Here is a 70,683-nt window from a genome sequence, read left to right as displayed (position 1 = left end):
AAAAAAACGGTTTTAAAGAAAAAGTATCAATTTTCTTTAGAAAAAAAAATTTTTCAAAAATTTATTTCAAAAGAAATATTTTTAAGAAAAAGTTAAAAGTATCAATTTTTTTTAAATAAAAATCTTTCCAATTTCTAAAAAATCCATTTGGGAGAAAAGTTGAAGTATCAAAATTTTCTCATATAAAGGTATTAATATTTTAAAAATAAAATAAGAAAAGAAACCTTAGAAAAAGGTTAAAGTATTAATTTTTTTTCTTGAATTTTTTTTAATGTTAAATAATCTAAAGATAAAGCCTCTACAATAGAAACAATAGTTTTCTTATAAATTTTAGAAGTGAAAGAATTTTTTTAATTTTTTGCCAAAAGTATTGGAGTCAATTAAGGATAATTTTCAATAATCAATTTTTTGATAAATTTTTAAGGCTCAATGGATAACATGAAATCAAGCTGGTACCATTCTTTGATGGGTGTTGTAAGGGTGCTATAACTTTCCTCACATGTAACCATACTCTCGAAGTTAGTTTAGATTTCGTAACCATTGTATCTACCTTTTAAAGATACCTGAGTTAAGCTTGAAACTTCTCTTTAAAACGGGACAGATTTAATTAGGTGGACAATTACACCTAAATAAAAAAAAATTTAGTTATGACTTCTTAAGTCAATGTCTAGTGATCAGTCATTAATCTATTCATTATAATAGTTTGACGACTCCACTAGGGAGAAGCCGAGAGTTATGTTAGTAAATAAACTTGTATTATCCAAAAGCCTAATAAAATTGGATTTTTTTTTGTAAAGATTTTTATTTATTCACTTATTCTATTTATTTATTTTGCTCACTATATCATTTTATATACATATGCATAACATGAGCTTACACTCGATCTTGTCCTTCTAGGAAAGAGTAAAGTACCTACACTTTCATAAGGTTTTAATGCCTTTGCAGTGGCTAGTGAAGTACTTTAACTCAAATTGAACATTTTCTGCTTGTAACCTATAATGGGTAAGGATTTAGGTGCTTTACTAGTCTGTGATAGAAAAAGATGTGAAGAGCAGTTTGGGAACGTTTAGATTTTGAACCTTAAACCACATACAATAAACCTTATAAATGCCTAACTTATAAGTAGAGCCATCTCTTTCCCTTTAGAATTGACCAGGACTTTAGGATTCATTCTTTTTATTATGTATGATGTTTTAATTCATTTATTTATTTTATTCTCTTTATTTAGTATATTGACTAATCTTTTCTCTTATTCATTTTTGCATGATTCATACTCATATCATAAAGTTGCATAAAAGATATTTGCTCAAACAGACAGTCTGTAACATAAATTTTTCATAAAGTTCATAAAATGACTAGTCTGCTTTTCATCTGTATTAGCTTCTTGTGATTCACCAAATGAGGTAAAAGTTCAGTAAAAAAAGATTCAACAAAAGGAATGAGATTGTTAACCAGTCGATCATGCTTTTACCTTATCTAAAAAAATATTTATCCTCCTCAAATAGAATAATCTAAAAAATTTATTTAATGTATGAAACGAGATGAGTCTATCAAAACAAGAAGATTTTTACCAGAAACATGGAGACATAGCATACCTTCTTACGGTGAATATTGAGAATCAATTAATTAAAGCTGTAGTTCAATTTTGGGATCTTTTATACAAGTATTTCATCTTTAGTGAAGTTGATATGACACCAACCGTTGAAGGATATTCAACTTTACTGGGTCTGCATCTTAAGGCTCATGACAAGATATATGTTAAGAAACAAAAGTTGAGATTCTGTAAGAATTTAATAAGTTTTATGGGTATAAACAAAGAGACTATAGATTCACATACAAAGAGAAAGTAATGACAGATCTATTTATCTTGAAAGTTTTTTCATGATTTTTTAGTGTAACATGCCAATAAGAAGCAAGCGTTAGATGTGTTTGTCTTAGCCATATACGAAATGGTGATTTTTTCAAAGGTTTTGGGTTACATTGAGATAATAGTGGTTTTCTTTAAAAGTGCGATAAATGGCTACAACCCTTCAATGGTAATATTGGTAGAGACTATTAGATCGTTGAGTTATTATCACCAGAATGGAGGGTGTTTCACAGGCTATATATAGCTATTGTATATATGGACGAAAAGTCATTTTAAATGTAAGAAAAGTGCATTCTCAAAGCTTTATTTTTGTAATCAAGCTCTTATTAAAGAATTCTGTAAAAGCAAGTGGCCAAAGCAAAAGTCTAAAAAAAATTGGGTGGCTTTTTTACAAAAGCTGATGAGTACATGGTTGGTCCCATAGATGAATCGAGAACCCATGTTCTATCAATGTTAAAAAGAGATCGTGGTTCCACTTTTAGGTTTATGAGAAGCAACAAGTTATACATTACTTCTAATTAGAAGATAGTTTATGATAAAACAGTTTGTTCTTGTGACACATAAACTTTATTAGTCAAAATTTTCTTACGGTGAATTGAGGTATTTCAGAAGATGAATGATGTGATTAAAGCATGAAAAAACCCCCACAAGGTGAGTCTTGGATCTTTCATTGATAAGGTCATTCATGAGTACTTGGTTTGGAGAGCAAGATAAAGAAAAAAGTTGTATTCATTCCTAAAGACTTTTAACAACCAATAGGTGAAAAGCTTGAAGAAATACCATCAAAATTAGAGCTTGCAAAAAAAAAGTTTAAGACTGAAAGAGATAAGCTAAAATAAGAGATCCAAAAGCTTTAAGAGAAGAAGGATCAATGAAATGATAAAGCTTAAAAACAAGAAGTCAAGGTTTGCAAGATTGCTAGAGAGTGTGATGTAGCTGTTAAAGACCTAGTGAAGCTACACCAAGAACGTAAGAGGTTATGTGTAAAGGTAAAAGCTAAGGAGATAACAATTGTTAAGCTAATTGATGAGAACAAGCGATTGAAACAGGAATATGCTGAGTTAGAAGAAGAATGTACACATATGCAAATAAAAAATAACATGACAAACAGTTACATAAGCAAGTTGAGACAAAGATTGAATGAATAAGAAAACTATATTGTTGCATTTATCAGAGAGCATAGAGAATTATCATACTAAATATGGTGTGGTAAAAGGTAAAACTTGAGAAGATAAAGGTATATTGAGCACTTAACAATGTAGATTTGTAAAAAGGTATGTAAGGTAAGAGAAATGGTCAAAGAGATAGAAGCATTAAGGCAAGTGGTGGTCCCAGTAGAAAAACATGGACAGTGTTTGCTAAATTTCATTGAATAAGTAAAAAATCAATATAAGCAGATCAAGTGATTTTGGTTATAACTCTAAGATGGTAAATTTCATGTAAACAGAGTTCTTGGAATAAAATAAAATCTTTTTGGTCAAACACTGTCTTAAGGTAAATAGTTTTTACATGCATGCATTTTCATTCATTTTATTTAACAAAATAATCATCTTAGGTTTTCATGAAATAGTCATATTAGTTTGTTAATTCTAAGATATGATATTAAAGGTTTAATGATAGTTTGACTGTCGATAACTTTAGGCTAACCTGTACGTCACCCTTATAATACTCGATCATGAACAAGGTAAATGGAACATGAAAAAAATAGTTGTATGGATATGATCAAGAAAGCTTAAGAAGAGTTGAAAGCAGAGTTAGTAAAGATGATGGAAATGCTAAACAAATTGGATAAGGATAAGACAATAAAAGAGACCCTTAATTCGAATGAACGATAATACATCATAGACCCTTTATACCCTTCTGGATTTGGTCGAATCAAGGTCAATCTTTTCAAGATGCATCAACCCCGCACATGCTATTTTCTAGGGCATATGCTTACATCTATCCCAAAATGCCATATCGTAGTTACACTAACCCCGCATTTGGGGTAAAGGTATCAAACCTAATTGAAGTCCCCAATTTTGATAACCTTAAGGAGAAGGAGAGGTTGAAAATAAAAACCTCTAAAGTAATAGATGAGTCAAGCTTCTAGCAAAAAATGAATATTTTGGAAGAGAAAGTTCGAGTTATTAAAAGAATGGATTACTTTGGTTCTATGGATGTGGCTCAGCTATACTTAGTCTCAGATGTGATTATTTCACCAAAGTTTAAAGTTCTCAAATTTGAAAAATATCCAATAACCCATGTTACTATGTATTACCATAAAATAGTTACCCATGCTTACGATAAGAAATTACTGATGCATGTGTTTCAAAATAGCTTTACAGGCTTCGCGATTAGATGGTATGTGCAGTTGGACTAAGCTTGTATCCATTCCTGAAATGATTTATCAAAGGCATTCATTGCACAATATAAACACATAATGGACTTGGCCTCTGTCGTCTTTCCTTACAAAGTATGACAAAGAAGGTCATAAAAAGTTTCAAGCAATACGTCTAAAGATGGAAGGATGTCGCTGCCTAAATCCAATCACCCTTCATAGATAAAAAGGTAACAATACTTTTTGTAAGTACTTTTAAGCCTCTTTATTATAAAAGACTATAGGGAAAGCTACAAAAAACTTTGCCTACATAGTTATCTTAGGCAAGATGATTGAAAATACCATTAGGAATGGTAAATTAGATGGAAGAGAGATGATTGGTGCAAGAAAAAGTGGCCCACCCAAGAAAAAAAAAAGAGAAACTCATGTTATGAGTTATGAAGCCAACAGTTCGGAGGTTATGCTCTTTTTTATAACTAACTCATGTATCTAGCTCAAGTAGCCTCTACTTAATACCCATATCAACTATCATACCAGTAGGTTTACTGATTAACTTTTCAACCATAAACACCCACTCACATATACAAGTTATCCATCATACCCTAAGCAAGATTTATCTCTAAACCAAATACCTAGCCAAACAATTCAAGAAGATTATGAAACAATCAAGAAAAAGTCACATTTGACTCCATCCCTATGCCTTATGTAGACTTACTCCCACAACTCATAGAGAAAAATTTAATAGCATATGTCCTCATAGATCCTATGAAATCACTTTTTTCCAACTGGTATAACCCAAATGCCCACTGTAATTATCATTATGAAATTACAGGTCATTCTACTGAGAATTGCATTTCTTTGAAACACAAAGTACAAAGCTTGATTAAAAATGATTGATAAGCTTTGAAGAAAAAAGGATACCTAATGTCAGTGGTAATCTTTTGTCAACCTACATTGGAGAAACAATTAATGTCATACATAAAGATAAAACTAGCTAAATCAAAAGAATAGTAGATGAGATTAAAATTCCTTTAGCTAAGGTGTTTGATGCCTTATTTGAGGCAAAGATGTTGTATCCAATAGATCCATATACGTATCATAGAGAACATAATCCAACTCAAAGGTGTAAATACCACAAAAAAGCTATAAGGCATTCGATTGAAGATTGTGACTAGTTTTGCCAAGTATTATAGAAGTTGATAGACTCTACAAAGATAAAAAAAGCTAAAAAAATGTAAAAATATTCATTACAAATTAGGTTTTAAGATTCACCCTAAAACCAGTAACAATATATTATAAGAAATCAAAGCTAATGGAGAACGAACCCACCTCTAAGCCAGTTATAACCTTCAAAGTCATTGATCCTTTCTTGTACCAAAGTAATAAGATGATACTGTAGAAATACAACTATGTGTTGTAATGTTATGATTAAATGGTGAGGAGACATCAAACAATTTTGATGTTGTGAACATAATTGGTGTGGGTGGTATGACCATAAGCAAAAGGTATTATTCTCTAGAAATGTTAAAAAAAGTTAAGAAAGAGAAAATAAAAGTTAAAAAAAAAATAAGAAAGATTTTATGGCAGTGTCAAGTCAAGAATACCAAAAACCCATTTCTAAAAAAGAAGCCTGTGAGTTCTTGAACCTAATTAAACATAGCAAGTATACTGTAGTGGAACAGCTAAACAAAATACCAATTAGGATATCATTTTTATCATTTTTACTGAATTCAGAGCCTCATCGTAATACTTTATTGAAAGTATTAAATCAGACGTATGTATTTCATAATGTATATATAGAATACATAGATAATCTTGTAAAGAATTTGGTAACCTTAAACTATATTACTTTTAATGAAGATGAGATCCTTTTAGAAAGAAAAAGAAGCATTAAGCTTTTCATATTACTGTAAGATGTAAGAGCCATAAAAATGTAAGAGCCATAAGATGATGGAGGTTCTTATTGATAATGGCTTGCAATTGATGTAATATCTATGTCCATTCTGGCTAGGTTACCCTTTGAGATGTCTTATATGAAAACTAGCCACATGGTTATTAGAGCTTTTGATGAAGCCAGATGTGAGGTAATAGATGATAGTGAAATACAGTTACAGATTGGGTCATGTGATTTCAATGTTAAGTTTCAAGTGATGGATATCTCACTATCATGTAGTTATTTATTAGGTAGACCATGGATTCACATAACGGGTATTATCCTATCCTTAATGCATTAAAAAATAAATTTTATTATTAAAAAAATATTGATGTATGTGTGTCAGAAAAAGAAGATCTGCTTGTGACTCAACCAACAAACACCTCATATGAGAAAGCTATAGATAAAGTTATAAAATATTCTTACAGATCTTTTGAGTTTGTTAATGCAACTTATATTGGCAAAAGATTTAAATTGTATGCATCAAAATTGTCAGCAGCTACTAAAAAAGTTGTTAAATAGACGATTAGGAAAGGTTGGCATATGAGAGCGGGTTAAAAAAGAAGTAACAGGGAATTCAGAAACTATCAATTGTGATCAATAACAAAGAGAGGTTTGGCTTAGGATATAAGTCTACGAAAATGGATAAAAAAATGTTAATGAAAGATAAGAAGGAGAAAATGATAGCTAAATTTAGAGGATAAGAGCAGAAGTAAAAAAAATGATTATCCCCTATATTTATGATACCTTTTAATCAGAATGATGTATTTATCCTGAAGATGATAATTGAAATGCTAAGTTAGAGTAATTCTTTTCTGAGCTTACCATCCAATTGATTGAAAAGAGGTGATTGCTAGTTAGGATAGAGGATTATTGGTGTATCCAACCTGGTAGAGTTCAAAATTAAAGAATTAGGAGATCGTAGGGCTACCTATTACTTTGAATCTATCCAAAAGTAATGTAGCGAATAAAACTCATATGCTTTTACCTAAAAGTACTAAGATATTTTTATGTATGGGCCATTCATTTTCATTTCAATAAAAGATCAATGTGATGCATTTTCATTTTTTCTTTCCATTCTTTGATTTTCATTCCATACATCTTGCCAATATTTTTCCTTTTTAATTTACTTTTAGGTACCCAAATAATAAATATGAAGACAATCATGAAAGTAATTCAGGGTTTGATTTTAAAATTTTAAGCGATATTGATGAACTTGATCATGAAAAAGACTTAGATGATAACATTTTGCTTCTTAATATGGTAAAATTGGTGAAAAAAGAGAAAAGCAAATTGAACATCACTGAAAAAGTATAGAATTAGTAAAACTGAGAGATGATAATAATAAAAAAAGTTAAAATGGGCACATCATTACCTTTGAATGATAGGCATAGATTCAAAGAATTACTTTGTGAATATATAGATATCTTTATGTGTTCTTACTAAGATATGTTGAAACTCAGCATTGAAATAGTTGAGCATAAGTTACCTTTGATGTCAGAGTGTAAGCTGGTGTAACAGAAATTAAGACGAATGAAGCTTGAAATGTTATTGAAGATCAAAGAAAAAGTAAAAAAAAAAAAGTTTGATGTAGGTTTCTTAAATGTGGCTAAGTATTTAGAGTGGGTAGCAAACATAGTTCCAGTTTTAAAGAAAGATGAAAAAATTTAGATGTGTGTTGATTATCGATATTTAAATAGAGCAAGCCCAAAAGATAACTTTTCTAGTATTATATCGATACTTTATAGGCAACACAGCCAAACATTATATATATATATTTTTTATAAATGAATTTTTGGGGTATAACCAATTCAGGATAGCTAAGGATGACATGGAGAAAACTATTTTTGTAACTATGTGGGGGGCATTTTATTACAAGGTGATGCCTTTTAGGTTGAAAAATGCTGGGGCCATTTACCAAAGAGCTATGATAACTTTTTTCCATAATATAATAAATAAGAAAATAAAAGTGTATGTGGATGATATGATTACAAAGTCTAAGGAAAGAGAAGATTATGTTGCCAACCTCAAAAAATTGTTCAAAAGGTTAAAAAAATTTTAGCTTAAATTGAATCCATCTAAGTGCACATTCAGGGCTAAGTCAGAGAAGCTATTGGGTTTTGTAATCAGTGAAAGAGGAATAGAGGTAAATCCTAATAAGATCTGAGCCATCCAAAATCTATCACCTTTGCGCACACCAAAAGAGGTACAAAGTTTTTTAGAGAGATTGAATTACATCTTTTGGTTCATTTCTCAGCTCACTCTTAAATGTGATCTTATCTTCAAACTTTTTCATAAACATAGCTCTAGCAAATATGATGATGATTGTCAGCAAACCTTCGACAAAGTCAGAGTATTTGTCAAATCTGCCCATACTGGTGTCACCTATTTCAGGAAAACTATTGATTTTATATTTAACAGTGAATGAAAGTTTGATAGAATGTGTGTTGAGGTAACAAGATGAAACATGCCAGAATGAGCAAGTTATTTATTGTTTAAGCAAAAATTTCACTGACTGTGAGTCAAAGTATTCCTCACTGAAAAAAATGTATTACGTTTTAGCTTGGACAACCTATTGGTTTAGGCAATATATGTTATACTATACCACGTGACTCATAGCAAAATTAGATTTTTTCAAATACATTTTTGAGAAATCTTTTTTATTTGAAAAAATTGCTCGATGGCAGGTAATGCTTTTCAAATATGATATCATTTATGTAACTCAAAAAGCAATTAAAAGAAATATCTAGCTGAATTTCTAGTGGCACTAATGCTACTAATTAGGAATCGATAAAGCTTAATTTTTTGGATGGAGACCTAATGGTTGTTTTCCAAGTTGATGAAGAAAAGCCTACCAAAAAGTCTTAAAAGATGTACTTTGATGGAGTTGTAAATATTTTAGGACTTGAAATTAGAACAATCTTGATATTCCAAAAAAAAATTATATCCTTATTATAACAAGATTGAACTTCAATTACGCTAATAATGTGACTAAATATGAAGCTTGTGTTATGGGCTTACAAGCTGCAATTGAAAGAAAAATCAAAATATTAGAAGCTTATGGAGACTCAGCCTTAATTATTTATAAGTTAAGAGGAAAGTGGGAAATAAAGGATGCAAAGCTGATTAAATACCACAAATATAGCATTAACTTGGTTAAACAATTTGAAAAGGTTCAATTTGAACATCTACCTAGAGAAGAGAATCAAATTATCGATGCCTTAGCCATATTGGCAACTATGATAAAGGTGGAGACAGATATTGAAATTAAGCTTAATGTGAAAGAATTCTTTGTGCATTTCTCAAATGTTGAAAAAGAGGTCGATGGGAAGCTCTAGTGTCATGACATTTTGTAGTATCTAAAGAGTCAATAATACCTAGAGCATGCAATAGAAAATGACAAGTGGATTATTAAGAGATTGACTATAGGATTCTTCCTTAACGAGAATATTTTGTATAAAAGGAATTGAGACCTAGTTTTTCTAAGATGTGTGAATGCGACAGAGGCATAAAATATCCTTGAAGAAGTTCATGATAAGACTTATGGAGCTTATACAAATGGCTATATAATAGCAAGATAAATTATGAGGACGAGATATTACTGATCGACCGTGAAAAGTGACTGCATAGATTATGCTAAAAAATGCTATAAATGTCAAATCTACTCCAATAAAATACATGTCGCTTTAAATGCTTTACATGTTATAGCACCTCTATGGTCATTTTTGATGTGAGGCATGGATGTCATCAAATCCATCATACGAAAAGCTTCAAATAGACACAAGTTCATTTTTATAATGATTGACTATTTTATCAAATGGGTTGAAGCTGCATTTTATGCTAGTGTGACCCGATTAATGATGTGTAAGTTCATTTTTAAAAAAGTGATATGTAGATATAAACTCTCGAAAAGGATTATCTTAGATAATATCAAGAATCTTAATAGTCATATTATGAAAAACATATGTGTTTAGTTTAAGATCAAGCATCATAATTTGATATCTTACCATAAAAAAATGAATAAAAAAGTAGAAATAGCAAATAATAATGTTCAAAGGATTTTTGAAAAGATGATTGAGACTTATAAAGACTGGCATAAAAAGTTACCTTTTGTTTTATATGCTTATCGGACATTAGTTCGTACCTTTATTAGGGCAACCTTATTTTTTTTAGTCTGTGGGATAGAAGTCGCATTAGTAGTGGAAGTAGAAATTCTATCTTGGACAGTTCTAAGGAAAGTTGGTCTGAAAGAAGTAAAACGGATCCAAGAATGTTATGAGTAAATGAATTTCATTGAAAAAAAAAGATTGACAACGTTATGTCATGGTTAGCTATACCAAAAAAAATAATGAAGGCACACAATAAGACAATTTGACCTTGATGTTTTCATAAAAAAGAGTTGATTTTGAAAAGGATTCTCCTAAGTCAATATGACAATAGAGGAAAATGGACTCTAAATTGATAAAGTCCATATATTGTCAAGAGAGTTTTCTCATGAGGAACTTTAATCTTAACAAAAATGGATTGACAGGATTTGTCCAATCTACTAAATTCAAGTGTTATGAAGAAATATTTCTTTTAATAAAAAAAAGAAGGCTTATATTGAAAACCCTCAAATGATGATTTAAGTTAAAAAAAAAAAAAAAGGGGTTCAAATTGAATACTCACAAAAGGCGATTTAAGTCAAGGAAGGATATCTAAGTTGAAAACTTGAAAAGGCAGTTTAGAGAATCAAAACATCACTTTCGTAGCACAATGGGTAAGTGTGATTTGATAAACTCGAAAGAATCAAGGACTTTAGTTGGATGGTTTTTGAGAAAAACCTTGAGCTGCTTTAATCATGATTATTTGATAGCCTGCTTAAGCCTATCTTTGCAACCCATTTTCAGGATTATTTATTCACTCAATGAAATTTATATTTTTCTTGATATCAACACTTACCTTTTTTATGTTGCTTCCATTCTTTTTTTACCTACTTTTTTTTCACTTATTCCCTCACCTTGGTTAGAAGAAATGTGCAATTGCTTTGCATCTATCATTATATTGAAATGATAATGAATGAACAAATAATAATATGAAAATTTTCTTTATTACTTTGGAAAGCTAAAAGTGGCATGGGTAAGTAAAATAAAGGCAATGGGAACCTAGTGGAATGTTGATATCAATTTTACTGAAACTAAAAGATGAGGTTGATTTAATTCGTTAGTCAATTATGCTCAGAAGTTGAATGATCCATAACTGACGAGTAAATGAAAACAAAAAAGGGCTTGAGAACATTTTTACCATAATCAAATAACCTTGGTATGTCATAACAATTCATGTATGCATTTCAGGAAAATTAGCATTTCATAGCATTTCGTGTGTGCATGTTAGGAAATTTGCTTTTATAGAAAGATGTTTCAAAATTGTAGCTTATTGAAATTTTCAAGAATGAAGTGGTAGTTGTTCAAATTTTGGTATAACCTATACTATTGTGTTTTTGTCTTAGTCCAGATTGTTTATTCTCAGACTTCAATTCAATTCAAATCATTTTGTTTTTGGATTTTAGCCTATGCTAGATCCTTTTTCGACTTAGTCTAAGTTATTCATTTTAAACTTCAATTCAATCCAAGTCATTTTGCTTTTAGATTTTAGTTTATGTCATATCCTTCTTCAGCTTAGTCCAAATTATTCATTTTAGACTTTAGTTTGATCCAAGTCATTTTGTTTTCGAATTTCAGCTTATGTCAGATCTTTTTTTAGCTTTGTCTAAGTTATTCATTTTAGTTCGATCCAATCATTTTGTTTTCAGATTTCAGCTTATGTTAGATCTCTTTTTCAGCTTAGTCCAAGTTATTCATTTTAGACTTCGGTTCGATTTAGGTCATTATGTTTTCAAATTTTGGCTTACGCCAAATCTTTTTTGACTTAGTCCAAGTTGTTCATTTTTTACTCTGGTTCAATCTAAATTGTCTTGCCTCAGACTTTAGATTAGTCCGGGTCATTTCATTTTCAGAATCGATTCAATCTACATTAAATTATTTTTATTATTATTATTATTTTTTGAGTAAGGTCATGATGGATGTCTACGTCTTTGCATAATTTATGTTTCACAGAAAAAATATAAAAATGGGTAATTATAGATACCCATTTTTCAAACTTTGGTTTTTTAATTTGATGTGTTTCATATAAGGTTAATAAAAATAAAAAAAAAGTTTTAGTCCTAACAGAACTCTAAGATAAGGAGTTTGTATTTTAAAATTAGGCTGATAAGAGGTTTCTTGAGGAATCAAAATAAAAGGGATGAATGAATAAAGTTTTTTTAAAAAAGATGATTTTTAGTTTTTTTTTTTAATTTTTTGACTGATCTGGGGCTTAGTCTTTGCAATTTAATCCCTATATAAATGATTGATCACACACACAAAATGGAAAAAAAAAACAGTAGTCAAAATGGGTAAAATAAAAAAATTTTCAAAAAAGTTATAGTTTTTCTAAAAAAGGTTTTTTTAGAATTTTTTTTTATTGTGAGGTTGGATTAGAGCCCAGGTAGTGTTTTGAAAATCTCACGAAGTAGAATAGTGATTAAATTTTTCAAGGATTTTTTTGCATTTTTGGGAGAAATTTTGGAAATTCTAGAATCCGGTAAAGTTTCATAATGAACTTGAATTTTTTGATAAGAAAACCCATATTTCAGCATTTGTTCTCCAAAAACTGGCAAAAATCAATGGTATTCTTCATTTTCTAGAAAGAAAGAGCAATGAAGCATTTGAAAAGAAAAAAGAAAACTTTTACCTTTTATATCGGTGAAAAATGATGTCGTTTTGGACTTTAAAAGTAGGCAGGATCCGTGTATCACCCAAGGTCTTACTTGACCCATAATGCCTTGATCTGTTTGCTCGTTTCATTGAACCGTTGCTGAGCCATGGGGTCGAGCCGTGCATTGAGCTGCTTCAGCCTGAATATATCTTTGAAGCCGAGCCAAAGTATGATAAGATTTTTTTTTCTTTTACCTATTTTATTTATTTATTTATTTTTGTTTACTTTTCATAAATCAATAGCATTTATTCAATTATTTATAAGTTTTTTTTCTATGAGTTTTTTTTAAAAGAATTAAAATGTGAGGAAAAATAAAGTATTAATTTTTTTAAAATTAAAAATGATAAAAATATTTCAAAAAAATACTTTTTGAAGAAAAAAATTCAAAAAAATATTTTCTTAGGAAAGATTGAAATATCAATTTTCCTAAAAGGTAAAACTTTTAAGAAAAATATTTTTTTTAGGAAAATTTAAAAGTATCAATTTTTCTTAGAAATAAAAAATAAAAAATATTTTTAAAGAAAAGTTGAAAATAACAATTTTACTTATAAAATAAAAAAATTTTCAAAAAAATGAATTTCAAAAGAAACATTTTTAAGAAAAAGTTGAAAGTATCAATTTTTCTTAAATAAAAAATAAAAAAAATTTAAGGAAAAGTTAAAAGTACTTATTTTCTTTAAATAAAAAAGATTTTAAGAAAAATATGAAAGTATCAATTTTATTTAAAAAAATAAAAATTTTTCAAAAAAAATAAAAAAATTTTTTAAGGAAAAATTGAAAATATCAATTTTTTAAATAAAAAAAATAAAAAAAAGGGTTTTAAGGAAAAAGTATCAAATTTTTTTAGAAAATAAAAATTTTTCAAAAATATATTTCAAAAGAAATGTTTTTACGAAAAAGTTAAAAGTATTAATTTCCTTTAAATAAAAATCTTCCCAATTTCAAAAAATGTATTTGGAAAAAAAATTAAAAGTATAAATTTTTTCTCAAACAAAAAGTATTAATTTTTTCAAATAAAATAAAAAAAAAAATCTTAAACAAAAGTTGAAGTATTAATTTTTTGCTTATAATTTTTTTTAATGTTAAATAATTTGACGACAGAGCTTCTACATAAGAAATAATAGTTTTTTTTGTATACTCTTAAGGTGAAAGAATTTTTTTAATTTTTTGTCAAAGTATTGGAGTCAATTAAGGATAATTCTCAATAATTAATTATTTGATAAATTTTTAAGGCTTAATGGATAACACGAAATCAAGCTGATACCATCATTTGATGGACGTTATGAGGGTATTTGTTATAACATTTTTCATACGTAATTATACTTTTGAACTTAATTCTAGTTTCATAGACATTGAATCTACATTTTAAAGATATTTGAGTCAAGTTTGAGATTTTTATTTAAAACGTGATAGATTTAGTTAAGTAACCAATTACATCTAAAAAAATTGTTAGTGACTTTTTAAATTAACATATAACGATAGGTCATTGATCTATATGTTATGACATTGATAGTTAATAAATTTTTATCTAATAAATATTTAATAGATAAAAATAAATATTCGATGGTTTAATTTATGGTAATAAAATGATAAGATTTTGATGATTATTTAATTTTAATTCAGAATATTGTTATACTTATGCCATAAAACAATTAATTTAATATATTTTGAAGGATACATAAGTGTCCTTTTTTATTTACACGATATTGTTATAGATAATATAAATAAATGGATAAAAAAAAAACTATACTCTTTATTATTTGCATTTAGTATGACAAATTACCGAGTAAGCTTTTTTATATTGTGACAGATAAATTTGATGCTATGAGTTTATTACTTTTTTCCTTTTTGTATAATAGATATCCTAAACTTTCCTTAGATTTAATTTATTTTCTTAATGATGCATTCTCTTACATCTATATACGATACATTCAAGATGTTATTTATTTATTTATATAAAAATCGAACACTGTTTAATAAAAAGGGAAAACTTTCCTCTCATCCACAGGACTGGTGTAAATTTGATCCACGATTATGCCCATTTTTTTGACATAAATGAGTTTTTTATTTAATTATATTATTGAAAATAAATGGATACGATGAGCAAATAATTAATATTAGAAATATTTATAGATTGAATCAGATCAAACCGGTCAATCTTTTAAAGGTTTTGTTTAAGGTAAATTTAAAAAAAGATTTTTTTGAACTATTAAAATATTAATATCTTAATATTTTTAAATATATTTAAATAAAATTAAATTAAAAAATTAAAAAATATTTTAATATTTTAATATTTTAAATCAAATCAATCTCAGCCTAAAAATCCCTATCCAAAGATCAACATGAGTGCCGTGGCCACTGAGTAAGGATGTAGCTGTATCAAGTTTTTGGAAAAGCACATTAAATATTTAAATATGAGAGTTTGATCTAGTCAAAGGAAAATAATATATCTTTGATTGGATAAAGAAAATTATAATTTGGTCAAGATGGAAATATGCGAATTCTAGTCATAGTATTAAAACTTAAACATATTTATATATTTTTTTTTTTAGTAGTAGTATTTGATTTGCTGGCTGGTTAGCATCAAGGCAAACGGCAGCGATGCCTCTGTAGCTGGTAAGAAAACAGACAGACAGGACCCAGGACTTGGGAGGCAGAGCAGAGTCAATTCGTTTACACTCGAAAACAAAAATCTGCTATGAACAAAAAAAAAAAAAAAACGCAAAGAAAACAAAAATCTGCATAACTCATTACACACTCAACTCCACCAGCTATAGCCGGCATTTCCTTTTTCTTTTTCTTTAATCAAAACCCATTTGACTCTACCCAAAACCGTCAAAACATTTTTACCAAATACCCAAAGCACCAAAGCCTCTCATAATTGCTTCTTCTTTAATCTCACTCAGTCTCTTAGTCTCAGGTATTATAATTGTTTGTTATTAGTAAGCTTGGACCCTTAAGCCTGGAGTCAAAATGGGTTCTCAAGAATCAGAAGAAAAGACAGAATGCGAAATGGCAGTGACTCTGCCTTCAACTACGCCAGTGGTGGGGTGCCTAATAAACCCAGCCGTCCGTCTGAAAATCAAAGGCACACCTACTCTTCAAACCCTCCGTCCACATTCTTTCTCTTTCACCTGGTTTTTACCTTCTCCTTTTCTCACTCGTTTCTAATTTTTCCCCTGATTTTTATAGTATTAATTTCTTTGTTTCTGTTGTTTGGTTTCTTGGCTTAGAAAATAGAGCAGAGGCAGACTTTTTCTTTCATTGTGGTTAATGTAGTTATTTTGACATTTGATTAAACTGATGACTTAGTAGTTTTGTTATATAAGAAAGAAATAGAAGTGTAACTAAAAAATATTCCGGTTACAGTTTTGACTTTTTCTTGATCATTTACGCTTCTTGGGACATTTATTATTAAAAACAACTTCAATTTCATGTCAAGGCTTTGTTCCCACTAAGTCGTTGTAGATATCTGGTCATTTCTTTAAAATTTCTCATCATATATATATATATATATATATATATATATATATATATGTAAAGTTAGTTGAGTCTTTTTTATCTTGTTTGACTTAGGTTATGTCTCAGAGGTTAGATTCTTTTTATCAGATCAGAGGCTTAGATTAGGTGGGTTGATTTCTATGTTTTCTCAATCACACACAAGAAATTGTGCTTTCAAGATTCCTGTTGTTTTGGAACAAAATTTTCCTATTAGGAAAACCAACCTGGTCATCGATGTTTTAAAACGTTTGTGTTAGAAGTGGGTGTATTTTTTTTTGGATAGTAAGGAATATTTGCATGGGTTCTTGTTCATGACCATGACATTTCCCATCATATGATCATGGTGGTGATGGTTTCTAAAATGTAGGTATCGTGAGATGGGTTGCTCTGTCCACCCTTCTAAGTTGGCTACTGTTCTGTGTATGTCCTGTGTAAAACTAGAGATTCCACTCAGTCAGTGTTGCCATTGCTCTCCAATGTGCCTCTTAGATGGGTGGCAAATACATGAGAAGCGTCATTGTCGTGCAGCTAAAATGATAAAACAGCGTACAACTGGTGGTCAAGAAGAATTAATAAGGCTTAGGAGTTGTGGTTCATGGCCAGACTTCAGTAGTGATCAATTACATGGCGAGAATGAATTGGTGGTAGAGCGAGAAAGGAGAGTATGGGTCAAAGTGGGCTCTTCTAAAACTTATGAACCCTCAATGAATGATGTTGGCTTCATTCTTAGGCTAGAATGTTTGGCTGTGGACCATACTGAGGGCATTCAATTGGCTCCAGTCAATATCATAGTGACCGATCCCGTGATTACTTTTCCCCCTCGTTGTCCTCGCTGTATGATTAAAATTAGAAGTTGTCAGAAATCTCACAACATCCATTTCAAACCCCAATCTTCTGATGGTTTAACATTTAGTGTGCTATCATATAATATCCTTGCTGACCTGTATGCTAGCGGGGGTAGGTACAGTTACTGTCCAACATGGGCTCTTGTCTGGGAATACCGCAGGCAGAATTTGCTGCAAGAGATCATTGAATATGATGCTGATATTCTTTGTCTTCAGGAGGTGATTTCTTTCCTGCTATTGTGCATCTTTTTCTAGGATATGCTGTTTGAACACGGGTCCTAGTATGCCTTGCATTATATAACTTCTTAGGCTAATCTAATATTCTTCCACCATTGGCAGGTGCAAAGTGATCATTTTGAAAGTTTTTTTAAACCTGAGCTGATAAAACATGGTTATTCAGTTATGTACAAGAAGAAAAGAACAGAGGTAAATTTTTTGAAACTCTTAACTTTTTGCTGATAATGATACACTGTTAGAAAACGCTTTTAAGCTTTCATGAATAGTTTATATATATATATATATATATATATATACTTGCTTTTGGGAACTTAAATGCATAGGAACAGGGCTGAGAAGGGAATACCGTTTGAGCCTTGCTAATAACAGCTATAACTGTATTCATGAGATATACTTGTAGTTTATTTTGTATCAAATAATTTTTGGTGAATGTTAGTGAAGAAATTCATTGGAATTTTATTTATGAATTCTTGAGAAACTTTCTAGAATACAAGAGTTTATACATAGCTAAAACATCAAATCTGGCAAATCCCATGATATCCTAGAGATAATAACAAATCACCTAAAAATCCTCTAACAATAAATGGAAACTACTAAGTAGGAATTTGATCAATGCACTAAATCTCTTTTATTTAGGAAACAACCAAAATACTAAATGAATGACACCTAATCAAATCTAGTTAGGAATCGGTTTTCCACACTACCCCTCAAGTTGGGTGGTAGATATAAATCATACCCATCTTGGACTTCAAATTCTCGAAATTGCCATGATGAAGAGCTTTGGAGAGGATGTCAGTTGTCTGATGTTCTGTTGGAGTGTAGACCAATTTGCGCCTTTTTCAATCTTCTCTTTGATGAGGTGGCACAATCTCTACATGTTTCATTCGATCACGATGAACAGGATTCTTGGCAATGTTAATAACTGCATTATTATCACAAAACAGTTTCATTAAATTCCTAGCTGACTTATTCAGTTCCGGTAGCATTCTCTCAAGCCAAATTCCTTCGCAAATCCCATGAGACATAGCCCTAAATTCAGCTTCAGCACTACTTCGAGCTATCATTGCTTGTTTCTTGCTCCTCTAAGTGACTAAGTTACCCCACACATATGTCCAATACCCTATTGTTGACCTTCCGTCTATCACTGAACCAGCCCAATCTGCATTTGAGAAAATCTTCACATCTCTATTTAGTGTTTTTCTGAAGTGCAACCCTTTGCCTGTATTTTTTTTTCAAGCATTGAAGGATCCGATATACTGCCTCCATGTGTGTCTTTGTAGGATTGTTCATAAATCTACTCACCATACCTATAGAGAAGCCAATGTCTATATTGTGTTTGATAGTAAAAATCCACTTACATCCCACTAGGCTCTTTCCTCCAAGAAGATCAGTAATTTTCCATGTGCTATTCTTTGTTAGTGCTTGCATTTCTTCCATTATGACAACCTTCCACTTTGGTTGTTCGAGTGCTTCTTGGATGGTATTTGGTATATGAATATCAATTAATGATGTAACCAGTGCTTGGTAAGTAGGAAACAATCCTTCATAGGAAACAAAGTTACTAATAGGGTGCTGAGGACATGATCTCACACCTTTTCTTATAGCAATGGGCTGATCAAGATAACCAGGAAAATCATCAGGGATAGGTTCAGTAATTGTGTTACCTGTATGAATTTCAAAAGTCCTTGGATTCTGTTTAGAATCTTGGTTCTGTGTTGGAGATGTACAGGTCCCTATCTCTTTTTGAGATTTTGGTCTCCTTGAGTATACAATCATTTCCTTAGCTTTTGTATTTTGCACAGTTTCAGGAGATATTGGAGACTTAGGATGACTAGTTGACTCAGAAGAAAAAGAATTATTTGAAATGAGAATTTGAATTGGCAGACAAGTAGAGGAAGGATCAGATGATGGCTCAATCTCCCAAAGTGGATATTCCTTAGAACTCTCCCCTTGAATATCGGTTTTGGGATAGAATGGTTGATTCTTAAAGAAAGTGACATCCATAAAAGTGTAAAACTTTTTGGTAGTTGGTAAATAACATCTATAGCCTTTTTGGTTAGGTGAGTAGCCAAGAAATATACACCTGAGTGATTTGGGGTCTAGTTTACTGGATTGTTGTTGGTATATGAACAAAGGTAGTACATCTGAACACTTTGACTGGTATGGAGGAAATGATTTGGACATAAGGGTAGGTTTTGAGAAGTGTTTGATAGGGGGTTTGGAATTTTAGTACTCAAGAAGGCATCTTATTGATAAGAAAGGTTGTTGTCAGGATTGCCTCTCCCCAGAAATGTTTTGGGACATGAGAGGCTAGCATAATAGATCTTGTAACTTCCATTAGGTGTCTGTTCTTCCATTCAGCAACTTTGTTTTGTTGACGAATTTCAGTACATGAGCTTTGATGAATAATTCCTTGATCTAACAAGTAAGATCCAAGAACTGAGTGATATTATTCTCGCCCATTATTTGTTCTGAGCACTTGAATTTTTGCTTGAAATTGAGATTGTACCATCTTGTTGAAATTTTGAAATATTGAACTAACCTCTGACTTGTCTTTCATGAGGAATAGCCATGAAACTTTGCTGTGATCATCAATGAAGGTAACAAACCATCTAGAGCCTGTAATATTGATAACCCTCGATGGTCCCCGAACATCAGTATGTATTATAGAAAAAAGATGAGTTGATTTGTATGGTTGACTTTGAGATGAATTGTGAATGTATTTGGAAAACTGACAAATTTCATATTGATAAGACTTAGAACCTTTATTGAATAAATCAAGGAACAATTTTTTGAGGTACAAGAAATTTGGATGTCCTAAATGATAGTGCCATAACATAATTGTATTTTCTTGACTCTTATTAGAAGATGAAATTGAACAAGTACTCTTCCATGATTGTCTCTTAGATTCTTAATCTATAAGGAATAGACTCCAGCACACATCCTAGTATTGCCAATCTTCTTCCCCAAATCCAAGCCCTGAAATTCACACATGTTAGAAAGAAATTTAGTAACACAATTAAGATCTCTCGTAATTTTACTAATAAACAGAAGGTTGCAATGTAAATTAGGGACATGAAGAACAGTGAAAAGTGTTATGTGCTTTGAAATAATGACTGACCCTATCCCGACTACCCCGGAGAATGACCCACTGCTGTTGGAACTGTGAGGTTTCAGAACATGGGCTGTATTCATGGAACACCAATGCATCACTAGTCACATGGTCTGATGCCTTTGAATCAACAATCCAAGATCTTGATTTTCCATTTTGCATAAGTAGAGCATTGAAAGAGTTAACCTTTTTGTATAACAAATGTTGTGCTTACAACTGACTCAGTGTTCTAAAGAGATTGTTAAACAATTTTTTGAAGGAGTTCCAACTGCTTTTTATTGAACGGGCTTGATTCCGGGGGTGTTGGAGTTGTTCAGTGGTGACAAAATTTCCATGACTCTCGATTTCGAGTAGAATGTGGTTTGTAGTCAACAGGTTTCCCATGGATTTGCCAACAATTTTCCCATGTGTGTCCTGCCTTCTGATAGTGGTCAGACTGAGGTCTATTACTTTTCATTTGTCGATTTTCACCACCTTGGTAGGATTTTGGTCCTCGTGCAGCATGTGCTGAATTTTCTATCTCTTGTGGATTGCATGATGTCCCTAGCATCACTTTCCTTTTACTCTCATCTCGATGCTGGGTAATGGCTTGATGCTAAGAATTCTCCCTCGAACATCATTAAGGCTCTTATTTAGACCAAGTAGAAACTTATAAGCTCGGTCTTACTCCACTATTTTCCCATATTGTTGGCTATCGTCAGGGCACTTTCATGCTATTTCTTCAAAGATATCTAATTGCTGCCAATAACGAGTTAAGGAATTAAAATATTTCATGATAGATGAGTCTCCTTGCCATAGGTCATGTAGAGTGCTTTTGATCTCAAATATTATAGACGTATTATCTACGTTGGAGTGGGTTTCTTTCGCAACATTCTAAATTTCCTTGGCAGTTTTGTAGTACATGAAATTCTCACCAATCTCGTTGGTCATAGAATTGATCAACCACAACATTACCATCCAACTTCTAGGTTTGGTACTTCGAGTCATCCTCGCTGGGTGAAACAACCATTCCTGTGAGATAATCTTCCTTACCTTTTCCACAGACAAACAACATCATTGATTGAGACCATTGGATGAAGTTTTGTCCATTGAGTTTGTGACCAATGATAGGCAAAATAGAGGACTCGGACACACCTGTGCTGTTTGCCAGGGCATAGATAGATAGATAGAAAAATATATATATATATATATATATGTATAGGTTTTGATGATTCGGGATGAGCGCTCTGATACCATGAAAAAATTCATGAGAATCTTATTTATGAATTCTTAAAAAACTTTTTAGAGTACAAAAGTAAAAATATAGCTAAAACATCAAATCTAGCAAATCTCATGATATTCTAGAGATAATAACAAATCACTTAAAAATACTCTAACAATAAATGGGAACTACCAAGTAAGAATTTGATCAATGAACCAAATCCCTTTTATTTAGGAAACAACCAAAATACTAAGTGAATGACACCTAATCAAATCTAGTTAGGAATCGGTTTTCCACAGTTAGGAAACATGCATTGATATCCCTAAAAGTGCTTTAAACATTCTTAATTTGATCAAATATACTAAAGAATGTTTAAGAATCTAAACTAATTTAGAAATAGCATGATTACAATAGCATGATATAAGACATGCTATGTGATCTATAATATTAATAAAATAATATTTTTGGATGTCTTCCAGTTGTATACTTCTAGTCGCCAATATGCAAGTGAGGGATGTGCAACTTTTTACCGTGATAACCTATTCAAAGAAATCATGAAATATGAGGTGAATCTCTAAGTTGAGTGAATATACTTTCAAGTTGTATGGTTATAATTCTTAACTTGTGGCTGTAGCTTGACTTTGATCAGAGGGCACAGTTAGTGGTCAAAGATTTGAAACCTGAACTAAAAAATGAGGGTTGTATTCGCCTTATGAAGGTATTATATCTTAATTACACAGTTATTAATTTGCATAACGTCCTGATTAATTTTGTTTCTGCTGCAGTTATTTGTTTTATCTGCTCCTCCTTTCTCTCTTCTGAATCTTTATTTTGGTTTTGCAGGACAATGTTGCTCTTATTGTAATATTAGAAGCAATAAGAAATAGCAGAATCAGTGATGACTTTCAATCCAGAATTTGTGTGGTACTCTATGTATATGATATTTTCCAGCTTTATATCACTAGATCTGGGTAAACTCACATGGCCATGGTTTCAACCTCAGGCAAATACACATATACATGCAAACACTGAATTGCCAGACGTAAAGTTATACCAGGTTTTTTTCCCCAAATAGATGTCTACATTTCAAATTTTCTTTAAAACAGCAGAATGTATCCTTCTAACAATATCCCCCCCCCCCTCTTCTTTTCCAATGTCAAGGTTGCAAACCTTGTCTGTGGACTGGAAAAAATTTCGCAATCAAAGATTCCTATATTGATTTGTGGAGATGTGAACTCTCCTCCTGCAAGGTTAGTTTTCTGCTGTCAGTGACATAGTGGTCTATATTCAAAGGATCACTAGTGGTTTTAAGTTGCCATTTATGGTTCATTTCATTTTCTTTTCTCAATGAATTTAAACTAAAGTGAAAATATTATCAAATAAAGGAAATCTAAGATAAACTTGCTTATCTCTAAAATTTGCTGCAAAATTGCCAAGTGAAGGGACTGCTGCTTTTTTCTTGTTATGGTTCTTGCCTTTTTAATCTTGCCTTTGCCCATTTATTTTGCATATTTATGAACATGATATTGTAAAAAATAGTTAGTTTCTTTTAGATCTTTTACAAGCTTTTAGTGAGAAAAGTGCTACTTTTGGCATTGTTTAAAGTTTTCATATTCTGAATTTGTTTATATATATATATATACATATATTTACATAGATCAGTGTCTAATTCATTATTAACCACTGCAGTGATCCTCATATGCTTCTAGTGACAGGCAGAATTGATTCTGTTTCTGGGGAGGAAACTGATCCACTGGGTATATATCAGATTCTCAAGCTTAAACACTCTTTGGCTCTTGTAAGAATATTGTTTCTTCCTATCCTTGGCTCATATTCTGACGTTATTGAAGGCCATATATGCTTATATCTCCCTTCTTTGATGTATCTGGGATATTTTTCCATCCCTCTGCAAGCATAGTTTGTTTATCAGATATTATTGGGAAAGCGAATGAATATATACATTTTCATCTTTCATGCTAGCATTCTACTTTTTTATTATGAGCTCATATTTGGTTGCCACACAATTTTAAGGCATGCTGCATTCTTATTGCTATATACAATGCTTATAGCAAGACTGAAAATCCTTTTCATCAGTTTAGATCTGGTTCCTGGAATATAATTAATTTGTATAACTATTATTTTTATAATTTTAATTGATACTCGACTTATCCATCTGTGTGTGGAAGTAGAAGAGCCCCCTTTCTTCTCATGTATTTCATTTTTGTTTTCGTCACGGCCGTCGTCATCATCATCATCATCATCATCATGTGTTATGATTTTCACTAGCGTTGACCTTAATATGCTCATGCAGGAAAAGTTGTTTTACAGGTTAGTGCATATGCCTCATTTTTCCATTCCACTGGGATTGAAGCAAAACAGTTGAATAGGATGAACCCTGACAATCATGAGCCTTTGTTTACCCACTACACTCCTAGATCCGTTGGAACCTTGGATTATATTCTCTACACAGGTATACTTTACCCCATAATTTGAGTTACCTTTGATCAATTGGCTGACCTTGTGAATTTTTTTTTCCAAATAGCTCAGTTTTATTTGACCATCGTGTTGTTTGCTTTTAAATTTTGCAATGCCATAATCTGTTCTCAATATCTTTTCTTAATTGACAGGGTATTTCCAAGCTGGTAGTTGAGATTTTCTTAAAATCATACAGTTCTTAATGTTAATTCATCAGCTTAAAATGATTGTTATGTGGTCCTTAAATAACATTATCAGGAAAAAGAAATCTACTAGCACTGGTTGTGATACTGTGAGCCTGTGACATAACATCTAGCGCAGTTACATGTTCAGCAACACTTATCCCATCATTGTAATGCACCAATCACATTGAGCCTTATAAATGGGTGTTGTGATGTGCTAGTTATTATTGGTAGCTGTGAGAATATGGGGAACTCTTTCTTTGCTAAATATGTCTTACAAGATAAAGATTGAGCTTCTTAGTTTTGGTGCCTTGGGAAACTGGGAAGATCTGCTTACCTGAAAATTGGGGAAAGTATTCTTTTATGCATGACTTAGTAAGTAGGTATGTGTTAGAGGTGACTCCTAATACACATTGAATAGTAACTCAATCATGAAGGAGACTTTACCGCTTTGACCTAGCATGGTCATTGACCTATTTATTTGGTTAGATAAGGAACTATGTTTTTAATTTCCCTTCAGATTCACTCTTTACCCTTTGCCAGTGAGGCTTATGGCATTGATGGTTGCTTTTTTGTAAGTTTCGAGTTTATTTTGGACAGGAACTTTTAGTTTCATTGTAGGTTAATGTTATCTGGATTTGCTGGGCAAAATTTGGTTTAGTACATGCATGAACTTTAACATCTTATACAGATGAATCCTACATAGCATCTAGAATTAGGGCTTTATGTTGGAAATGTTGCCACAATCTTTATTTCTTTACATATTGGTTGGGAACCATTATCTATGCATTAAGATCTTGTAATACTTGTGTGTGTGTGTGTGTGTTTTCTTTTTTTTAATGTCATGATATGTTTTAAATAGTACAACCAGTTGTGTTATTACTGCGTTGGTGGAATACTTTTGCATACCCCAGAAAACAGAAGTGTACTAGTTGATTGTAGATTATATAGTACTTAAAATGAGTCTTTCATCTTCCTGAGCAGAGTGATTGTAGATTATTGTAGATTTTGCTAACCATCTTTTATGAATGGACTTTTCCTAGCCTTTAAGCCTCAACGAGAGTCTTAAATTGAATTGAGAAACAATTAGACACCTCCAAACAAATTGTTCCTCCAAGTCTAAACAAAAATCATATCATTTACATGTGCTCTCAAAGCCACTATCAATTAACTTTTGTCATCCTGGAAAGTTACCCCTGTTCCCATGAGAATGACCAGACTGTTTTGTGAAACTTACTTTTTAAGTTCATGTTCATATTAATGTAGTTGAAGGATATGGTTATATCTAGTTTCTATCTATCTGTTCAAGTTTTGCTGTACAATAACAGAAATTTTTGTAATTTATATTAGTTATTGGCTCATTGGATTTATGTTTTAAGTGCTTTTCTCTGACTATATAGATGTTCTCCAACAGCTGACAGTTTGACGGTAGAAGGTTTATTGGAACTTCTCGACTCTGAAAGCGTGGGGGTTGGTCTTCCATCTCCTCTATGGTCTTCGGACCACATTGCCTTGATGGCAAGTTTCAGACTGAAAACACCTTCCTCTGAATCATCTCCACCTCTTCCTCAGGAAATATGATAGCAACCAAGAGATGCGGTAGTAATTTAATCTGTATAGACAATATATGAAGAAATACCATTAGGAACTTTGTACACAGTTATAGAGTCAATCTCCAACCAGAGTAGTAGACAATGATGTTTGCAAGCACACTTCTTTCAGATACTTTCAGGTAGTCTTGCTACCTAATTTCATAACCCTGTAACTAATGCTGGTGATAACATTTGAACTTCTTTTTCCTCATCTTTGCTATATAGTTTGTGCCAGTATTCTATAGCAGTCTCAATTAATCAGTTCTTGCTTGATGGGAATTGGGGGCTATTTTCTCATTTTATACCAGATCAATCTCGGCTGTAGCATTGCAGCACATCCGATGCAGCTGAATATTGCCACCAGTGCCTGACATTGTAGTTGGCATTTACAACTAGAAATTTTACTAAGGTTTCTACTCTGTAAAATTCTCAAGTAATTAGGGACAAAAGAGTTAAAATTTTATCTCGCATGATTGTCTTGTACTTTAAATTCAAAATTTACACAGCCACTACAACTATTCACCCCACAATGAAGCCAATAAATGCTAAACAGTCTTAATTTATATTAGATGAACTAATTTCTGATTAATCTTCATAAACCCATTCAAGGCTGCTCCTATTTACACAGTGAAGATACCGACTGGAAAAAAAAAAAAAAGTTCATGGCTTTTGCTCATTCATCTGGACGATCAGAGACTGTTTTATGATGTAACAAGAGAAACGATTAAAATAAAGTGCTGATTATGGAATTAGATGGTTTAGGAAAACAGGTACATTGGAATTGAGGTTTGAGGCTGCATTTTAGCTTTTATATTGAAACAGGCAAAGCATCAGAGGCAAGAGGTTTCTTTTAAGGGATAGCTATGCATGTAAAAAAGAGAGAAAGTTAGATTTTGATTGCAAATTGAATTGGTGAATTCAGTGAGGCACCATCATATCGGATTTCTTAAACAAAATTAGGAATCTAAAGCATAACCATATCTACATTAGACAAGTCAGTAAACTATGTGAGTTGGTTTCATTTCTCTCTCTCTCTCAATCAGTAGACATTTTTCATTGGAGATTAAGAAGCTTTATATATATTAGCTAATGCCTTTAGACAGGAGTACTATTTAGCTTTTCAAGACGAATTAAGAAATAAAAATTTAATTAACACACGTTGGAGTGGATGTTATCCTAAACTTAAAAACTTGATGATGATCCTTACTAGCTAGCACAGGAGGCTAAGCCTTTGCCTGAATAGTTTTGGAGGGCATTGGTCTGGTGGGTGCATGAATTTGCAGTTAGGGCATGCAGGTGATGACTTGCATAGCATCACCAACATGTGGCACCGCATGCACACTGTTGCTACCATCTCTTGATGTTGCTCATCATCCTCCTCCACTGCCAACCATGAAAGGTTGTGCGTTAATCCTCCTGATGAGTTTATCTTCTTATCAACTGCACCAGCGTTTGTGGTGGTAACAGAGTTGTGCTTGTTGAATTGCTGATGATGATCTGTTGCATCAATTTTCCTTACTGAATCACATGGTAGGTTTAGCTCAAGGTCCAGGCTCACGTGATGACCAGGGCTAGGGGGTTCGGGGCTTCTCCTTGGATCCCTAGAAGTTCTCGCATGGGTCCTCGTATTGTAATAGTGTATCTGCCCTGACTGAACATAGAGGAAGCCAAAACAATTATAAGGTTATGGTATTGTTTGTGTAACAGTATTTACTATTTACTACTGCTGAACCATATCCTTCATCTGAGGTTAATCTGATTAGATATCTTGGAATTTGAACATATAGAAATTCCATTACAAAGAATATTTTTATATATACCTGAATATCAAGACATCTTTGCCACTCCAAAGGTAATGGAGTCTCAAGGTGTAGCTCCATATCAAACATCGATTTCGTGCTTTCGGCTTTCCCACGCTTCTCGAAAGTTTCTTCACGATCACCTTCTTGCGGCTCTTCCAACTTTCTCTTCTTTGATGAATTCTCTAACTCCTGGATCGTCTTTCTGATCATGTCTGGAGGAGAGAGGGGGGCTTGAAAGGAGACCATACAGCCAAAAGCTAGCTAGCTAGCTTTCCACTCTCTTAATTTCTATCTTTTCAGAGAGGTACTGATCAAATGGTGAAATAGTTTTAGGTGGTTATATAGGCTGAAATTTGGGGTGTAATGGCATATAACTACAAGGGAAGAATCTAATAGGAGGGCAAGTTATATGGAGGTAGAAATTAACCAAAAGGAAGTGCCTACATATGCATGACGTGCATTCCAAGTTGGCTCTTCAATTAACTACACAGCTCCAATCCAAGCTCCTGCTTTTCAAAGCTAAGATGTGAAGTTCTAACAAACCTCTCTTTGGTGAATTATATATGTATTTCACCTGATCTTGATGGCTCCTAAAAGCCCTGCCAATACAACTAAACTTAACTGTGCTTACGTGACATTACATAATCCTGCCTCGGGTTTCAACTTTCAAGCCATATATATTTGACAGTGCTGACCAACTCAAAACAAAGCCAAGCCAAGCCAAGCCAAAACGCCAAAAGTTAAAGTGCTTTTGGAACTAAAGAAAGGCGGTGAGACTCGAGAGGTGTGGAAGGGGAAGGTCATTAAATGTGGAGAGTCTGTATACAGTTGAAGGGGGAAGGTCTTGAATGCCAATGAATCTTTAATAACATAAATAACTCCAACTTCCACAATTGAGTCACTCAAAGAACTAAAACTTTTAAAGCTTTCAACACCCCTCCCTTTTCTATTAAACAAATCCCATATCTCAATACCTATATCAATTAATCACTCCATGAACTTAAAACTCTCAACACCCCTCCCCCCCCCCCCCCCCCCCCTCAGCTATATCCAAAGGAAAAAAAACCCATGAGCTCAAATTGATTGTCTTCCCCCACACTTTCTTTTCCTTTTCTCCTTTCTTAAAAGCACCATACCTATCAAGTTTCATCAGCACGTTATCCTCATGTCCCAAAATTCCAATTTCCTTCTGTTGGAAAGTAACTCTTTATCTTCTTGGACCAGCAAACAAGGCCCTGTTTTCAATTCTCTGTACGAGATAGTCATAACTTAAATAACCATAAAAATCCTTCAATGATTTATATTTTAGATTCGCCTTTAATTAATAATACAATGACCAACTTTCAAATTTGATAAATTTAAGTTTGATTATTAACTTTAACATATAACTGCCAGCATATTCATATATATATATATATATATATGTGTGTGTGTGTGTATAAATTGAACTCGGCGCCCGTGATATGGGGAATACCTTTTCACTCGAAAAAGGCAGAGTGTGGAAGCAGGAAAAAAGAAAAGAAATATACGGTAAGTTGTTCGTTGCGTGTGCATGGGAGGTTACACGTTAACGGATGTCCTTTGCCGAATTTCACCAACCAATTATAAATTGGTGAGGGACCCTAAATAGAGACTAGACAGCAGATGACATAAATACCAACCCATTTCATTACAAGTAGTCAAAACAGCAGACAACATTTAACGTCCTTCTTTTCCAAACTAAGGGTATTTTTGTAAACTAATGAATCCCTCCCCATCCCTCCAAGTTTGAAATATTTGGAGTAATTTGTAGAAAGTGATCTTTGACAACAAAAAAAAAGAAAGGGCATTCCAATTCCAAAGCCATTAAAGGCAGGCATTGAGAGAGAGATAGAGAGAGGGTGTTCTAAGTAAGTCTACCTGCCTTCATTAACTGCCATCTTGAATTCACTTAAATGCAGAATTCAAGGGATGACCATTGAAAACCACCTCGCTTTCTTCAACATCTTTCATCGTCACTCTCACCACCGGTTTCTCCCCTTCTGTTTTAATGCTCTCAACCCACCTCTTCTTCCCTTCATTTATGTTTTTGTTCCACTCCCTTTCGACTATGTCTTTCTCTCTCAATGTTAATTTCAACAGGTTCTAATTAAATCACTTCCCACATATGAGAATAACTGTCAGAATCTACTATTCTCACTAATGAATTACGTGAATCGTTTTGATCCCCAAAATAGGATTTTAATCCCATTGTCACTTACTTAAAAGTGGGTACACAATCACCAATTTTAAGTCCCACAATTTAATGAAAAATTAATTATGGCTTGGATCCGCTGTTGAGATTGGCTTAATTAGGTCTCATATTATGAAACCCAGAATAAAAAAAGAAAAGAGAAAATGATGAATTTTTATTTTAAAAATAATTTCAATAAACTGGTTCAAATTGAGTTAATATAGAGATATTAACAAAGAACGCCAATGAAATGAATCTAAAATTTAACTCATCAATTAATTTATATAATTATTTTTAAAAAGTGATATTTAATAAATATAATATTCAAATCTCAACAATTGAAACCCTTTTATTTTATCATTAGATTGAGATTTCTTTATACCAAAATAATAAAAACAACAATGAAATATTGTAGGTGTCATACATAACTCCATAGAAAGAAAGAAACAAAAATAGATTATGATTGAAAATTTGAGGTGAATCAATTTTAGATATTTGTTGATCAATTACTCGTGACTCTTAATTCCAATTAATTGTATATAGCCATATTGGTTGCCTTTCAATAAGTAGGTATATGAGAGAATATAAAAACTTTGTTAATCGTAATCTATAGGGAAACATAATGCTTCTTCTATAAAAGTGGTTATTAATTCTGTTGGGTGTGGCTTACTAGCCAGCTACTAGCTACTAGTATGAATTATACTAGTAAAGATGGTGATCTCCATTTTAGCTCCTCTAATTAATAATATATATCGATGTATACATACTTACATATATTCTTAAATTTAAGGTAACAGTTGTTGCAAATCTCTATTGCCTGAAAAAGAGATTATTGCTTTGAAATGGAAATTGGATGAAATCAGTTTTCATTATTAAACAATAAGAAACATGCAAACGGGTGGTACTTGCATGGATTGGGATTCTGTAGAGAATTGTAGAGGTTAAAGCTGTAATGCTCTATATATTTATACAAAAAAAAAAAAGAATTAAATGTGTAGAATTGAAAATGATCTTCAATATCAAAAGTATTATCTTCAAACAATAGAGTGAAGTTTTTTAACATGGAAGAAGGGAAGTTAGGTAGTTATATGTTTTTAATGTAAAAAAATTCCATATATAAGTAAATTAAAAAATAAAAAGATGAGAAAATAAACTTATAAAATCTAAAATCTTTATTCACACTCATTAATTATATATTTTTCTTATCATCAAAAGCTATATCCTTGATCTGGAAAAAAAAAAACCAGTCTTGTACCTCTTTATAATGTTATGACTTCTTAAACATCTTGTTTATAGCATTCAAAACTTTTGAGAGATTAATAAAAAAAACAGTGTTACATTCATTCATTTGATACACTCACTTCACACAATTATTTCTTAATTATTCTAAGAATTTGTGAAAAGAATTAAAATTTTTTATGGACTATAATTCAATTTTGAAAACTTAAATGTTATATGAGTGCTTGAAATAAGTGTATTAAACGAGTGTATATAGCCTTTTTTCAAGAAAGAAAAGATTGATAATGATATATAAGCTTTTCAAGATTCAAGTTTCAAGCAGTCATGGAAATTGTGGCTTTGAAGTTGATCATGATTTCTTTTAGTTTTGTTATCTGAAAGTGAAAAGGCGGTAGAAAAGCCATGAAGGCACTTTAAGTATAAGTAAGAAGAAGCGAAAGTGTTACATGGGAGGATCATGAAAGGCTATAATTCATGTGAGACAATGAGAGCAGCAAACTCTCGAATAGCAATATTATTAATCAGTCTGATTTACTTGCACTTCATATTTTTTGCTTCATCAGTGTCCCGTAATAATTACAGCACAACAACTGAACTTTGACCATTCACACTACCGAAAATCAAAACATACTCGTACACGCAACAACAATATTTGGAGAAAACATTGAATCAATTATTACAACTTAATTTCTCTCATGCATAACACTTGAGCATTTGGTTCAAAATTGGGATTTGAATTCCCTAATTCCCTAACCAAAAAAAAAAAAATCTTTGGCAAAGACACCTATTGGTTCATGCAATATTCATGCATGTTTAGAAGATTATTATTATTTTTATTAAGTTTATATAAAAATATTATATTAATTAAACAAACGAACCAACTAATAAATTAAAACATCTATAATTGGATAATTAATATAAAGATGAATCAAATCGACACACAATGAAACTTAAACTTGAGACCTCAAGATTATAGACCTACTCTTTGCCATTGATCCAAGATTTCATGCAGAAATTTAGAATTAGAAGGATTGAATAGAATGTAATACAAGTATGTGGATTATAACTCCTGACATGGGATGAAACTAAATAAAAATTTTGAGAAAACAAAAAGGGATCAGATAAAAGACGAGAGAAGCAAATAAAAGAGGGGAAGGAAGTAAGGGAACTGACCACCAAACTGATGAAGCAGTCAAGACTGAAAGAAGTACAGCATTTCTCTGTGGGGGAAGGCCAAAGGGGGGACCACATTTTAAAAAGAAATGATGAAATATTAATGCATGGATTCATCACTATGGTTAACTACTGCAAATGCAATGCGTGCATTTAATTTTGATCAAGTATAGTTATGTTGGATTGGGATCCCTATAAATTGGTATATGCATGAGATCTATGAATTGGGTCCTACATTTTTTTCAGTACATATAAATTATATATATGGTTAGGGTACTGGACAGTAAGGCATTGCAGACAGTTTTCAATCACAGTTGGTTGGTGATGCATTTTAATTTTAGTTTGTCTATCAAAGGGGACATATTCGACCCTTTCTTTCTTTGTTTCTTTCCATTCAGTTTGCAAACTTTGATACGTACATCATGTTAAATGAGGCTTTAATCTGACATTGCTATTTCATTTTCTAGGAAAATACAACATACTTAACAAGGATATATATATATATATATATATATCTGCTTGGATAACAAAAAAGAAAAAAGATTCATAATTAATATATATATATATATATATAGTTTATAACAGAGGAATTATTTGAGGTTTTTACTTATTGCATACCTATACTTGCTTCTTAGGACTGTTAAAAAGGAGTAGATCTTAATATTTTATACTTATAGGTGGATTTATCAGAAATGTTTATCAGAAATGATATCGATTAGGCTAATTATATAAACATATATGTTCTATTTGTTATTGTGAATAAATAATATATATTGATCATAACAAATGTTCCTATGTTGTAAATAATAATTTATACTAATTGTTATGATGTCATGTTAAAAAATTTTAATTATTTCACAAATTTAAGGTTTTTTTATGGTATTGATCATTTTGATTTGCAAATGAGAGATACCCTTCTCTCATTCTAATATAGACATTCTTTTCTCTAAATTCAAACTCTAGATTTTTGGACTACAGAGTTTTAACAGATGGAGTACTCTTTGAAAACACAAATTCATATAATCGTAGCTAATCGACTATTAGCTCAAATGATATAATGTTGAAATGATTCTCAATGTTGCATGTTTGAAAATGTGCTCCTCAAATAAGTTAAATATATACAAATTTGAGAAATTAAAAGTAGATTAGATATTTTTAAAAAAAATTCTTTACTAATATACCAACAAGTAGTATTAGTAATCCATTTTAATATGGGTGGTCCCATAATGAAGTGCCAAAATGCAATGTCAATGCCATAAATATATATATATATATATATATATATGTGTGTGTGTGTTTGTACCCGCGCGTGTATAAATTCCAAGCTTCAAAATTCAAAGTTCATAACCCCTGACTTCATCACCTTAATTGTATTTTCAAGCTTGGAGTTGGAGGATAATAAATTAAGTTTGAAAATACTAGTACTAATATAAATATATAAATATATATATATATATTCAAGTAGCTAAATTTTATTGTATAGAAGTCAAATTAATCCACAAATGCATTCCTCAGTTTAAAGATTTTTTTGGCATTTAAAACAAACTTGCCAATTTCAACCAAGTTGGTCAACAAATTTATGCAACTTTGAATGAAGCATTTATGTATCAAATTCAAACCAAGAGCTTTATACATCCATTGCTCTATAGAGGAAGAATATGAAGTTTTTTATGTGGAATTTATGAAATTTTTTATTAAACATAATTTAATAAAAAAAATTAAAATTTTTATATTTAATTTATGTAATAAAAATCTTTTAATTTATCAATTTTGATTTTAAAATTTAGATTTTACATAATCAATTTTAGTAAAAAAATGTTACGAATTTTATAAAAGAGAAATTTCATCTAAATCTTTTTCATTATTTTAATAGTACAAGCTACATATACAAACACAAGTATTTGCCCCAAAGGCCAAATTCAATTAAAAAGTCAAAAAATAAAGAAAAAAATATTTTTAAAAGAAAAAGAAAGATAGAAAACAAAGAAAAATGTCACCTAATAACATCTAAAAGTCTTATAAGGATGAGGTAGTTTATTACGATGGCCATTAAAACCTAATGTCTTAGAATTTAAATTTTAACCATTTTTAATCTAATAAATTAAAACTTTAGTATCATGTATGGGTTTGTGTAGATTGAATTTTAAATTTGATGAGTTTCAATATGATGATGAACATACTAGAGATTATTCAAGTTTATTGATTTATTATTGTTTTTTATCTAATAGTTCAAACTTTTAGATTCACAGTTTATTTGATCCAATGTGAATGAGTCACAATCATGCTAAAATTAAATTATAATTTTTAATTATTAAAATAAAAAATTAATTACATGTTAAACGAGTGTATATCAAAATTAAATGTTAAAAATAGTTTTTACATACTTATATTAAAAATTATCATAATTAAAAGTTTAAAAATTAAAATAAATTTTACAGTTTATATATTACATTAAAATTAAATAGGTTTCACAACCGTGTTAAATATATCTTAAGTGTGTTTTGTATTTTTAACACTTTTACAATGTAAAAACTGTGATGTTTTAAACAAGTTGACACATTTAAATATAAATAAACTAAATTTATATACAATTTATTTCGTATATTTTAATATATTGCATAAAATTATTAGATTAAAGAAACAATATAACTAATGATGATTTTTTAGAATAGGTGGGTAAGAGGTATGATTAAAATTTTCCCTCTTGGGACAATCTTTATGACAAATTGATAAAATGCTTTGTCAAGTTCGGTAAGGAAGGTTGGATTATATATCTATTAAAACTTACAGTCTCACCTAATTCCAAAATTATGAGTTCTGATACCCGTCGTTTTTTTTATGGGATTTCTGCTTTGCTTGAAAAAGAACTGTTTGCAGCCTTGATTATGTATGTAACTCTCTCTACGACAATTGTAATTAACTTGGCCTACCTAGATTATTAATGCAATATAAGGCGTCAACATTGATCGGGCGGCATTCACTATGTGGCCAGTATCACATGTTTCTGATTGATTGATGATGAGACTTCATACAAATATCATTCAATATTAATACTAATTCATGCGTGTTGTTGTATATAAACCATGAACGAGTATGAAATGACACCATATTTAAGTATTAAACATCTAAATGAAACGGACGTTGTCAATATTCCAGCAATATTGCCTCAAATGATAATGTGCCTAGCATTAACCACAAACAAACCGACGCCAATACCAGTGCTTCTCCCAAACTAAATTCATGGAGTCCAGAGGAATTCCTTTTGTTTCGGGCAAGAAGAGGGCGACAAAAATGGTCATCAACGCGATCCAAGCAGCGTAGAACAAGAAGGTGCCATATTTGAAGTGGCAAAGCATAGTTAAGAAGGTTTGGGACAGCACAAAGGTGGTTGCAAAGTTGACCGCAACGCTGATGCTTTGGCCCGTGGGTCGAATGTTGATGGGGAATATTTCACTTGGAATGAGCCAGCTGAGAGGCCCCCAAGACCAACCAAACCCAGCTGCGTAGATGCACATTAGAACCAGTACCAATATGGCATATTCCTTGCTTATTTCCTTGGTGCCTGAAACCCCTGTTGTAACTGCTAGCACGATTGCTACCGCGATCTGTATAAAGTTTCCAAACAAGATAAATTTTGTTTTTTTTTTTTTTTAATATAAAAAGATTCAAGATCTAAGAACAATTAAAAAATATTTTTAAGTGCGGAAAATTGAATATGAACGTTATGAAAATTCATCCCCTAAAAAAATGTAAATAACGGCTTGGTTAAGCCCTAATTGATATAGAATATCATGGATGGGTTTTTGAATTCCTTCTAGGCCTGCAACCAGGCCTCAAGTTAAGCCCGATAAATAACCCAAAGCTGCTTTTAGGTTTTTTTTTTTTTTAAGGTATTCTTTCTGGATCCAATGGGCTCCTGGCTACACAAATAGCACAGACATGTGTAGCCCTTTAATATCCCTACTCTGGAGTGCAGTTAACCCTGAAAGGAAGAAGAGCTTGAAAGTAAAAATAAGCAAGTAACAATTAACAAGAGCAAGCGCATACCTGACAGACAAACATTTGAATTCCTCCTTCCATGAATAAAAACCTCCGACCAAACCGATCAACTACACCGGTAGACACAAGGATTGACGCAAGATTAACTAAACCCAGTATGATAGCTGCTATCAAAGCTGAATCATTTCCAAAGCCCACTGATTGGAACAGAATCGGTGCATAGAATGCAATGATGTTAATCCCGGTAACCTGTTGAAAAAATGGTATGGCAATTGACATGACCAGGTGAGGCCTATATTGCCTCTCAAATATTGTCACAAAGGGTTCTCGTTTTGCTTCTTTGGCTACATCACTGGCCCTTTTAAGCTCAGCAAGCTCCGCTTCCACATCACAATCTTTCCCTCGGACTTTCCGAAGTGATTGTCGGGCTTGCTCCACTTTGCCTCGTTCTATTAGACTGCTGGGAGTGTCCGAAATGAGGAGTGCGCCTATTGTCATAATGGCAGCGGGTACCATGGCGAGGCCAAGAGAGAGGCGCCAACCCCAACTGCGTTTAGCAGTACCAAAGTTTATGCAGTTTGCTGCCACCACCCCAATGCCTATGAAGAATTGGAAGCCTGTGTTGAAAGCACCTCGCCATTTTGGTGGTGCCACTTCGGAGAGGTATACAGGAGTTGCCTTCATTGAAGTTTACAAGAAATTTTAATGTTAATTATGCAAACAAGTTGAATAAAAATTGCTAGTGCATTAGTCCATTTATTAGTACAAGCGTGATCAAGTTGACTTGGACATACTTTAATAGTACTTAGAAATTGCCAGATTTTATAGTCAAAATTATTGCGTTTGCTTAAAGCTTGCCTTGTTTGGAAATTATTATATGGTGAGATCCAACATGTCTACATTTCTAACCATTAGTTATTTGAAGGATTATCAAAATTTGAAATGCTATTGAAATTTTTAAAGAGTCTGGAGCACCTAGCTATAGTTACCTGATTGGTGAAACCAACTCCAAATCCAAGCAAGATACGGCCTAAGATAAGCATGACAACATTAGCGGCGCCACCATTAATGGCAGCACCAGCAAGGAAGGTGAGGCCACCTAAAACCATCGTGTTTCTTCGACCAATTGCCGCGGTGAGGCGGCCAGCAACCAGTGATGCAGCCAAACCAGCGATGTAGAGTGAAGAAGTAAATGACGTTAAAACTTGACTATCATACACACAATAGATATTTGTTTTAGCCTCCGCTGCTTTTCTTAACACTGATGGGAAAAATTTCTTAAGAAATGGTTGCATAGTTGTCACACCTCCTGTAAATTTTGACAGCAGCACCAGGGATCGATGTGTCAGCTTTAGCAGAGGATTCAAGTTTTTGTGTACTTTAACCAATCTTAAAATTCCATTGCAACCATCAGTTATACTTTTTTCTTGTGAATTAGTATAGTCTGCTATTATTTTTCGTCCCATCTCTTCTTCTTTCAAAGTTCAAAGCCGTTATCAAGAAAAGGATATGAGCTTATAATTATTAATGTAAACATTTAAATGCGCTCAATATTCCGTAGGTTAAGTTCTATTCAAGAGTTTTTAAGGGTTCAACCATAAATGCACTTTTCGTGTGATGAGAGTCCTTTAATCGAATTCTCAAATGAATTCTTGACGTCACTTTTCATCTAATTCTCTTTATTATATTTCTTTTTTTGACAATTTTAAAGAAGCACGGAGATATTCCCAAACTGTAAATACTTTCCGACATATACATAATCATTATTTTATATAAAATTATTTGATAGATTAACATTTTAATTTTTTTTAATTTCACAAACAGAATTAAAATAGTATCTATCTCAATTTTTTTAAATTAATTTTTTTATTTTTTAAATATACACTATGAATCATATATTATTGTCTTAATCCTGCTTATAAAATTAAAAAATTTTACTGCTAGTATGTTTGATAATTTTTGTTTAATTTTATTAGCTCACACCTATTAAACAACTTACCTAATTCTGTAATTGTTAGGTTAGTTAACCCAATTTGTAGGCTTTTCTTTTCTTGTTAGTAGGTATCATCAGATTTCCCTAGTCTTCATAAAAAGATTTCAAACTGGCCGGAGACTATGAAAAAGATGTAGAATCCAAATGGAGATATAATTAGCTAGCTTAGCTATGTTTCATTGAAAATTATGATGAATCAAATAAAACAAAATTGATAGTTATCTGATAATGACAAGGACCCACATGGCAAATTATATATACCAAATTTACATTAGTCCAAAATTGACTAGCAAATTGAAGTGCACAACTAACCTATCTGGACGTCACTTAATCAAAATTTTTATTGCGATTTTAATACTTTTGGGCAAAGTTCTTAGAAAAATAAAAACTATTCTAAAAAAAAATTAATCTTGTAAGACCATCTACCAGTCAAAGTTACCTGTGTTGAATTATTGCATTCAGTTTTCGTTATCCTGAGATAATTCTGTAATCCAGTATAGTGCCAGCCTAACCGAGACAAATTCTGAGTCAGAAATAATCTAAAGTTTTTGACCAAATCCAGACAAGGGTTTGATACTTCTAAAGCAAGGTGATAACCGTTTATTTCTCAAAATGTAAGACTAGTAGATTTCATTTTTGACATCATTGAGTTAAAATGTCCATATGCTCTGTAAAAATAGAAATAATATTCCCCTGAATCTCCCCCTGGCGTTTATAATCTTCCTCTACTCTAAGTTCATTTGTGCTTTTGTTTCTCGTATAATGGTTTTTTTTTTTTTTTTTGTTCTAATGGAGAATGAGATTAAACTTGAAAATAATTCTCCATTTATGTCCAGAGAGTATTAAATATCTGTTTCATTTGTATACTGAAAAGCATATATGAATGAATCCAATTTACTAATTTAGTGGCAAAACTATAAATAACAACAAAGGAAAAAGTAGAGCAACAGGAATATTATACTGAGTTCTGTAAAGATGAAAGATGAAAATTTAATTTAATGACCAAGGCGTTGTAATTTAAACCTATGTTTCCTAGTTCCTACCTAACCCAGTATAGCTGAAATTATTATCAGATAATAATTTAAAGATTGAAGGATAAAACGAAGTACCGCACCTGAAATTCCTATGTCATAGCCAAATATGAGGCCGCTTGACGCAGCAACGATGCAGGTGACCACCACCGAAACTGTGATCTTGCCATTGAAGCCGCTGACAGGTCCGTCAACGCTGAAAACTCCTACAGCCATTTCTGCTGCTCTTTCTCAGAGTCCAAAGAAAGATTGATAAGTACTGAAACCCTGAAGAACTGAAAAACAGTTGGAGCAAATCCTGGTGATCAGCCGTCCTGACTCATCAGCACCTTGTCGTGATAACAGAAGAGACTACTTTATATTGTGAAAGATGGTTGGAGTTACACGATACAGCAAAGGGATTGTAGGAAGTGTTTTTGCGTCCAAATTTTCTACCTACCCGTCTATCAATGGAACTTGAATTTTTTATCTATAAGAAACTTGCGTTTGGGATCTTGAAAATTTGACAAGAAAACAATATTATATTAACAAAAATGAATTTAATACTAATACATGAAACAAAAAGAAAACTTCTTTGTCTTATATGATTATACGGTACTTGGTATGGTTTTTCCTTTTTTTTTTTTTTTGAATGTAATAAAGGACCCTCTTCAATGGTGTTCAAGACGACCCATTTGGATATTGTTCTTAATAATGTGAATGAATTAAAATCATTGGTGTTTTTTTTGGGTGGGGTGATATTCTTATCTGCAGAGCTCCTTTTTAAGTTTTTTTCTCTTAGGAAAATGATGCAAAGGGATTGAGTAAATGTTAGAAGACGACAAGACGACAACAACTATGCCAGGGAAAAGGCATGCACCACATATTGCACCAAATAAAGCCAACGAAAGAAACTGGTAGTTGGCCACGAGGAATACCAATATCTTCCCTTCTCTGATTAAGCTGGATTTATGAATTCTAAACCTCCCTAATTAATCAAATATTATTGACTTAAAGTAAACGATTTGAGACAAATAAACTATTAAGTTTAATATATGCAAGAGGAAAAAAATTAATTCAATTTGTGCCATTTTCCCTCCCAATGATCCCTGAAATTTCTGAGACCGATGAACGTGGCACGTAGGATACTGTTCATTGGTGAGAGGGCCGACAATTACGGAAGGAAAAAAAAAAAAAGAAATTGACCATTTAAAACAAACCTCAAGGTTTTCTTTTTTTATTAAAATAAATTAGATTCATTAGTCAGCAAGTTTTTTATTCGTAGTTTGAGTTTCTCTCCTTTGGATAGCATATAATCCTAGTGATCTCAACGGCTAACGCTAACAAGCATACCTTCTAGAGACAAGGAGAGCATATCTACTGTTAAAGCGAAAAACATATGTTTGATTTTTAAAATTTTAAGAAATTTAACGAAAGCATATTTGAGTTTTTAAGCGAAATTATAAATTAAAATTTTTTAAAAAGTATTAATTTTAATAATAAGTATGTAATTAATTTTTTTATATTTTTATTTTACCCTTAAATAGTTACAAAATTATAAAGAAGAATATATTATTTTACATTATTTTTTATTTTTTTATTTTTTAAATTCATTTTTTTATTATAATTAACAAAATATTTATTTAGTTTAGTTATTTAATTTTTACTTAAAAAACTATAATTTAATCTAATAAAATTAACTATTTACTCTTTATTTATTAAAAATATACAAAAAGCTTTCAAATAATTTTTTTCAATATTTTATAGCATTCCAATATCAAGGTTATCAAACTCTATTTTAACTTTTTTTAAAGCACCTTTATAGCTGTTTTATTTCAATAACATTTTTTTTTTATAAAAGTTCCTGCCGGACCAAACAGGTTTAAACAAGAGATACAGCAACATAATAAACTAATGAGAATTTGACAGCAAGAATTCATGGTTTTATAAAAGCCGTCGAACAAATTAAGAAAAGAAACGAATTAAAAGATTACATGCTTTTGGTTATACAATTTCTTGAATTTAAATTTATTGAATGTTAAAATTATATAAATTAATTGAATTAAATTTAAATTCATACATTTTATGTATATAATTTTATTTTAATTTGTAGAAATTAAAAATGGAGTGCCTGTCTTTTCTTGTCCTTTCAATGTATTTTATTTTCGTGTAATGATTAACTAAGTTCATTTTAATTATATTGTTTTTGATAAAAACCAACTCAATAATCAATATTGACAAAAAAATAAAAAATCAGCACTTTTCTCTATCATGATATACAGTTACAAAGATAACAAGATTACGTGTTTTTGTTTGGAAAAATTTCTAGCTCGAGTCTAACCTCGTCAAGGTTTTTGCGCTCTCAAATCCTCTTTACTAACAACTCAATGGGACGATCTTAGCTAAAGATTGTTTAAATAAGGCCCTCGAATGAGACCAAGAAACAGGGCAAAGGCCCAAGGCCGATTGGCATTGCTATGACTGTAAATACGAATGTGCATAATGTTTTAAATTGACAATAATAAATATTTTTATTTATTATATTTTTTAAATAGTATTTGTTATTTTAAATTATTTTTAATTTATCATTTATAAAAAATTGGTATTATAATCAATTGACAATTTTATTCGGTGTTAGTTTTAATTAGCTAAATTTTAATCTAATTCACATATGAATATTAATAAGAGTTTGAAACAAAGTTACTGTATTAATAGTTTTAATTATTTAATTTTTATTAACAATTTAATTGTGATTATTATTAAAATTCTACCATCGATTTTATTATATAGTTAATACTTTTATGTTTCTTTTTAAATTATTTTTAGTTTTTTAATTTTTGAGATATATATAAAGGGAGGATGATATGGAGATATACACAAAGCAGCGCAGTCATCGGGTGATATTCTAGCCATGAAAAACCCATTGTATATTGGCGAAATGGCAGATAAAAAAAATAAGGTAAGGGCAATAGTAAAACTAGACATCGAAATATTGTGAAGTGCTCCTTCTTAGTTTACAATTACCTTGAAAGGGGTAGCTTGGCTTCTGTTTTAAGCAACGATGAAGAAGCTAAGAAATTGGAGAGGAATAAGTGGGCGAATATTGTAAAAGGTGTTGTTCACGTCCTCTCCTATTTGCATCATGACTGTGTTCAACCCCCAATTGTTCATCGAGATGTAATGAGCAGCAACGTTCTTGATTTGGAGTTTGAAGTTCATGTTTCAGACTTTGGCACTGCTAAGCTGCTCAATCCAGATCCATCCAATTGGACTAATACGGTTATATTGCACCTGGTGATTTTTATTACAGCTCCATAGATGACTGAGCATGTAGCATGTATAATGTTTGATATTAACTATTTATCTTTTCCTTTGCAGATCAGCTTTCCCACACAATGGAAGTTGCTGAAAAATGTGATGTGTATAGTTTTGGTGTGTTGGCATTGGAAGTTATAAAGGGGGCATATCAGGGTGATTTTCTCTCTAATCGATCATCACTTTTATCTGCTGAACTGCACCTTCCGCTAACCAATGTGTTGGATGACAGGCTTTCACCACCATTGCCAGAAGTTGAGAACAAACTCGTATTCATCCTGAAGGTGGCTTTTTCATGTTTAAATAACAACCCAAAACCTAGGCCAACCATGTTCATTTTTCTCACCTGTTTTCCGACCGGATCTAGTTCTATAGGATCCTTCGAACTACATCTACGGGGCCACCTTATAAATGTTTGGTATTGCTTGAATGTTGTTTTTTTAGTTTGTATGTACTCATAGGTAAAAGGATTGAAATGCAATGATTAATTACTATGAACTGATAAATGAATATAATGCATATGTTTGTTTTTTTATTTTTCACATGAAAGAACAAAGTGATTCAAAATTAAGAATTTGATCATTTTGTGAATAAGCGATTCCTACATAAAATAATAATAATAATAATGCTGCATAGTACATATGTACAGATAAGATATATAAAACTTCTGAACTTGCTTGAGTAGGGTGCTTGGACAGGATCATATATGTCCTGACTTTGCAACAATTTATAAAAATAACAATTATATCAGGTATATAGGATGATCCAATTGTTTTGTAAAGTTAATCTATCATTGCTAAAGATAAGCTTTTTAATGAGAAAATTGAATTTTCAAAGTGTAGCATTGATGATAGATTGATAGGTCTAATATTCTTGATGACGGCATTTGACATTCATACACATCAACTTAGAACAGGAACTCTGGTGGTTGAAAATGTCAAAAAAACAAGCAAATACATGTATCACCAAAATATATTACTGAAACAATAATTTACTCAGGATATTTTGTTCTTGTGTCATTCCTGATTAATAAGTAGATTAGTAAGAACAATTTGCCCGGTTTTCATGGATCAAATTCATGTTTAAAGGGATTTCCAAATATTTTCAAAAAATAGATTTCATTTAAAACTTTTATCTCAGAATAGCTCTCATTATACCTTACGTAATATTTTTAGACACTACTGTATCCAGTACAAATGTCGGTTTTACTTTCCATTACCTTATATAAACTGAAAGCTATAAATATGCTTGTATAAGCTGCTCAACGATTGGCTCTCAGGAAGAAAAATCTATGGTCGGTTTCAAAATTTCTGGTTTTGTTTAGGTTGCCTTTAATTCTGAACATGCTTTGGTTCAATGATCAAGAGGGTATTTTCAATGCCAAGACTTTTACAAATAAAAAATATCAAATGTGAAGTGCGTTCTAGCTCACTATTGATCAGTTTAAGATTACAAAAACATGGTGGACAAAGAAAGTACATATACTGATATAGGAAACAAAACTATGGATACATAAGCAGAAGTCTGTAATTTGGAATTTGGATACAAATATGACAATAACATGCCTTTAGGTGAGTAACAGAGGGATTGGGTGCAAATGAGAAAGATGAAATACAATAATAAGACCTAGAATGAGCGGAAAGAAAGCTTTTGAGTGCAAACTGTTCTAAGATTAAGTTTGAAAAAGCAGTTCATTTTTATGAAAAACTTCTCTGAAAAAAGTCCTGTTAGGTTTTGGACCATGTAATCAAAGCACATTAGAGATTTGCCACCTTAGTAGGAAGAGATTCTAAGTTCTTGACTGTTGATTATAAGATTGATTGTTCAGGTTTGCTTCTACATATTTCTTTCCTGAATTTGTAGTCATTATGAATTTTATTTGCTTGCCCTTTTTTTGTTTATTGGTTCCATCAGTGCCTTTTTTTTACGATAAAGGTTCTTTCTGTATATTATACCATCAAAATCATTAACAGAAACGAGAAAGAAATTAAAACATAGATGTTATTGAAATTTTTCAAAAAGCTGAATGGCATAAATATTATCAACAGCAACATATGAACTCTTTCAAATTTATTTATTGAAATCTTTGAGTTGGGAGGATTGGCATGGTGTCTTTTACTTTAATAACAGATGTTGAAATCTTCAAATAGCCATGAGCTAGTCTCCACGAAATTAGTCAACTATGGAGGCTACTCTTAACACTTTAATTTAATGTCCATTAACGTTATTAAGTGCCAAAAATTCAACGGTACTTTTGGAGTTTGAACCCAACCTTCAATAAGTACCTCTCCAAGCGGCAATGTATCCTTATTCTTTTGTTTCCAGTCACTTTCTGATGGCATCCTCTGTTCCAAAACTATTGCTTGCAATCAATTTCATAGCCTTTTTCTCCATTTATCTTCCTTCCTCAACGGCTTCTGTAGCTGCTATAGCTAGAGATCGAGAAATAGAGGCAGGGAAAGAGGCAAGGGCTCTTCTACAATGGAAAAACAGCCTTGACAACCAAAGCCAAGTTATTTTGTCTTCATGGGATGGAAGCAATCCTTGCAATTGGGTTGGAATTGCTTGTGATAATGCTGGCAGCGTCACCAATATAAGCCTGGGAAATTATAGTTTAAAAGGTACACTTCATAATCTCAACTTCAGTTTTTTTCCCAACTTAGTCAAATTGGGGCTTCACAATAACTTACTTTATGGAACCATTCCCTCAAGAATTGGTAATCTGTCCAAGCTCGCCTTCCTTGATTTGGCTTACAATGGTTTTTCTGGAAATATTCCATTAGAAATAAGCTTGCTGTCAAGTCTAGACCACCTTGCCATAGATCATAACAATATAAGTGGTACCATCCCCCAAGAAATAGGGGAGTTGAGGTCACTTTCTCAACTCTTTTTGCATGAAAATAAACTCCAAGGTAATATCCCTTCTTCTATAGGGAATTTGAGCAACTTAGTTAATCTCTATCTCGGTGACAATGAACTCTCTGGCTCCATTCCTGAAGAACTAGGGATGCTAACATCTCTTCACTTGTTTGATTTAGCAAGGAACCATCTTACTGGTAGCATCCCTTCTTCCATAGGGAACATGACCAGTTTAGCATTTCTTTACCTTTTTAGCAACGAACTCTCCGGTTCCATTCCCACAGAGTTAGGAATGCTCAGGTCTCTCTATCAGCTGCAACTGTGGAATAATAGTCTCACTGGTAAAATTCCTGATTCCATAGGAAACTTAAGCAGCATGGACCGACTTCACCTTTTCATGAACAAGCTTTCTGGTCCCATTCCTTCAGGAATAAACAACATTACCCATTTCAAAAGTTTTCAATTAGCTGTGAATGAACTAACAGTAAATTTACCAGAAAACATGTCTTGGTGGATTGCTTGAGATACTCACTGTAGAAAACAACCATTTCACTGGCCTCATACCAAAAAGTTTGAAAAATTGCACCAGCTTAATAAGAGTTAAGCTTGAAGGAAACCAACTTAGTGGAAACATAGCTGAAGATTTTGGTGCATACCCAAGCTTGAAGTACATTGATTTAAGTTATAACCAATTGTTTGGCGAGCTATCTGACAAATTGGGACAGTGCCACAATTTGACAAGCTTGAAAGTTTCTGATAATAACATCTCTGGTCAAATACCACCTAACCTTGGGGAAGCAAGTCAGCTACAAATACTCGACCTATCCTTAAATCATTTAACAGGGGAGATTCCAAAGGAACTTGGAAGTTTGACATCACTGAACATCCTTTTGCTTGATGAAAACCTGTTATCAGGTAACTTTATCCTGGCAATTCAGATGCTATCTGCTTTGCAAAGCCTTAGCCTCGCAGCAAACAATATGAGTGGTTCAATTCCCAGACAACTGGGACAGTGCTCAAATTTACGTTACTTGAACTTAAGTAGGAATAAGTTTAATGAAGACATCCCCTTTGAGATTGGCATATTACAATTCCTCCAGATTCTTGATCTCAGTCATAACATTTTGACAGGACAACTACCGTCTCAGCTTGCACAACTGCAACGCTTGGAGACATTAAATATTTCCCACAACAGAATTTCTAGTTCGATTCCATCTGCTTTTGACAACATGTTGAGTTTGACATCTGTTGATATATCCTATAATCAGTTTGAAGGTCAACTTCCCAATTCTAAAGCCTTTAGCGAAGCTCCATTTGAAAGATTGAGAAACAACAAAGACTTATGTGGAAATTCCACTGGTTTGAAGCCTTGCTCCTTTGCAAGCCAAAATCCTCGAGGAAAAAGGAGTAACAAAGTCCTATTGATCTTAGTTCTTCTCTTTGGCAGTCTAGCTCTTTTATTTGTCATTGTTGGGGTATTGTTAATTCTTCGGAAAAGAATAAGGGACAAAGAAAAAGTATCAAGAGAAGCACAAACTGGAATTCCCTTCACATTATGGTGCTGTGATGGAAAAATAGAGCATTCCGACATCATTAAAGCAACAGAAGGATTTGACTCGAAACATTGTGTTGGAGAAGGAGGATTTGGAAGTGTATACAAAGCTGAGTTGCCAACAGGTGAAGTCCTTGCTATTAAGAAACTCCATACACAACCAGAAGGTGGAATGACCAATCTAAAAGCTTTTACAAGTGAGATTCATGCATTAACTGAGATAAGACATCGCAACATTGTGAAGCTTTATGGTTTTTGTTTGAATCCAGAGCACTGCTTTTTGGCTTATGAGTTCTTTAAAGGTGGGAGCTTGGAAAAGTTGTTAAGCAGTGAGGAAAAAGCAATGAAGTTTGACTGGATCAAAAGGATAAATGTTATTAAAGGTGTGTCATATGCTTTGTCCTATATGCATCATGATTGCTCCCCTCCCATAGTCCATCGGGACATATCAAGCAAAAATGTTCTACTGGACTTAGATTACGAGGCTCACATCTCTGACTTTGGCACAGCCAGGCTTCTAAAATCTGACTCATCCAACTGGACTTCATTTGCTGGAACCTTTGGATACTCGGCCCCAGGTCACTGCTCACTTCTCTTTTTGGTTTCCTGTTTCTTTTTTTCTCCCTTCATTCAAAGGTGGTGTTGATGGCTCTCTTTCCCTATTTATCTTCATTTAAGTTGCAAATTTTAAAGCTATGATGCATGGCTGGCTGTGTTCTGGTTTCTGTTGGCTATGTTTTGAATAAGAAAAGTATACAACCCAGTTGAAGTAAATGGCTTAGGAGTTGTATTCTTTCAACTTGGTTTGGAATAAAATTCAATTTATCCACAAAAATTTTCTTACTTCTTACAACTGAGTTTAATAATCGGTAATGCGTAGTGTCAAATTGAAAAGGCAAAGCAAGTGCATGAAAAGTATTGTCAGGAAATATACAGGGGCAGGAAGTACTCAATGATCATCTCATTTTCTTGCAGAGCTTGCATATACATTGGTGGTGAATGAGAAATGTGATGTTTACAGCTTCGGAGTGGTGACACTAGAAATAATCACGGGAAAATATCCCGGTGATCTGATTTCATCTCTATCATCATCAACTTACCATAATTTGCTATTCAAGGATCTTCTGGACCAGCGCATCTCACCTCCAACAAATCAAATTGTGGGGTATATTGTCTTCCTAATGAAGGCAGTTTTCTTATGCTTACATAGCAATTCAGAATATCGGCCAACCATGCAGCAAGTATCTCAATATCTATCGATTCCAAGGCCAGATTTCCAGGAGCAATTCCATATTATGACATTAGGTGAGGTGCTTGGTTTTCAAGCTGAAGCCTCAACTTCCTGAATTTGAGTTAAAAATTATAAGGAATCGTCAGTTAAATGCCAGTGAGAAAATATATGTATGTGTTCCTGGAATGTTATTTGTTTCTATGTACAATTTTTAGATTCTGAAATTCGACTCCAATAGTATTCTGGTGAAAAACCCATGCTCAAAAGTGAGGTTGTTTTCAGAGTTTGGCACAGCTGGAAAGCCTGACTCATCTAATAGGCTTCCAATTTGCTTGTTAAATTAGCATACATCATAAGATAAATTCTCTATCATTGTATTCATTCTTTGATCTAATTTACTGATTCATTACCCCTAGTTTTCACCACCAATCTTGAAATGTGCCCATTGCCATTGCTCTGCGATCATATTTTGTACCTATGGTCCCAATGTGGCAAGGTAATGCCACTGCCAGCCATCTAAATTCGATGCTCTAAAACAAGAAACCATTTTTAAAACTAGCAAATTGATCGATGGACTTGTAACTCTATGAAGATGAATGCTTTAAGCCATGAGAAGTTCTAATTTCATCACTCAGCTTAAAATTTTAAACTCTGAAACTTTATTTTTGTCACTGAGAATATGTAGCAAAGAGTACGAATAATTCTAATGTGTACAAGCTACGTGATGTATACAGTTTTGGACTTTAGAGAAGTAACAGTAACAAAAACAATAATGGTTAATGAGAAAGCAAAAGGGGTCTGCTTTTCTAAAAGATAATCAACATTTTCATCATGCTTTGCAATTAGCATTCTTTTTAAAAAGGTATAATGGGGTGATGTCAACCACTTTGCAATTAAAATTCTTTTTAGAAAGGTATAATGGGGTGATATCAACCAAAATAGTGTAAAGATACTTTGTTTAGGAAGTGATTCATCTAAATGCAATTTTTACACTTTATAAACAATGTAAAAAATGTTTAATCTACAATATCATTATAATTTTGATAATTTTAAATAAACATGATAATAAAACATGAAAATGATATAAAAAATCAAAGTCATTTGAATTAAAATTTACATAAAAATTATATATAAATTTAATAAAAATTAAAATATATATTTTATATTTTATATGTAACATGAATTTAACATAATAACTTGCATACTTTATACTATTTAATATGAAATAAACGAGATAGAAATAAAAAGAGTAAACCCTATATACATACTATTTGATTTGTGATTTTTCACATACATCTTTATGAAATATTTTTTCATTTATAATTTTATAATTCATTTCCGTTTTCAAAAAAAATAATGGTGTCAAAAAAAAAATAATTTTATAATTTTATTAAAATTTAATTGATTTTTATACCGCTATATACATAAGTACAAGTAAGAATAAAAATTTTGAAAAATTGTAAGTGAAAAAATCGAAAAAACTATGGGTGCATGTGTAGTTTACTTCACACCTTTAAAAAAAAAAAAAAGGGACTAGGAGAAATAGAAGCAGAGTGATTATCAACCACACCATATTACCGCAAATATCTCCAAGGTTATTGCGATGACGTGGCTCCCAATTATCGATCAGGTTTGACCCTACTAAGCCGATAACGATGTACTGGCAGGTTGCAACGTAGCATTCGTCGAGAGTACTCACGTGACAAAAGAAGAATTAGACGCGGTATATCCTGACTTACATTGCCCTTAAATTCCTACCAGCTTCTCGTTTTCGATTCTAAACAGAGACAAGAAACAGAGGAAGAAAGGGAAAAAAAAAAAAAAAACAATGGCGACTCTTACAGTGCCCTCGACAGTTCCATCTCTATCTCAAGATTGTGAACAACTAAGAAAAGCCTTTGAAGGTCCCTCCTTTTTCAACTTATGTCGTTTTATTCTTTCTCCCTACGTACATTGTTCTCTTATGTTGATCTAACTCTGTATACGTTGATCTTCTCACTACAATATTGATCGGATCAAACTTTTTGGTATGATCTATATCGATTAAACCTTCTCTTGGTTGATTTTAGAATTGAAAATGGTTATCATTGTTACACCGAAAGATTTTTTTTTTTTTTGGGGGGGGAGGTGTTGATCTTGGGATGATCTGCCAAGATTTGTGAAGATTGTGTTGAAAAATATAATCATCAAATGATAATGGCCTTATATTGGTTAAACGAGTCGCTTTATATTTGAATGCCTGATGATCTGTTTTGTTTATACTGAGGCTTAGTAGTTGATCTTCAAAATTCTGTTTCCCTAGATCAGTTTGATGATCTGATGGTATGATTTTGTGGTCCTTTAAAATTTATATCTGACCATGAATTTGTTCTGGCATATGGGACCCTGTATTAGTCTTTTGATGCGCAAAAATAGACAAATACATGCCATTGCTAATGATCAGTTTGAGTTTCAAAGATCGAACAGAGAAAGAGTTGAAAACTTGAATCAGGAGTATATGGGTATATATTTTGTAATCTGGGAGTGAATATGTAATTTTTCTGTGAAAAATGGATGTTTGGGTTTGATCAGTTTGGGTTTCAAAGATCGAACAGAGAAAGAGTTGAAAACTTGAATCAGGAGTATATGGGTATATAATTTGTAATCTGGGAGTGAATATGTAATTTTTCTGTGAAAAATGGATGTTTGGGTTTTTACTTCAATGACTTTTTTCGATTTGAAGCTACTACGTTGCATAATCTCCAGTCTAACAAACAAAAATAAACGGCCAGAATTTTGATCCTAAACTTTTAGTTGTCTTTTTATGAGGCAGTTTCTCCGTACCTTGATGTAAAGCTTGATCGATGTTTGTTGCAGGATGGGGAACTAATGAGGGCTTAATCATAGAAATATTGGGTCACAGAAATGCTGAGCAACGTAAGTTGATTCGACAAACTTATGCTGAAGCCTATGGAGAAGATCTCCTCAAGAGACTGGACAAGGAACTCTCAAATGATTTTGAGGTCAGTTTGAAAAAGCACTTTATTCACTGGTACACAGTATGCTACAAACTTATTTTATTTCCTTGAATGATGGATAACCGAAGTTGCCTTCATGAGTCCTTATCTTTCAGAGGGTGGTACTGCTTTGGACTCTTGATCCTCCCGAACGTGATGCATTTTTGGCTAATGAAGCAACCAAAAGGTGGACGTCAAGCAATCAGGTCCTCATGGAAATAGCCTGCACACGGTCTGCTAACCAACTACTTCATGCAAGGCAGGCTTATCATGCTCGTTATAAGAAATCGCTTGAAGAGGACGTTGCTCATCACACAACTGGTGACTTCCGTAAGGTGCGTACATCTTTTAGACTATTAGCACTGTGAGAGAACATCCGTACTTTGAAATGTACTTTCTTCATGAAACTTTTATGCTTAAATAACAGATTTTTATCATTAACTTTTTTTTTTTTTTTTCCATTCACCAAACATCACTTATGCCTGTAAAATTTCTTGTTCTTCTTTTTTACCTGAAGAAAGCTCTGGGGAAACCTATGAAATAAGAGCTAGCATTTACGTTTTGGTAAATTTTTACTGCTTAATTTATGACATTGATGGAAAATAATTATTGTTAACAAGAACATCTCTTTTGTTGTTTTGAACGCCATTTCTACATGGGTCAGAACAGGCCGTCACTCCATGGTCAGTCACAATCAAATAGAAGCAGCTTTAATAGGAAAAATAACACATAATCAAACTCTGGGTTCATTAGAAGGATGCTTAAGTTATTTATCAAATTCTCAACGGTGTTTTGTCCTCTCTCTCCTTGTTTATTATATTGGTGGGTCAATGATGTTTTTATTGTTTGTTTTCTGTTGTGAATGACTGCTTATTTCTGTGTCTTAATTCCTTCCCAGCTACTCCTACCTCTTGTGAGCGCATACAGATATGAGGGAGATGAGGTGAATATGACTCTAGCAAAATCAGAGGCCAAGTTACTCCAGGAGAAAATTTCACACAAAGCTTACAATGATGATGATCTTATCAAGGTTTTGGCTACAAGAAGCAAGGCACAGATCAATGCAACTCTGAATCACTACAAAAATGAGTATGGAAATGATATGAACAAGGTAAAAAGATGGATTGAGATTGTGCTTCCTTTGCCCCCTCTACTCAAGACTTTGTTATCTTTTGCATATGGTATTTCAAGGGGTATTTACTTTTCTAACAAAGGCCGATTGTTTCTCAATAAATCTTCTTCTTACTCATCTCAATATTGAGCATGTTGACCAAATGATTTAGATCATTAGACAAAAGTATCAATATTGTAGGCTACACAAAACATAGGCTTCAGGCTATTTATGCCTCCTGAATTGGCTACTTTATACACTTGAGATATCCAGTCCCTCTGATAAAGTTTCTTTGGTCTTTGCCTCTCCCATCTGCAGGACTTGAAGGCTGACCTTAAGGATGAGTTCCTTGCACTACTGAGGGCCACAGTGAAGTGCTTGACCTGCCCTGAAAGGTATTTTGAGAAGGTTCTTCGTCTGGCAATTAATAAAAGAGGAACAGATGAAGGAGCTCTGACAAGAGTTGTTACCACTAGAGCTGAGGTTGATCTAAGGATCATAGCAGATGAGTACCAGCGAAGGAACAGTGTCCCACTGGATCGTGCTATCGACAAGGACACTCATGGAGACTATGAAAAAATGCTTCTGGCACTCGCAGGACATGTAGAGGCTTAAGCTGTTATCATGAGATGATTTTCTATCGAGTATTATGTCTATGACCGAACCATTATGGTCTTGTCTGGCTATGATGTGATCCTGTTTTTCTGAGTCCTAAGCTGTCTGAGAATTTTATCTATGTTACCTAAAACTATATGCAGGAGTATGTTTATGCTCGAAGAATTAATCTTCTGTATGTTTGTTGGTCTTATCGAATATCCAGCAGAAGCCAGTACCTGTCAATATTAATCTTTTTTTTAATCCTTGATCATGCAGTAATGCTGGTAACTGATCTTGATAAGTATTATATGGTAATGCACAGTCAACAAATGTGATGCTAACTGATCTTTCAGATCAGTGCAAGCAAATTAGCAAGTGAATGATCAAACGATTAATCTTTACAAACATGTCTATGCCCCTAGTTTACAATGACCTAAAAGAAAGAAACAGGAAAAAAAAATTACTGATTGGAGAAAGTATGGGGTGAAAAAAAGAAAGTCTATCCTGTTTCACTTTGAACGTTATATCTCTGATAATTGTAATTATTGGTATCTTTCTGCATCATCCCAAATTGCAAATCCAATGAAACGCTCAATGCCACAGAACTGTTATCTTTCATCAGCATATCTGTTTTCTCAAAAAAAAAAATTTCTATAGTACTTGACATCTATTCCAATCAAGTTCCCTTAAAAAAAGCTATTTAAGTATCTCCATATTCAAAATGAAGAACAGATGCAACCTAAGAGAAATTTGGGAATCAGATTTGCAATATTCCTAGCCAGAAATGCAGTCTTAAACCTGACAAAATATCATACATCCAAAGTTTGGATCAACAAGACAACAACAAAACAACAGATTAATACAAGTTGCAACTACATAATAAACAACTAGAAGCAAAATTTTCTTCTACATCCTTAGGACTCTCGGAGGTGATCCACTGATCTGAAGCTATAAGCCTTCCACCAAGACAGCTGCAGCATCAGAATTTCATGTACATTCTATATCTAGTAATCCAAGGACGTGACTACTTATTTGTAGTGAACAGCTAGCAACTTTGGAAGCACAACAACAATGGCAAAGTAACTCCCATCACTTTTTCAGGAGGTTCCGTGAGAAAATTCTCTTGCAATATGGACTGGTACGCAAAATCGTGTGAGGTCGGACAGCTTCAACTAGAGAAGCATGAAGAGGACCCTGCTCGAGACAAATGTTTTACGTGATGAAAATCATACATCTTCATACAAAGCCACATACTTGACAAGAGATGAAGATAGCTACTACTAGAGATTTCATTCAAATTTGAACAAATACTGTCAAAGCATGAAAATGACAAGTGCCCATACCTTGGTTACTACTAAAGCAGATTGAATGACATAGTTGGCAAATGGATCTTGCAATAATTGTTCAAAGTGGACAACGGAGATTAACTCACGGATGATTTGCGACCTACTCTCTGGAAAATGCTTGAGGCATTTTTCAACCACATGACTGCTAAATTTCTGCATTGATAGGTGAACATAGTGCCCTTTGAATTGAGAAAGCAAGTTGCCAATAGTAGAGGGGACCTTTAGCTCTATAATGTACTGAACAACATAATTTCTGTTTCAGAAACAAAAGAAGACTACAAATCAGAGAGAAAATAAATTAAACTAATTAATTAAAAATCCATGATAGAAGAAAGCTTCTTTTATCTGGGGGATGCCAGGTGGGGGAGGGGGCGAGGGAAGGAATGACATTTTAGAAAACATACTCCTTTAGTCATGATAAAGAACTATTTTTATGATGAAATCCTCCTCTAGTCAACCATGATTTTATCAAAATTCATTTTATGAGAGAATTAATAGATCATATATGTTTCACAGAATGCATCTATTTCTAATGTAACAGAGTTCTTGTTGGAGGGTTTTTTTTTTTTTTCCCGTTTCCATACCTGATATGTACAGTACAGAAAATAAGGAAAAAAGAGACATAAAGAATTCTGATTGTAGATAATGCAAAATCTGCCACATATCATGAAGAATATGTTTAGAAAAGACACAAAAGCTGAACCAAAAAGCAGACTGCATTGTTATTCATAGCTAACTAATTATAAGATTGCTAATTCATCTAAATTAGATAAATGAGATGTAAGCAATTACCAACAAGTTCTTGAAACACAAAGCATATCAGGCACAACTTGGTATTCAAGAGGTTAGCTTGTCATATGTATTCTCAATACCAAGTGAGTACAAGCCATGCTCATTTGATATAATTTAGAAGGATCACAAATGGATGGAGAATTATGTTTACTAAATAAACCTATGACTCTCAGAAACCTGATCTGTAGGTCATAGAAAATCCCAAAGAATTGTGTTTACATACATGCATCTTTACATGAGGATTCAACTACTAGTTTTGTGACGATATTATTCATTAGCTTAAAAAATTATATAACTACATAATGAAGCAACTGATTTTTTTTTTTATGATTGATACAATTCATTAGCATGACAATCATATAAATAATTAAATACATAAGTGGATTGATTTTTCATTAACCCTGATCCAAGTTAGTGATCAAAACCTGCAATAAGAATCTTATTTGTTAGGAAACTAGGAAGAAAGAACCAAACAATAATATCTTGGCTTATTACCCAAAAGGATCTTGAGCAAGAAGAAGTCCATTTCTGGAAATTTGGGTAATTAGCTTATCTCGATGCTGCCCATTGGAATGAGCAATGCAGCGTTGCAACACACAACATCCATGACGATGAGTGGCAATATCTACGCAAAATTTTGCAGCAGCATCAAAAATAATCTGCATTGGTAGTTGACAGAAACAAAGGACCAAAAAGGTTTAAGAATCAAACTTGACTAAAAAGATATGTATCAGGTCATATGAAAATGCATAGCATCAAAGTAGAGACTGAATTTTTAACACAGGAAATGCACCAAAGCATATTTCTGGAAGAATCTACATAGAAAGGGCATATGAGGAGATATAGGATATAATTTTCAGAGAGCTGACAGGAAACCAGCTTAGTTCCTGCCATTTTAATTAAACCTTTGTTTAGGTGAACAAAGGGATAAGATGAAGCAGCTACTGCGTAAAATATGTGTCAATTATGACTGGAAGCAAGAAATTATAGTCTTTAGTTCACGACTCAAAACAAGGGCGCCTGACCAATTTTGTAAAATTGGAAGCTAAAAGATGTTCTCCCAATGGACTAAGAAATCTTCAAGAATCATGTGTTGGTTTAGTTATTGTCTATCGCACATCCTATTATAGCCTGTCATAGGTTGGTTTATCCCATGGAAAGAATGTTCATATTAATAAATATTCAGAATGATGGAACAGATTCCTTCATACTGGCTCTTTGCATTCATGTTACTTGCTTGTCATGCATCGGCAATATGCTAATACCTGTAATTAAGCCTGCATCTAGAAGAAAGGTTTCTGCCTGTTTAGAAGGCACACCTACCAAACAAAGAGTTAAATTATAGTGCAGTCTCAAAATACACACACAAAAGGCACCCTGCATCGACCAAGAGAAGAAACATGTTCAAAAAAAATGAGAAAGATTGTTGTGGTCTTTAATCTTCTAATTTTGCATTGCATCAAACCAAGGTATGCCTCTAATTGGTATCAGCGACTAAATTAAGTGCATAGGTGATAGGCCATATGATAAAGACCTCCAAGATAACTATATAATTTTCTTTAGAAGACTTGAGTGCCCTTGTCAAGATGAAATCAATGGCAACAAGACATCTGTCCAAATAATTAACTGGAGATATACCATGTAGTAGGTTGCCATGATGAAATGAGACTGTAGTTGATGGCCAAAATTTTTTAAAGCAGTTCCTATTGATGTAATTAGTGAGCCTACAACATACTATTCAAACAAACAAAGTTGGATGAGTAAACATCATTTAATGCAATACATTAGATTTATGTTGCAAAAGAAGTAAATTAAAGAATGCAAAATATGCATTTTGAGATTTGAAAATTGAGTTATCAACAAAAAGCAAACCCATGATGTTATTATAAAATGACCTTCACAACATATTAAACAGATATTTGTGAATCACACATGAAAATGCTTCATTTTAGAGAAAACTATGATTCTAAATAACCCAAAATATAAAGAACATAGAATGTGCATGATTAGGATGATTTATGAGAACTAGTATTGAAACTCAGAAGTTAATTCTCCCTCATTATTATACCTTATTATCTTCATTGTCAAGGCATTGCAAGCAGCGCTGCAACACATGATTTCCATTGAGATCCTTGATAAGATCAAGAATTCCAGGTTTAAGAGCGGATTTGATAAGAGAAATCTGTTGTCTGGATTTGAGAGTCTCGATCAACTTCTGTACCACACGTGTACTGAAATATAGCAGTAAATTCACTTAGTAACAAGTATATTTAGGAAGAGAAGATATGGGGGAGAAAAAAAAGAGCAAAGAATATCACTAAAAGAACAGAGAATGAAAAATTAAATTATAATGAAGCTGTTACCCATATGTGTTCAAGGAAATCCTCACTAGTTGCCCTGCTTCTTTGGTCACCATGAGAACAATCTGCAGTCTTTGTTCTTCAGTACACACATCCAGCAATTTTTGCACGAGATAGTTTCCAAAGGGATGCATCATAAGTTCAACGATATTGTCAATAACCTCATTGAATATTATTTGCACATCTAAACAGCTTCCTTCATCAAATATCCTCTGTAAGAAGCGACAACCATTCTGGTCTTTAGCCATGTGATATATACAACCTTGAAACTCAACCAAGCAATACGGACTTGGGATCAGTCGCACATTTTCTCCATGAATTTTATCAAGTTTAGAGCTTTTCTTTTGAAGGTTTTGCATTGCAATCTCTTTGAGAAACTTTTTCTTATGACACTTGAATGAAACATGGCCCTTGTTGTCCATATCATACTTCAAATCTCTTCCTTGAATGATGACACTCTGATCCTCTACATTCTCCTCAAGAGGAATCTTACTGTGCAAGAACCTAGGAGAACTCGAAGAATCAATAACAGCTCTACCTCCATTACCATCCATTCCACATTGCTGTGAGCAAACAAAAGGATCATCAAGGGAGGGCTTATTGCTAAAAGCATTGTGTAACAGAATTCCCCTATTATCCAGAATCCTACCCTGTTCCATTCTCTGCTCGGAAAGATAGTTTCTATGGTTATTATGCCAACTCGATTTTGAAGACAAATCATTAGACTGATTGTAACTAATACTGTGAGACCCCAATGAATGACCCTTTTCGTATCCACTCTGCAAACCAAGCAATGTGGACCTGATGACATCATTACCATCAGAACACATAGAAACTTGTTGTGGAGAAGATTGAAACCCTTCGTTAAAACCTTCATATGAACCATATTTTTCAGCATTATAAGAAAAAACATCACCAAAACTAAAGCCAAAACCATCTGGGTCCCTCTCAAATCTCCTCATTAGACCAGAACCATCTCTGTCTCTTTCTTCATCTCGAATATGCATTTGATATAGATTCTCACACAAGCCAAAACCATCATCGACCAGCTGTTTTTCATTGACATTCTTATTTCTGAAATGAGAATCAAATGATGATTTAGAATCCAACCAGAGTCCATAATGATGAAACTTGGGTTGTTGTTGGTCTTCAAATAGTGAACTTTCTTCGGGTGAAGAAGAAAACCCATTAGAGAAAGAGCTTGAAGGAGAAGGAGAAACTCTGCTCGTTGTTGAATGTTGTTGAAGATTGAGAAATGTAGGAGCTTGAGGGATCTCACTCAATAAACTGTCAAGCTCACTATTTCTCTTCATGTCCCTTGTCATCATCTTCTCCTTCTTCTCACCCAGTTTAAACATCTTCCCAAAAAAAAAAAAAAAAAAACAACCTTTTATAGATACGAAGAGAATATTTTATAGGAAAACAAAGAACCAATCTTAAAACCCAATACGCAAATATGATTTTTTATACTAAACAAAGTTGATAAAAGAGAAGAATACAGAAAGCTCACAGGGGAAAAAAAAAGAAAAAACCGTTTCCCTTTTAGTTGAAGATTGTCTCTTTGATTGATTTGGCTTTTGGGGTTTTTTTTTTAAGAGAAAAAAAATAAAAAATGATGGATTTTTTTTTCTCTTCTTATCTTGACGGTTACAAAAAAAAAGTGTACGGAAAGGTTATTGTTTAAGCTCTCGCCATTGCAGTGAGGAAAGTCGGTACTACACTGTGAGTGAAAAAGGACAAATAAAAAGAGAGAAAAAAAATAAAGATAAAGAATGTTACTTGTAAAACGTGAAATTAGACTTCTTTTAGGTTTGTTTTTGGATTTTTTTTTATTTTCAGTATTTATCTAGAAATTCAAAACAGAATGCTAACCTCCATAGCAATAAAGATTGCTTGATTTTCTCAGTAGTAGTTTGATTACTTGACCTAATTTTTTAATGGAACTAAAATTAACAATATCCATTTTGTTTTTATTGCTGAAAACAAGGAATAAGAATTTTATAACCATTTATCTGTTGAAATTTTGGGACATTCGTGCAAAATCCGATGGTTAACTTGTGGGGTGTAATTTGATCATGAAATTGACCTTTGATGTCTATGCTAAAGCTAACCACATCAAATAACTTACCCCTCTAATATTAATTTTTTAAAAGAATTTTAGCCTACACGTTCACACTTTGAACTCTTTAATTGATATTAATAAGATATTATCTAATTAAATTCCTTTGAATCCGTAAATTTTAAAAATCTAACCGAAAAAATCAACGAATCGATGTCATGTCAGGGTTGAAAGCTGGGCCAAGTTTCCAATGCAATTGTTATAAGCACAGGAATAAAAGTCAGGCACTAACATTCATTGATCAATACAGTTTTATCGTATTGGTCAAATCAAAAACAAAAGGATGAGAGCACCTTTTTCACGAAATGGGAAAATATGCTTTATTTTAAAAAGATTAAGCCAGTGGATTCATCTTTTAACTAGATGGGAATAATGGGCCAGGGTGATCTCGTCAAAACCAAATCAATCTTTTGGATTTTCTTTTACTAGGGAAAATTGAGGAGTATATATATATTACGAACATATTCTTACAAATCAAATGCAAGCTACAGATGCAAAACCAGGCATTCGAATGAATTTCAATTTGAAATTTTAAGTTGCAACATAACAGTTCAGCTTCATTTTAATTTTAATTATTATAATTTTTGTTATTTGCTTTATTTTTCTCAAAAAAAAAAGAAAAGTAAGATTGCCAAAAGAAAATTGTAATTTCATATTTTTAGTTAACGTTAACAATATCCCATAAACTACAATGAAATATTAATATGATATTTAAATTATGAAATTATTAATTAATATGATATTCACTTTTAATTATATTAGTTTCAAATGATGAGGTATATTAATTAATAAATTTATCTTTTAAATTTCACATTAAAAATTTTTTAAGTTAAAATATCATATTAAATATTTTACTATAATTTAAAATTATTCATGATATTTACTTTTTTTATAAAAAAATTTAAATTTTAATCATTAAAACTGAAAGTTCAACATTAGTTTATATCTAATTAACCGATGCTTATAGACATTAATTAACATTTTCCTTTACCAATGTCACTAAACATTAATTAACTTTTTCCCTAGCCAGTGTCACTAAACACTAATTAATTTTAATCAATTATATGATTTATTTTTTAACCTTCTATTTTATATACCATTTTTAAAAAATAATAAATAAAAACACTAACCAATCAAATGATAATAAAAATTTGTTCTGTATTTGCCACTGACTTGTACCATTTGCATTTGCCCAAAAACATGTAAACAAACAGGTACCAGACAGCAGTGACCACTAAACTAAGACGAAGGTATTGACAAAAACGTGGCACTGATCGATTAATCATACCCATGCACTCCTTAAATGCCAAATTCCATTTTGCCAAACCAACAGCTTGCTGATTGTCAGATATGAGACAATGATATGGACATTAATGGTTCAGTCACCCCTCTCAAGTCTCTCACCCTGCCACCTACCATCTCCATTCCCCCTATCTTCGACAAATTGGTCAGTGCCGATTTAACCCGAGAAATGGCACCAATTTGAGGCCATTTGAACAACTCCCTAGCTCTTCTTCCGAGTCACTGCCTCCAATTAAAAACAAAAAAATTGACCCTTAGACTTTATCCTAGGATGTTTTGATGGTCAAATACTCTCAATTCAACGAAAGGGGGGTTTAAATTAAGAGCTTAACAAAATAAGTCCAAATATGTAGGTCAATTAAGAACTCACACAAACAATATAATTATAAAATGTAGCACTAAGCAATAAAAATTAAATCTGAAACAGCCCAATACCTTCACCAAGATGGGACTGAAAAACACAAGATTATGGACAAACAAAGCAATTAGCATAGGTAGGTCCATAGCTCAACTTGACATGTTAAACCTAAAACATAATGCCCCAAACCCAGAATGAAAATGTCAAATAATATAATTATAATCACACCCCCACTAAAGATAACAGAAAACACCAGACACACTAGAGCAAAATGATGGAGTTAGGCCTAAGATGTTAAACCAAAGCAATGCTGCTTTCGCCGCCAGGGGGTTTGCGTACACCACCAAGGTAGTCTCGAGACTCCACCTTCCCATCAGCGAAGATGTTGCTGCCACTCATCTCCCGTAGTTTTGCCACACTGAGTGGTTTCTCAGCAGAACCTGGAGGAACATCACCCTTAAATATGTCATTTCCTGAAAGCTCAGCAAATTTCTTATTGTCGATTTTCTTCGCTGTCTTAACCGCAGTCTCCTCACTTGACATGCTACCTCCAGCAGGCTACAAAATAACGTCCAAATTTAACAACCAATTAGATATTCAATTGTAAATTATTGATGCAAAAGCCACTTAATGACAAACTTAAGTATTTGAATGATTGCAACAGGCAAACCTCATTTAGGAACTACTCTGTGTAAGTAAAATTGAAGCACACAGTCAGAAATGCAAATCTCCTACTTACTAACATTTTTCCAAACCCAAATATAAGGATGCTAACTATCTTAGGTGCAATTTGTTGCACAAATAATCTCAACCAAAAGAAAAAAAGCATACCATAGTCCATTAGGCACAATTTGTTAATAAATTGACAAAATTTACCAAGTTAGGAGTTTTAACAGGTACTTACATTATGTAGATCAGGTTCGCCCATGTCAAAATTGTCCTTCAATGCCAATGCACGTACAGTTGTAGGCCTCGGTAAAATTTCAGGTGGGGGAGCAAAGATGTCATGTCCACTAAGCTCTTTACACTTTGCATCAGAGAGCTGCTTCTTCAACTTTGCATCCTCACTTTCTAGTGTTCCACTTAGCTCACGCTGTTTCGCCACCTCAGTAAGAGTAGTTGGCTTTCGTGGGGAAATACTTTCTTCCTCGGCAAATGAGATGTGACTGATTCCAGCTAGTGCTTGCTGATAGTACCAAACATCAAAATATTTAATGATACATTACTTGATACAAATATATTATGTTCTAAACATTGGTATGAATTATTAATATCCACATCCCCATAACAGAATTTGAAAATGAAAGAATTGAAAGCATACCTGGTACATTCGTAGTCCTGTTTTGCTGTTTGGAGTGGGATTGGCACTGCCTGGTTCTGATTCATCATTTTCTCCATTGGCTGCAAAAATTCCACTACCGGTCATCTCCTTCATTTTATATCCAGAGCAAGGTTTCCTGCAAATTGCAACAGATGAATAAGAAGCATAAAACCAAAATGCACAGCCACCAAGAACATGCAAAATTGATCAAGGCACAAATTTGTTTTCTCATTCCACTAAAAGCTTAAGGGTTAATTGATTTATCCTAACAAATCCCCTGGACAGTAGAAACAGTGACAAAGAAAAAAAAGAATCCAACAAATTTTGAACAGCCTCCCTGAGTTTCACTTAAGAACGCCAACGAAAAAACAAATCATAGTAAAACAAAAAGAAATGATTTTCAGACATTTCAGTGCTAACTGATTTGCAGATATGCATTAAAATCATCTAGTAGCATTAATAATTCCGAGAAGTAAGAGCATTTTATCCGATTCAGAAGACATGATTGATTTGGTACGTTAGAAATAGTTACAGTCGGTACAGTTAGATCTCCTTTAACGGTTGGTACAGTGGATCAGAGCGGAGATCCGATGGATCACCAATTACCGGTTGACAAATAACAGCTAAAGAAAAATTAATCACGGACAATTGAACAGATCAAACTTCAAAATTTTAAACAACGAGCAGATTTGAAGGAAATTTTTCTTTTTTCTTTTTCAAAATTTACAAAACGGTACTTTAGATAATAGCGAGATAATGGTAGAAACAATTTTTTTTTTTTTTTAAAAGCACAAAGTGCGTAATTCTAGTAACAGCCCAGAGTTTCTAAAAGTATATTTATATAATATAATATAATATAATATATATATATATATATATATATAGAGCTAAAAAGTTTTCAAATAAATTTAAAAGAAAATGAAGATATTTTTTAAGGAGAGGAAGAAGGTGGAAGCAGATTTCACCGTTTGTTTAAGCTTTCAAATTCTTCATCGGTCACTTGACCTCCAAACACCACTTTTCTGATCCCATCGGACGGCTGCCATTAATCGGAAAAAAAAATCAATCAAAAACACTAACTCACCTACCAAAAAAAGGTTTTTAAAAAAAAAGAATAGAAAAGAAAAGGGGAAAGAACCTGGTGAGGGCGAGTGGAGCGAGGGGCGGAGGCAGGGGAATCGGGTTGAGGAGTTTCGGACCAAGTGAGCAGATCTGCTGTGGAAGTGTGTGGTTTCCTCACTGGAGTGCTCCTCTCCATTTTTGTTTGGGTTTTTCTCTAATTCCACTCTCAAAACTACCAAAAAATAGAAATGCTTCTGATTAAATAAACCAAAAAAGGAGAACCACCTTCGATTCCTCCGTTTTTACTCCTTTTCTGCAACAACAGCAACAACGAAGGGCACTGTTTTTAGAACTTTGAAAGAGTGAAGAGAATGAAATGAAAGAAAACGGGATCTGAGAGAAAAAGAGCGAAATGACGAACCTGTCCTACTCTTGACCCTCCCTTGATCTGGAACCTTCCTTTCTTCTCGTTTTTGCCTTTGGCTTTGAATTTTGATCTCAACCTCACCTTTTTTATGTTTTAATTTTTGAATTGCTTAAATATATTAAAATATATATAGTGAAAAGAGTTGGAAGAAGAGTAGAGTAGAGTAGAGTGGCTGCTACTCTACTCGAGTTTTAAAACAAAAGAACAAAATTTTAAAAACCAAATATAAATTAAAAAAAAGAAATGAAAATGGTGAGGAACGCAGCCACCGGGTCGACTTTCTCTCTCCACTTCCACTTGGTGGTGTACTGATTTTTGAATCTTGTACCGCCCTTTTGTCCGTGATTTTCCTTTTTTTTTTTGTTTGGTTGGCCTTTTAAATGCCGAGCATGTGCGCTCAATTCCACCGCTACGTGTCAGTTCGATGGAGCAATTTAACTGATTTAACCGGAATCTGATACCCCTTTGAGATTTTTTGTTGGATTTTTTTGGCCATTTCAATTTTGAAGTATCCCTTTTTTCCGATATTTGATTTATTATCTTTTAATTTAAACTTATTGAATTTGAAATCTTTTTTAATTTATAAATTTAGTGTTTAAAATTGAAGATTTTAAATTTGAGAAGACAATGAATTTGAATTTGGTTGATTCAAAGTTTAAATGAATTTAAATTTTAAATTTCAACTATATTATATAAAAATTTTAAAAATATTACATAAATTAATTAAAATAAAATACTATCTCAATCATCAAAGCTCTTTAGGTTGGTGCTTTTCGTGAATTCACCTATTGTATTAATGAACGGTTAATAATAGTAGTAACATGCGCAATATTTTACTTTCTTACCTCAAATTGGCTGTCATAATTGACTTAAATTTTGCTTCAATTGGAATAAAAAATTGTACTAAAGAGAAGTTGGTTGATTAGTTTTGAAACGTCAAACTTTTATGTCATTTAATAACTGGAAATGTAATGAATGCATCAATTACGGGACTTAATATACCCACAACTAATTAACATGACAAAATCTTAAATTTGTTTTGTCAGTAGGATTAAAGTGTTATTGCAAAAATTGATCCTTTAAATTAAAAATAAAAATTGATTTAAATAACAAACCATAGTTTTACGCCTTTATATAAAATTATTATATTTAAATTATTTTTTACTTTAAATAATAAAAAATAAAAATAAGATTTCATCTATCTTTTTTTTTTTGTCTTCATTTTACGTTTATAAACTTTAAGGAACAAATTTAACATTAGTACATTTTATGTTAAAATTTTAATTTTTTATAAAATTGATGTATAAAAATTTTAATGTCCAAAAATTAAAAAAATAAAAAACTTAACTCAAATGATTCATTTACCTCCTAAAATTATCGTAAAATTTATATTTGATTTTTAATACTTACAATTTTTTTTCATCTCATTAAATTTTAGCTTCTCTTCTATAAAAAAGAAAAATCATGAAAATTAATCTTGAAATATAAAAAAGTAAGAGAATTAAATGTTAAAAATTTTTCATCGAAAGGGTTAAAAAGAAGAGCATATTTTTGAGACATTAAAAAATATGGACAAAAGAATTGAAATGAGTAGTAAGAAAAAAAAAAGTTTAACCAATTTTAAGAATGTGAAGAGATGTGTAGGGTGAACGGTGTTAAAAGTTAATCATTTAGAGTTACTTGTTGAAGGTCAGCAGGATAGCTTCATACCATACAAAGCTCTTGCAATTATTTGATCCTTTGTGATGATCATTTTTACAACTAGTGGGCTTGTAGCTTCCACATTTGTCGTCCTCTCAATCCACTCTCTCCTCAGAAAAAAAAATTGTTTTTGTATTGTACAGGTAAAAATCATCAATACTAATAAAGTAAAGCCTGTCAGTATCTATCCATTTTTTTTTTTTTTCAGCTTCAAGAATTTGGTGCCATTTTCTTTTTTGATTGTGTTAAATTCTAGTAAATATTTCAAAATTTGAGAAAGAAAGATAAAAATAATGACCAAAATTAAAACTTTATGATTCTTTTAATTATTTAAAACTCGAATTATTAAGTTTTTTTTTTTTTACTCTTTATTATAAATATATATTATTAAATGTATTTCTTTTTGGTGGTATATATTGGTTTTGCAAAGTCGGGAAAATATAACATCATTTTCGGTTGCTTCTCCACCGCTCCACCCCATGTGAGCATTCAAGGAATTTTAGCCATTCATTTCACCACTGGAAGCCAAATCATTTGGTGGACCACCTTTTGCCTTTGTTTCACGTGCGGTGAAGAACGAATTCACTCAACTCTCTTGCCGATCTCCATCATCATGTCAAAAAATTTGGTACTCCATTTTATTCACTATCACTAATATAAATTAAATTTATGATTAAAGTTTTACTGATTTAAATTAAATATGAATATAAATATAAAATAATTAAAAATAATTTAAATAAATGTTAATCTTAAATTAATTAGAAAGTGCATTACTCACTCGTAAATAAAATAGTGAAAATTTTTTAAAAAATCTTCTTATAAGTTCAAGATCAGTAAAAAATCATCTTGTCTAGATATCTTCTCATCCTTAATGTTGACAATTTAAAAAAAAAATTAAGATTTTATCTTCAAATTTTCATTTAAATTTTAAATGAATTATTTGAATAAAATTTAAATCGCAAGTACAGTTAGAATTGCAACCGGCTTTTCGAAAATTTTATTTCTTCAACTCATGAATGAAAATCTTTCTCCTAATCATTAGATACAGAAACAAAATCAGTTGTAATTTAATTCCAAATCCAAACTCAAAGCATCCAAATTAAAGAATCAGAGATTTTGTTTTAAATTGAGTTTTGAATTTCAAATATTTGATCAAGATGTTTATCCATTCAAAAACTTTGAATCCAAATTGTAGTTGGCAAATAATCCACAATAAAATGAAAGCCTTGGTTTAACAAGGCTACTAGTAGATGTTTAAAATGAAATGGCGGGCTAGAGCCTAAAGGTTAATCCAGAATTGAACCTGATTGGTGGTCTCGGGGTCCTAAAAGCCTATATTACTATGTGAGAACTTCTTTAATTGAGGCGAAGCTGGGATGGGCTCAAATTTCCCACACAGGCACTTCTTTTCTCCCCGTCACTTTTCTTTTGACTGAAGAGTGAATGAAGAGAGTGGGAGTAGTAGGTTAGAATTGAAAATGCAGAAGGAAGCCATAGTCTTTTGGGTTGGAGCAAGTGAGCTGTCTGCGCCCTTGTCTTAGGACACATGTCCCATGCAGCTGTGCTCTTTGCATAATCACATTGAGTAGTTCTTTTGTTATTCCAAGTTAAACCTTTTTATATATTATAGTTAAATTTAGTGATCATTAGCCAAATAAGTGTGATTTCAAACAATTTGGGACAAATTTTTGACATTCTTAAAGAATTGCTTCTTATCTTTCAAATTAAATGTTCACTTTGTATTTTTTTTGGGGAATTTTTATAACTTATTTTTTATATATTTTAATTACTCATAAAATTATAATAAAATAAAAAAGTGATCAAATTAAATTGATTTTACTTGACTAAAAAAAGTAAAAAGGTGGACATACAATTTGAAACAGAGGGATATCAACAAAATCGCTCGAACATAATGTTCTTTTTCTACACTTATAAGTCTATTTTTTCGCTTTATTGAAAGCAAATTATGTTGGCAAAAGCTTACACTGAACAAAAGGTTCCTTAGCACATGCATGTTGCTGAATTATATATACATCTCGGTTACTTGGCCATATGTGGAACAGTGGAAGGCAAGCAAGAAATCAGTAAGTAACAAAAATAATGCATGGGATAGAGGGCATTTCGGCTTAGCTGTTTTTATTGAAATCAAAGCGTAAGTTGTTTCAAAAACTGAACTTTAGCTCGCCGGTAGCGAAGGTGAAAAGCTAGGCAGCCAAAACTGGAGTTGGAGGCAACTGCGAATCTCATGCTCAGGAAAGTGATGGTATACATACCATTCAAATAATATTCTTAGTAACTAAAAATTTAAATATAAAATAAATAAATAAACAGCAAAATAATGATGTGTCCCACAAAGTAGGCGATGCCCTGCAACCCAAGTTGGGACATTATTATCCGACAAACAAAATGGGTGATTCCTTAAAAAATTATATATGGCGTCGTGTTTATTTCCTAGGCTTTTTTTTTTCGTTTTCTCTACCCCAATTAAATATTATTTAATGTCAATGCTAATCCTAATTGAAGTATGGGGTACTTCTAATGATGATTAGTTAATAATTCATTTACATATAATGTGACAGCAGATGATGATGTTTTTGGTCTAACTACATAAAAATTCTCAATCAATTTATTCTAATCCTCTGTTCTTTAATTTTTACATTCAATTGAGATTAGAAGAAAAGCCAAAAGTCATGGGGGAAGAAATTTTAGACTCTATTTGATTTGTTCTTTTATTTTTTATTTTTTAATGAAAATAAAAATAAACTAAAAATAAAAGATAAATTATAAAAAGTAAAAAAGCCCATTAAACAAAACCTTGATTTTTCAAATATAAAAAAAAAAAAAAAAGTATTAGAAAAGAAGAAAGAAACATTATTAAATTTAGGAAAAGGTAACCAAATAATTTTCGTTTGACTTAAGTATCAATGTCATCAAACTAATGATCAATTAACTAAAATTTTTTCAACCAATTGGTAGATGTCGGCAGGAAAGGTAGGATATTCCTTTGCTATGTAAACTTAATAGAATTAATTAATGACTCAAACAAATTAAAGTAGCTTTGATCAATGTTTTCCCTTTTTTCTTTTAAGATGAAACCCGTACTAAAAAAATGATTAAAAAAAAAGAATCAAACATAATTTATTAAACAATAATTTTATCAACCAACCAATCATGTTTAACCCAAAAAGTTAAATTTTGACATGTCACACATCGAACAATTGAAAATCTTCTTATTGATGGATTTAAAATTTTATCTAAATGATTTGGTCATTTTTCATAAAAAATTAATTCTCAATAATATTAAAATTTGATACCTATCATTTGTAAACATCGCATTTCTCTTAAGTTTTCATCTTCTTTATAAAAAAAAAAAAAAAAATCCAATGAACATGTGCCTATAAGTTATGATTAAGGATAAAGAAAAATCCATAGTTCATTTTCTATTTCTTTTAAGTTTTTTTTTTCAAATATGATGATCTTATATTTATGATGCAATATTGTTTATAGATACGCTTAACACATTAATATTTAATAAAATAGGTTGAACTTCTTAAGTCAGAGTTGCAGATGAGATTGAAATTTGAAGTTACTTTTGCCATGTGGAACCAAGAAAATGGTTGCTTATCTTATTATTTTGAATTTCAGAACACAAATTTGTTAGCGTTCAGATGATGATGATGCTGACACATGGGATTTGATGAAATGATTTGATATATCAAAATGGGCAGGTATTTATCTGATGTATTAATTGCTCTTCGACAAATTATGAAAGAGGCCTATATACAATAGATGTTGAAATTAAGAGGAACAACAGTTAATTCAAGAGAGATTTTGAGTTGAATTTTCAATTTCATTTTTAAAAAATTTTAAAATTTCAAAATATATATATTCATTATTAAATCAAATATTTAAATGCGACAATGTTTAACTTTTATATATATAAAAAACACTTTTAAAAGAATATTGTGTTAATTATGAATTATTAAATAAAATGTTTGGATCTGATTATCTTTAACGTTTATAAACAAAACCGTTTAGGAGAATATTGTGTTGCCAATTCATAGTTTGTTTCAATTGTTTCTTCTTCTGAAAGAAAATTTTCTGTTATTCAAAAAATTTTCTGTTTAGTAAAATTTTTATTAATCTTTTATAAAAAAATGATATATGATTTTATAATTATTTTTAATTATTAAAAGTTAAAAAGGAAAGAATAAATTATTAATGTTAAAATGAAAGAATATGAAATTAATGTAATTAGGTAACATTTTTTTCCTTAAATAAAATTAACTTAATACATTAAATAGTTAAAATAAAAGTCACTTAGCATTTTCAACATTTTTTCATTAAAAATCTTCAATTAAGTAAAATTTAAATAATATATGAAACACATTAAAAATATATAATTTAAAATGTTCAATGATTTATTAATTACACCGAAAGTAAACAAGAATTCATATTCATTTTACTAACATTGGGCGAGCGTAAGACAACATTCAAAAGCCCTCAATTTAATATTATGTTTTTTTAATAATTAGTTGATGTAGAGAGAATAAGGTTAAAATTATTACTTTTATATATAATGATAGAATTTTAGAATTTCATAAGCAGTGTTAAAAGATTTAATGTATTTACATTTAGTAATTAATTAATTAATTAATTTTTATAAATATATAAAACTTATAAATTTTTTAATTTCTTTCGATGTTTGGTGGAACTTAAAAACTCTTATCGATTATGACAATGGGA

General features: G+C 32.0%; 7 protein-coding genes across 16 annotated transcripts; 3 read left to right on the top strand and 4 right to left on the bottom strand.

Annotated features, from left to right (window-relative positions):
• The first annotated feature begins 15,597 nt into the window (after positions 1–15,597).
• On the top strand, positions 15,598–26,304 carry LOC111311277 (carbon catabolite repressor protein 4 homolog 1-like). 8 transcript variants are annotated; one of them, XM_089765442.1, is made up of 11 exons: positions 15,598–16,052; positions 16,784–17,480; positions 17,601–17,687; positions 22,291–22,377; positions 22,461–22,529; positions 22,655–22,735; positions 22,815–22,868; positions 22,973–23,061; positions 23,501–23,609; positions 24,140–24,281; positions 25,869–26,304. In XM_089765442.1, exons 1-11 carry the CDS (start codon positions 15,889–15,891, stop codon positions 25,892–25,894), a joined length of 1,605 nt encoding a protein of 534 aa, XP_089621568.1. In that variant the 5' UTR covers positions 15,598–15,888; the 3' UTR covers positions 25,895–26,304. The 8 variants fall into 8 exon arrangements, with proteins under 8 accessions (XP_089621568.1, XP_089621561.1, XP_089621554.1 ...); XM_089765428.1 differs by having other exon boundaries at positions 15,740–16,052; positions 25,883–26,304; XM_089765434.1 differs by having other exon boundaries at positions 15,740–16,052; positions 22,446–22,529; positions 23,501–23,568; positions 24,123–24,281; positions 25,883–26,304.
• Positions 25,953–28,231, bottom strand: LOC111311276 (uncharacterized). 2 transcript variants are annotated; one of them, XM_089765454.1, is made up of 3 exons: positions 27,881–28,231; positions 27,268–27,711; positions 25,953–26,080 (listed from the first exon to the last, which is right to left on the bottom strand). In XM_089765454.1, the coding sequence occupies exons 1-2, from the start codon at positions 28,106–28,108 to the stop codon at positions 27,271–27,273; spliced, it is 669 nt and encodes a 222-aa protein (XP_089621580.1). In that variant the 5' UTR covers positions 28,109–28,231; the 3' UTR covers positions 25,953–26,080; positions 27,268–27,270. The 2 variants fall into 2 exon arrangements, with proteins under 2 accessions (XP_089621580.1, XP_022766388.2); XM_022910653.2 differs by lacking the exon at positions 25,953–26,080 and having other exon boundaries at positions 27,110–27,711.
• Positions 28,232–35,533: 7,302 nt separating this feature from the next.
• Positions 35,534–40,336, bottom strand: LOC111312384 (Major facilitator superfamily protein). Its single transcript, XM_022912597.2, has 4 exons — positions 39,593–40,336; positions 37,475–37,794; positions 36,534–37,163; positions 35,534–36,091 (listed from the first exon to the last, which is right to left on the bottom strand). The coding sequence occupies exons 1-4, from the start codon at positions 39,723–39,725 to the stop codon at positions 35,675–35,677; spliced, it is 1,500 nt and encodes a 499-aa protein (XP_022768332.1). The 5' UTR covers positions 39,726–40,336; the 3' UTR covers positions 35,534–35,674.
• A 4,781-nt stretch (positions 40,337–45,117) lies between these two features.
• LOC111310778 (MDIS1-interacting receptor like kinase 2-like) lies at positions 45,118–48,826 on the top strand. Its single transcript, XM_089765413.1, has 2 exons — positions 45,118–47,792; positions 48,190–48,826. Exons 1-2 carry the CDS (start codon positions 46,601–46,603, stop codon positions 48,558–48,560), a joined length of 1,563 nt encoding a protein of 520 aa, XP_089621539.1. The 5' UTR covers positions 45,118–46,600; the 3' UTR covers positions 48,561–48,826.
• Positions 48,827–50,224: 1,398 nt separating this feature from the next.
• Positions 50,225–53,392, top strand: LOC111312383 (annexin Gh1). Its single transcript, XM_022912596.2, has 5 exons — positions 50,225–50,349; positions 51,302–51,447; positions 51,558–51,776; positions 52,340–52,552; positions 52,871–53,392. The coding sequence occupies exons 1-5, from the start codon at positions 50,274–50,276 to the stop codon at positions 53,165–53,167; spliced, it is 951 nt and encodes a 316-aa protein (XP_022768331.1). The 5' UTR covers positions 50,225–50,273; the 3' UTR covers positions 53,168–53,392.
• Positions 53,393–53,889: 497 nt separating this feature from the next.
• On the bottom strand, positions 53,890–59,335 carry LOC111312382 (putative pumilio homolog 7, chloroplastic). 2 transcript variants are annotated; one of them, XM_022912594.2, is made up of 6 exons: positions 59,158–59,335; positions 57,651–59,005; positions 57,356–57,518; positions 55,783–55,946; positions 54,493–54,748; positions 53,890–54,343 (listed from the first exon to the last, which is right to left on the bottom strand). In XM_022912594.2, the coding sequence occupies exons 2-6, from the start codon at positions 59,003–59,005 to the stop codon at positions 54,239–54,241; spliced, it is 2,043 nt and encodes a 680-aa protein (XP_022768329.2). In that variant the 5' UTR covers positions 59,158–59,335; the 3' UTR covers positions 53,890–54,238. The 2 variants fall into 2 exon arrangements, with proteins under 2 accessions (XP_022768329.2, XP_022768328.2); XM_022912593.2 differs by having other exon boundaries at positions 57,651–59,289.
• Positions 59,336–61,404: 2,069 nt separating this feature from the next.
• LOC111311275 (N-lysine methyltransferase) lies at positions 61,405–64,457 on the bottom strand. The gene is made up of 6 exons (XM_022910649.2): positions 64,231–64,457; positions 63,886–64,122; positions 63,713–63,786; positions 62,748–62,883; positions 62,331–62,612; positions 61,405–61,984 (listed from the first exon to the last, which is right to left on the bottom strand). The coding sequence occupies exons 2-6, from the start codon at positions 64,003–64,005 to the stop codon at positions 61,721–61,723; spliced, it is 876 nt and encodes a 291-aa protein (XP_022766384.1). The 5' UTR covers positions 64,006–64,122; positions 64,231–64,457; the 3' UTR covers positions 61,405–61,720.
• Between the last annotated feature and the right edge of the window lie 6,226 nt (positions 64,458–70,683).

Source organism: Durio zibethinus, chromosome 1, assembly GCF_047325235.1.
Source record: "Durio zibethinus cultivar Kanyao isolate XHJ-2024 chromosome 1, ASM4732523v1, whole genome shotgun sequence".
NCBI lineage: Eukaryota > Viridiplantae > Streptophyta > Magnoliopsida > Malvales > Malvaceae > Durio > Durio zibethinus.
Note: the sequence above shows the minus strand (reverse complement) of the source record. Positions and strands in the feature narration are given on the sequence as shown.

What these genes read in the sequence shown, in the direction of transcription:
- LOC111311277 (XM_022910654.2), top strand. Translation starts at nt 15,889, where the DNA reads ATGGGTTCTCAAGAATCAGAAGAAAAGACAGAATGCGAAATGGCAGTG. An exon ending in AAGAAATCATGAAATATGAG is followed by an intron (nt 22,378 to 22,445) that starts GTGAATCTCTAA and finishes TTGTGGCTGTAG; the next exon opens with CTTGACTTTGATCAGAGGGC. An exon ending in TTAAACACTCTTTGGCTCTT is followed by an intron (nt 23,610 to 24,139) that starts GTAAGAATATTG and finishes GTTGTTTTACAG; the next exon opens with GTTAGTGCATATGCCTCATT.
- LOC111311276 (XM_089765454.1), bottom strand. Translation starts at nt 28,108, where the DNA reads ATGGTCTCCTTTCAAGCCCCCCTCTCTCCTCCAGACATGATCAGAAAG. An exon ending in AAAGATGTCTTGATATTCAG is followed by an intron (nt 27,712 to 27,880) that starts GTATATATAAAA and finishes CTCTATGTTCAG; the next exon opens with TCAGGGCAGATACACTATTA.
- LOC111312384 (XM_022912597.2), bottom strand. Translation starts at nt 39,725, where the DNA reads ATGGCTGTAGGAGTTTTCAGCGTTGACGGACCTGTCAGCGGCTTCAAT. An exon ending in CTATGACATAGGAATTTCAG is followed by an intron (nt 37,795 to 39,592) that starts GTGCGGTACTTC and finishes CAAAATTTACAG; the next exon opens with GAGGTGTGACAACTATGCAA. An exon ending in GAGTTGGTTTCACCAATCAG is followed by an intron (nt 37,164 to 37,474) that starts GTAACTATAGCT and finishes ACTTCAATGAAG; the next exon opens with GCAACTCCTGTATACCTCTC.
- LOC111310778 (XM_089765413.1), top strand. Translation starts at nt 46,601, where the DNA reads ATGCTATCTGCTTTGCAAAGCCTTAGCCTCGCAGCAAACAATATGAGT. An exon ending in CTTTGGATACTCGGCCCCAG is followed by an intron (nt 47,793 to 48,189) that starts GTCACTGCTCAC and finishes ATTTTCTTGCAG; the next exon opens with AGCTTGCATATACATTGGTG.
- LOC111312383 (XM_022912596.2), top strand. Translation starts at nt 50,274, where the DNA reads ATGGCGACTCTTACAGTGCCCTCGACAGTTCCATCTCTATCTCAAGAT. An exon ending in ACTAAGAAAAGCCTTTGAAG is followed by an intron (nt 50,350 to 51,301) that starts GTCCCTCCTTTT and finishes TGTTTGTTGCAG; the next exon opens with GATGGGGAACTAATGAGGGC. An exon ending in AACTCTCAAATGATTTTGAG is followed by an intron (nt 51,448 to 51,557) that starts GTCAGTTTGAAA and finishes CTTATCTTTCAG; the next exon opens with AGGGTGGTACTGCTTTGGAC.
- LOC111312382 (XM_022912594.2), bottom strand. Translation starts at nt 59,005, where the DNA reads ATGTTTAAACTGGGTGAGAAGAAGGAGAAGATGATGACAAGGGACATG. An exon ending in ATTTCCTTGAACACATATGG is followed by an intron (nt 57,519 to 57,650) that starts GTAACAGCTTCA and finishes GCTATATTTCAG; the next exon opens with TACACGTGTGGTACAGAAGT. An exon ending in CTGCTTTAGTAGTAACCAAG is followed by an intron (nt 54,344 to 54,492) that starts GTATGGGCACTT and finishes TGTCTCGAGCAG; the next exon opens with GGTCCTCTTCATGCTTCTCT.
- LOC111311275 (XM_022910649.2), bottom strand. Translation starts at nt 64,005, where the DNA reads ATGGAGAGGAGCACTCCAGTGAGGAAACCACACACTTCCACAGCAGAT. An exon ending in GCTCCACTCGCCCTCACCAG is followed by an intron (nt 63,787 to 63,885) that starts GTTCTTTCCCCT and finishes GATTAATGGCAG; the next exon opens with CCGTCCGATGGGATCAGAAA. An exon ending in GCGAACCTGATCTACATAAT is followed by an intron (nt 61,985 to 62,330) that starts GTAAGTACCTGT and finishes GTTATTTTGTAG; the next exon opens with CCTGCTGGAGGTAGCATGTC.